General features: G+C 44.7%; 4 protein-coding genes across 6 annotated transcripts; 3 read left to right on the forward strand and 1 right to left on the reverse strand.

The window, feature by feature from the left end:
* Positions 1 to 1,749: 1,749 nt before the first annotated feature.
* LOC118771971 (F-box/LRR-repeat protein 14-like) lies at positions 1,750 to 4,607 on the forward strand. The gene has a single exon (XM_036520177.1). The coding sequence runs from the start codon at positions 2,409 to 2,411 to the stop codon at positions 3,624 to 3,626; it is 1,218 nt and encodes a 405-aa protein (XP_036376070.1). The 5' UTR covers positions 1,750 to 2,408; the 3' UTR covers positions 3,627 to 4,607.
* A 14,280-nt stretch (positions 4,608 to 18,887) lies between these two features.
* LOC118771672 (serine/threonine-protein kinase WNK1-like) lies at positions 18,888 to 34,922 on the forward strand. Its single transcript, XM_036519680.1, has 23 exons — positions 18,888 to 19,098; positions 21,386 to 22,362; positions 25,768 to 25,940; positions 26,204 to 26,424; positions 26,588 to 26,745; positions 27,440 to 27,528; positions 27,731 to 27,950; positions 28,137 to 28,377; positions 28,468 to 28,682; positions 28,963 to 29,015; positions 29,513 to 29,669; positions 29,748 to 29,864; positions 30,243 to 30,365; positions 30,450 to 30,504; positions 30,689 to 30,802; positions 31,111 to 31,829; positions 32,149 to 32,185; positions 32,479 to 32,552; positions 32,636 to 32,994; positions 33,342 to 33,511; positions 33,837 to 33,956; positions 34,237 to 34,427; positions 34,608 to 34,922. The coding sequence occupies exons 2-23, from the start codon at positions 21,745 to 21,747 to the stop codon at positions 34,917 to 34,919; spliced, it is 4,536 nt and encodes a 1,511-aa protein (XP_036375573.1). The 5' UTR covers positions 18,888 to 19,098; positions 21,386 to 21,744; the 3' UTR covers positions 34,920 to 34,922.
* A 1,850-nt stretch (positions 34,923 to 36,772) lies between these two features.
* Positions 36,773 to 44,668, reverse strand: LOC118771767 (aldo-keto reductase family 1 member B1-like). Its single transcript, XM_036519791.1, has 12 exons — positions 43,979 to 44,668; positions 42,350 to 42,419; positions 41,575 to 41,953; positions 40,691 to 40,858; positions 39,924 to 40,040; positions 39,742 to 39,819; positions 39,524 to 39,646; positions 39,167 to 39,273; positions 38,509 to 38,590; positions 37,607 to 37,690; positions 37,128 to 37,210; positions 36,773 to 36,845 (listed from the first exon to the last, which is right to left on the reverse strand). The coding sequence occupies exons 3-12, from the start codon at positions 41,638 to 41,640 to the stop codon at positions 36,803 to 36,805; spliced, it is 951 nt and encodes a 316-aa protein (XP_036375684.1). The 5' UTR covers positions 41,641 to 41,953; positions 42,350 to 42,419; positions 43,979 to 44,668; the 3' UTR covers positions 36,773 to 36,802.
* Positions 40,847 to 47,465, forward strand: LOC118771764 (apoptosis facilitator Bcl-2-like protein 14). 3 transcript variants are annotated; one of them, XM_036519787.1, is made up of 6 exons: positions 40,847 to 40,907; positions 44,690 to 44,976; positions 45,062 to 45,154; positions 45,558 to 45,616; positions 46,171 to 46,440; positions 46,882 to 47,465. In XM_036519787.1, the coding sequence occupies exons 2-6, from the start codon at positions 44,721 to 44,723 to the stop codon at positions 46,921 to 46,923; spliced, it is 720 nt and encodes a 239-aa protein (XP_036375680.1). In that variant the 5' UTR covers positions 40,847 to 40,907; positions 44,690 to 44,720; the 3' UTR covers positions 46,924 to 47,465. The 3 variants fall into 3 exon arrangements, with proteins under 3 accessions (XP_036375680.1, XP_036375678.1, XP_036375679.1); XM_036519785.1 differs by lacking the exon at positions 40,847 to 40,907 and adding an exon at positions 43,494 to 43,704; XM_036519786.1 differs by lacking the exon at positions 40,847 to 40,907 and adding an exon at positions 43,738 to 43,805.
* The last annotated feature ends 16,648 nt before the right edge of the window (positions 47,466 to 64,113 follow it).

Below are 64,113 nucleotides of genomic sequence, written 5' to 3' on the forward strand. Positions count from 1 at the left end.
GAGAATGAAACCTTACTAGGCCTGTAAGTGAAAGGTGCCATTAAACAAGATTGTCCTGTTGTGTAGTTTCTGTAGATAAAGATGTTCAAATACTGATTTGGCCTTAAGAGGGTTTTAAATCATGTAATGTGAGGCATTATATTTCAAAATGCTTTAAAACCTTTTGAAAATGACAAATGCAGTGCCCAGGGAAGCCTGAGGGGGGCACTCAGGTTTGCAAACAGGGATGTGCAACTGTAGTAGTCATGCATCTTAAATGCCTTCCCCTCATAGCATATACCATTGAAGTATAGAATTGGTGCTTACACAAAAAAATCCTTAAATCTGTAAGGTAGCCAACAATATGCAGTAGTCCAATGCGCACTCTCTCCTCTATCAGCACATTGCTTTGTGCTGTTTTCTGTGCCATGTTTGCATGTAGTCTTGCCTTCCAGCTCTCCCCCTCTCTCTCTCCCTTTCTCTTCATTTCCTTCTCTCTCCATCTCTCTCTCCTCATTTCCTGCTGTAGGTTGTAGCAGCTGACAGGGGCAGTATGAGAACCACAGAAGTGGGTGGTGCTCCTGTCAGGTGCTCTGGGTGGAGGCGGCAGCCGTGCAGTGATGTCACGCGGCACTCCACCTCTCATACACACTGCGTGTCACATCCAGCAGTCCCCTCTGCTAGCATGGTGAGGGAGGAAAAAAAATCAATGAAGAATTTAAAGGTGTATACACACTCTCTAATACACAAGGAAATACAAAGAGCACATAAAGACAGTGATGGGATTGTGTTACCGTTTTTTTCCACTGTGACTGGTGTGTCTGTTAGTGTGTATGTGTGTAACTGTTTGTGTGTGTCTGTAGTGAGTGCCTCTATGTATGAGAGATTGTGTTTGTGTGTTTGCGAGTGTGTGCATGTGTGCGCGTCTGTGTCAGAGTGTGTATATGAGGCTGTGTGACAATGTTTACGTTAGTGAGAGAATGTGTGAGTGTGCATGTGTAAAAAAAAAAAAAAAATGGGAGAGCATGTATATATTTGTTTATGTGTGACACAGTGTGTACTTTGTGTGAGACTGTGAATATTCCTCTTGCTTCATACATGGTTCTAGGAAATTGCACTTTATGTATCATCTGTATTGCATCATCTGCTTTTGCAGTTCTATAGAGGTGCCTTAACAGTTATGTCATAAGTGCTTTTGTGCACCCAAACTGAGATTTACTTAGACTTGTAAGAATGTGTTAATATTTAGAAAATGTTGAGACATTAAAGGTATAACTACACTGTGAGAAATGCCTTAACAAAATGTAGGCCTACTATCAAATGTAACAATAGACTGATAAAAGCACATTTCCAACACTTGTTTGTTTTTTCTGAGGATATCTACGTTGTCTGTTCATTTCGCTACAGTATTCTAATTGGTTTATGTTCTCGCTAACGTTAGTCTCTAAAAAGTAACAGTATGCTGGTTAATCAAACGATTAAATGCATAGCGAGTTAGTACACGGTTTTGCTACCTATAGCCAACAAGTCGGCTATACTGTTTTGAAACGTGTAACAGTTGTCTAAACAACAACGTTAAAATGTTGGCGAAAACACTTTAGTGTTAAATGTTAAATAAACAGGAAAACAAAAATCAATGGTTTTAACGCCACAGTTAAGGGGTTAAGAGTAAAGTGAACTGAATTGTAAGAAGTTGGTTTCCAGGGGAACTACTTTTACTGTTCCAGCTGAGTTGGGCTAAACCAATAACCTTCCGGAAAGCGGGGGAGTTGGCACAGGCTATAAACAGCTCCTTAATATGTACCCCATTTTAAAATGTAGGGGTTGAATTCGACCGGTGAGAATTCTTTCTGTGTCGCTTTATACAATAAACGCTTTCGTTTCCCGTGATTCTTGTTTATGTGCGCCTACTTCCCCCCGTAGCAGCGCGGTGCCAGCGTCCCTGCCAAGTCAGTTTGAAAAGATGAGACAAAGGCAGCAGTCCCCTCGGCTCGGCAATGCGTGCGAGCGGAGCGCAGAGAGTGGAAACGGTTATTTTCTTATCGTTTCAGTGGGGAGAAACATTCGAACCGGTCCGGAATTTTCCCTCTGAGTATTGCTGGAGTTATAAAGGCCTTTTTGAAAATGAACGACCGTTTGGATCCCCGGGGCGAACGAAAATGGTTACCTCAAAACAAAATGGGTAGTGCGGTCTAATTACTCGCTGGCGCTTTTCCGCCTTTGGGTCGCTGAGGATTGTACTGGAACAAGGATTTGGGGCTTTTTGCGTTTGAATTGTACTGCGCAATCCAGACAAATCACGTGGGTCGGGAGTTGATCGATTTACGAAAATATTCACTAAAAAGAAACATAAAGGGATTACTTGTTGTCTGGATAAAAGAGGATTTTATAGAAAAGCAACGACTGGCTTTGCTTGTCGTTTTTTATGTATGTCTACAATGGAGACGCACATTTCGTGCCTCTTCCCGGAAATTTTAGCCATGATTTTCAGTTACTTGGATGTAAGGGACAAAGGTAGGGTGGCCCAAGTCTGTGCGGCTTGGAGGGACGCGTCTTACCACAAGTCCGTCTGGAGAGGGGTCGAGGCCAAGCTGCATTTAAGGAGGGCCAACCCGTCCCTCTTCCCCAGCCTGCAGGCCCGGGGAATCAGGCGGGTGCAGATCCTCAGCCTTCGGCGCAGTCTGAGCTACGTGATTCAAGGGATGCCCAATATCGAGAGTTTAAACCTTAGCGGCTGCTATAATTTAACGGATAATGGCCTGGGGCACGCTTTCGTACAGGAAATCCCATCCCTGCGGGTCCTCAACCTCAGCCTCTGCAAGCAGATCACGGACTCCAGTCTGGGCAGAATCGCCCAGTATCTGAAAAAACTGGAGGTGCTAGAACTTGGCGGCTGCAGCAACATCACGAACACCGGTCTGCTGCTCATCGCGTGGGGCTTGCACGGACTCAAGAGCCTCAACCTTCGTAGCTGTCGGCACGTGTCGGACGTTGGCATCGGGCATTTGTCTGGTATGACCCGGAGCGCAGCCGAGGGATGCCTTAACCTGGAGTACCTGACTTTGCAGGACTGTCAGAAGTTGACGGACCTATCCCTGAAACACATCTCGAAAGGCCTGACGAAGCTCAAAGTTGTCAATCTGAGTTTCTGCGGGGGGATCTCTGACGCCGGCATGAATCACCTGTCTCACATGAGTAGTCTTTGGAGCCTAAACCTCCGGTCCTGTGACAACATCAGCGACACGGCCATCATGCACCTCGCCATGGGGACCCTGAGGTTGTCAGGACTGGACGTTTCATTTTGCGACAAGATCGGCGACCAAAGTCTGGCCTACATTGCCCAGGGTCTTTACCAGCTCAAATCTTTGTCCCTGTGCTCGTGCCACATCAGTGACGATGGCATCAACAGGATGGTGCGCCAAATGCACGAGCTGAGGACCTTGAACATCGGCCAGTGCGTGCGGATTACAGACAAAGGGTTGGAGCTCATCGCGGACCACCTGACTCAGTTGACTGGGATCGATCTGTATGGATGTACAAAAATCACTAAACGGGGACTGGAGAGGATCACGCAGCTCCCGTGCCTTAAAGTTTTAAACCTGGGACTCTGGCAGATGACAGAGAGTCACACTGAAAAAGTGAGGTGAAATGCGCGAGATCTGGGGGGAGGGGGAGGGGTGACTGGCGGGGGAGGTAATTTAAGAAAAAAAGTAGTTTGCTGAGACGTATATTTTTGGAATTCAGCTATAAGACCAAATTCAGTTCCGTCAGATATAAGATTAGGTATTTTTCATTATCTTATTTTGAAAGCATTGTTCCGCCCCTTGTTGTTGGGGCATTGACATCTAAAAATTCGCATTATGTTCACTTCCTCCTCCCTTAATGTAACGTGTGCAACGTTTTGGCTACCTCGTTCATTTCTTACAAATCCTGAAGAATAAGAAATTGTGCCTAGGACATAGACCCCTCCCCCACCGCGTAGCACAGCTGAGAATTGCACAAAAGAATAGATTTCACATATTCTTTTTGAATCAGATTATCTTCGAATCCCTACCAGTAGTAGTAACACAAGTGTTTCGAAGCCATGCCTGCTTAATTCAGATTTAACCAACTTTATGCAAAGACAAATGAAATACTCATTTCTGAATACAAAAGCCTTTCAATTTTTTGTTTAAGCACAATTTACAGGCCTCAAAGCCTTGTATCCAAGCTTTGAATAAGGAGTAAGGAGTCCCTGCCGCTGATGTATTTTATGCTTATGTAAGCAAATTCTTAAAAAATTACGACTGTAATTCAGAGCATTGTACTTCAAATTGAAGTGATTGTTTTTTAAAATACAATTTTACAAATCAGTTGTTTCTCGTTTATGACTAATTCCATTGTGTCGACTATTCAGATTCGCTTCCTCCTTTAAGGTAAGGAAAATCATTTGTAATGGAAAATGTAAAAAATCGGAATTGATGCTAAAGGGGGCTGCGAAAAATAAAAAAAACCAGAAACGATTGATTTGGCTTGTTTTGTTTTCGTGGGCCTGTGGAACATGACGTATCGATCTGCAGTATCTACTGAGTCCTGCTGAGAATCTACTGTGTCGAAATGTACTGTAAGTGTATTTGTAAAAAAAAAAAAAAAAAGAATATCAAATTAAGTTGTTTTTATATTCTTACAGTAAACATTAAAGTTGATATTTATATAATAAAGTCGGAGAATATGAAGTATGTTTTTGAAAAAAAAAAAAAACAGAAAATACAACGTGTGTGTCTTATTTTGGGTGAATTCCATTGTTTAGCACTATTCTTTCTGTGCGGATGGAATGAACCACCCGTTTTGTCAACGTTTTTTTTTTTTTTTTGAAAAAAAAAAACGTCGAAAAGGATTATGGTATTTTTATCATGACAGTCATTTAGCTATCGTAAGACGGGAGTGAAGTATCAGACAGCCAACGATATTCTGTTCATATTCAAATCATTTAGAAACAGTCTTTTGGAAGTTGACGTTGTATCCGAAACATGACTGATTGAAATATGTATCAGCAGCCCGAGTACTGAGTGATACAAAATGGAAGCTTTCTGGTATGCCGTTCCTAATCACAAAATTGTCAATCTAACGTTTGTGTGATATTAATGAAATGCAAACGCGGGTTTCTCTCTTATTAAAAGTGCACAGTTTAGTCCACTTTGAACGTTACCAGTCATCTCAAAACGACCTCTTCAATTAGTGAGATGGGCATCTGCTACCTGAACGGTTCTGCCATCGAAACAGGCTGCGCATATATTTTTTCCTGGCTCATTCAAGCTTAAGCGAACCTCTGTGACATGGAGGGTCTTTTCCCACTTACTCCCTGCTGTCCACACATAGTTAAACAGTCCTTCCCACCATTCTACAATGACATGCCTGTGAGGGTGGGAGAACATGTCTCTTCTCCACAGTGAAGGAAAAGGGAATTTAACCCCTTAAGGCTGATAGTCTCTGGGGTTAGAGTTCAAAGGTTAGGTTTGTGCTTCAGGGGTCAGATGCTGTGGGGTCCCCACGGCCCACATGTCATTCTGTAGGTTAGCACAGGGTGAGCTTTGAAGGGTTGTGCAAGGGAATTGTTTGATTGAATAAAACCATTGTTCTGTTTTTATGCTTAAACATTAAATGGTAAGGTCAATAGTGTGTATTTAATATAACAAATATTCTTTGTTATACTTCATTACACACAGGCACAGCCTCAGCATGTGATACCACACCCCATGCTGACATCTGCCCATGGCAGAAGTACAGTACCAGTGAAAAGTTTGGACACACCTACTCATAGAAGGGTTTTTTCTGTAATTTTTATTATTTTCCACATTTTAGAATAATAGTAAAGACATCAAAACTATGAAAAAACACAAATGGAATTCTGCAGTGACCAAAAAAAGTGTTGAACAAATCAAAACTATCTTATGTATTAGATTCTTCAAAGTAGCCAAAAATATTTTTTAAAGAAATTCATACATAGGCATCAACTTCACTATTTATATTTGTCTAAGAAAGTCTTTAGATCAAAATGTCTTTGAATACACATTTCCCATTATCTTAACCAGTTGTGTCCAAACCTTTGAGTGGCACTGTAAGTGATTAACAACATTTTACTGTACTATAGAAGAATGAGTCAGTGCAATGCCTGCTTTAAGTCCATGCTCCCGGTCAAGCTGAATGTTTTGAACCAATGTGACACACTTATTTTAGAAAAGACGAACTGAATTTGGATACACACAGGTGGAAAGCACCATTTTTAAAGAGGCACTTGCGCTGGCGAGCTTATCTGTGAGAGGGTCTGCTGAGCCTTGAAGTCCTGTAAAATGCTTGTAGAATGGACATTCTGATGCTAGGAGCTTTAGCCTGCATCCAGACTCTCCCAGAATGCCAAGAAAATTGTCTCTCTCTGACCTGCAGAAATGAAGCCAGCAGTGAGTCACTTTTACCTGCTCCTATTCCTCAGACTCTAAACTTTCCTTTTTACCTGGACACTGCGACTCTTTCAGAAATGTCAGTCTGCAATGTCTGCAACAATAACCAGTATATTTCTAAATGTTCTTATGGCCGATCCTAAATCGTTATTGCCACATCATTGTTTTTAATCTCTTCACTAATGCCCTGTGCCCAAATGTGCTTGGTACCAGGCAGGGGGCACCGTGTTTCTCTCTGACAGGGGTGGAGGGAGTTCATTAGGGTCCATTCAGAACGCATGGACTGAGAATGTTCTTAGTTTCAGGCTTAGGAGGGAATTGCTCTGTCAGGTGGAGTCCACGGTGCTTGCGGAAGCATTGTGCATTCAGACCTCTCTCTGAAAGCAACTAGGTAATCCTTTTTCTGCATTAACATAGTCAGCTGTATTTGTGTTTTGCAAATGATGACAGCTAAGGGACTTAGTGGTGAAAATGTGACCTATTTTGTGAAATATACAATACGTTTATTTGAGGTATGAGGCTGACTGATCTTGTGAAACATGATTTTCATATGTAAGGGTTAAGTTTATTTTAAGGAGGACAGGGGGTGGTGTTGAGTATGTGATAATGTGTAAAGAGAGAGTTTCATGACACAAAAGGAAGTGACTCTCTTTCTCTCTGTCATTGAGGTGTGGTACACACTTTGACATCATGGTTACTGTGCCAGATCACATCACCAAAGCCATACACAATGGAGAACTCACCAGCTGACTGATTTTGTGTATGTATGTGTGTGCGTGCCTGTGCAAGTGTTCCTGAGGTGACGATGGATGACACACTGATCAGTGACTTTAGTGATGAGTGTTTATGCAATGATTTATGAGAGGGGTGGATTTAGTTTTTCAGATGTGGAAATTTTTAGCACATAAAAAAAAATGTCACTGAAAGAAAACAAAATTCTCTCTGGCTTTAGTTCAAAATGTATGCCCCTGACCATTTTCTTCTATTTGGCTTTTTTTATTCAGACTCAGACTCAGGGATCAAAAATCAGAGGCAATAACATGTACAGCTTCTGATTTACTTCAGGCCAAGATTTCCTCAAAAGCTGCTTCTCACAAAATAATTTAAAAATATTCCTCATAATCTATATATGATTTTTCTGCAGACATTCCAAAATGGCAGAATAAATGGAAAGCTAAAATAAAGGGCCTTTAATCATTCCCTGAGTCTCATCCAGTGCTATGACTCCAACCCAGCACTATGACTCCTGCTGTGCCTTAGTTGTAAAGCTTTTTGTGAGGTGCTATTCCGTCACTAGACAGTTACTGTACATGGCTTTGCAAACTACACACTCATGTCAGGAAAATTAAAGTGGAACGATAAAGAATAAATCCAGTGGCTAAGTGCAGTAAACAGCATGACTAAAGGAGAAAATTACAGCACAGTTGCTATGATTTTTTTCAAACTTTAAACAACTCTTAACATGGTGAAAAATGTAATAGGAATTAGCTTAGCAATCACAAAACAGTAAACAGCAATTATTTAAAAAAAAAAGTGTTTACTTAAGTGAACTAAGACCTGTGAGCTAAGTTACATGGTCCTGAGCACAGGAAGAGAGGGGGATTGTGGGTAATTGAGGACTATAGACAGGTATACACTCATCAACCTTCCCAGTATGGCATGGAGCTGACACCCAGGCAGTGCATGTCTCTGTTTCCGTTGGCAACATAAAATGTTTCTACAGTGAAATACACTCCGCCCTGATTACATTACATTACGTCATTTTCAGACGCTCTTACCCAGTGCGAATTCCAAATAAGTGCATCACTATGCTAAGAGTAGTTATCGAGAAGTATTACAAGAGGTCAGTAAGATACTGAGTTACGTGCTGAACCAGCGTAGAGAGCTTTTTTGAATGGAAAACAGGGGTAGATAGGGTAGATAGGAAGGTAGACAAAGAGGCTCATGTTTTGTGCCACTGTAACATTTCTTCTCGAAGACAGCATGTGAAAAGCTGTTTCTTCTTTGAAGGTATTTGGGAAATATATATTCTTTAACGGCCTTTTGATAATTTAAATTGCATTGAGCTCCGAGACAGAGATTTGGCAGGTGCTGTTAAAGCAAAGATCCCATTGGTAAAGCACTTTAACCTGAATGAGCTGTCACTCATATGAAGTCAGGGAAAACCACGTGACCTTCCATTGCCAAGATTAGCCAAGACAGAAAATAGAAACTGCAGAATATCCTTGTCCAATTGAAGTAGGAGGAGGTCAAATGGAATGGTTCTTAATTATCTAGCAAGCTAAATCACTTGCTAAGTCATTTTTTTCATCAGCGAGCAAACAAGACAGAAATGTCAAAGAAACTTAATGTCTTGTTGGCTGCATTGCCAATTTAGAAATTCTGCACTGCTTAGTTAATTAGCCAGCTATTCACCTTAACATCAAAGTTAGTGTGTGCCTAGGTAGCTAAGTGTACTTAATTTGATCTTCATGATATTGTCTAGCTTGGTTGTGACATGTAGCTGTTCAGAGGAGAATATGAACTCGTTATCTTGCCAAATCACATACTGATCACTTTGGCTTCCTTTTTGGCAGTTTATGAAATGAAAACAGAAAACAGAACTTAGTAACATCCCCTGGCATGTAAGAATGGTAGCAAAGAGGAAGAACTGTTATGAGTTTATATGAGTTATAGGAATATGGAACTAGATCATAAAAAGCTCAGTGCAATTGCTTTTATAAATAAAAATACAATACACATTTTTAAAAAACCTTTTGAACAACAGCAACAACAAAAACTTTATTTTTTTCTTTACATTCTGCTCAAAAAATGTTACACTGCAGTACACTGTTGATCAAAATTTGAATGGACAGGTGTTTATTTTCTAGTCAGGGAGGTTGATTTTCCTTTGGTTTGAATGGAAAGATGTGACAATTTTTGTTTGGTTTGACTGGAAAGATTAGCTATAATGTTCCTTTGGTTTGAATGGAAAGATTTGGCATACTGTTCCTTCAATTTGAATGGAAAGTTTGGATGTTTTAAGCATATCACCAAGAGCCCTAGCACAAGCCACATCCTGTCTCCTGTCTCTACTTCCTGTGCATAAGCTTGTGTTGTCATAATATGAGGGGGCCTGTTGGGTTAATATGTATGACCGCACTCTCAGCTCTCAGAAAGACGTGAACTGTGGGTAATAAGCAGGGGTAACTCACTGAAGCTGCTCTCTAGCTCCCAGAGGGAGAAGTCTTGCCATTCTTTGCATGCCTCACACATTCCAGCTCCAGTTTGGCCCAGCAGTCCAGATTCACCCCTCCTTTATACTGACACACAGACACACACCGGCCTGTACCTGGTCCATGCCCCTGAGGAGGGAGTTACTTGCTTGCTGTCTCTCAGGACACAGAGGGAATGCACAGGTGCAGTTGTTAACATCATCTATTCAAACAAATCCTTCTTTAAAGGAGCCATTTAAAACTGGTATTGCCTTTTTACTTGTAAGTTCAGACATGTGCTACTGTGCTTGGATTGAATTATATAAGCTCAATACCTCCATTAAAAAGACTCAGGGTCAGAGTAGTAGCATCTGAAGTAGGAGGGAAATGCCACTCACTAACTTTCTTTCACAGTCAACAGAGAGAAATTCAGTGTGTATCTGTGTTAACTGAGAATTACTGTATGTATCCCTACTCTGTCTGTTTGCCCAGATATCAATGCCAGCTCTGGAGGTGATTCAGGCATGGGAGGAGGCAAGAGTGTGTGTGTGTGTGTGTGTGTGTGTGTGTGAGAGCACGTGCGCGTGCGTGTGTGTATGTGCGTGTGCATGCGTGTGTCTTTCAGATCAGTTTCTCCACCGTGACTGTAAACCAGTCCCTTGATGGATCAGGCATGAAGCCACGAAGCAGCATATGGCAGAACAGGAAGACACTGACAGCAGAAATTGGACTTCACTGCTGGCCTGTCTGGTACTGTACATGCTTGCACACAGCCAACACAGTCAATGCTACACAACACAGCTAAATAAGCCCACCCAATTCAGCAGACACATGTCTTGCATGTGGACAGAATAGTGCTGCTTTGTTGCAGAGCTCCCCAAATGCAAGGAGAGGTCGCCATCTGCTGGCTACTGTGCCACAACACAGATATACCCTGTTACAACTGACATAACCCGATGAAGAGTCCTTAAACTATTTTCATCCACCTCGAACACTATCTCTCTGACATGACATTGGTTTAGAACTCAGTCATTTTTTAATTGCCCCTTTGCAAAAATCTTTCAGAAATGAAACAACATTGACTACAAACATCAATTTTAGGATGCTTCCCACTTGCAAATGCACCCACTGTTTCACACTTGAACTAGCAACAAAGTTAATGTCCCTTTGAGCATAATGGTGCACACTCTAGGAAGCTAAAATACTATACTCTTTGTTGGCTACACCACGTAATTCTCTTAAACAAGGAAACATATTTATCTTATAAACTCGTTTATAATCTTAGATCACTCTTTCATAGTATATTTGCTACAGTATAGGATGATATTATGCCAGCAAAACCCTGGCGTACTATTTCAAACCTTCAGCAAGTCTCTATTTAGGTCATTCACGGGACAGGTATGTTGAATTTTTTTCTTTTCTCAGCAACCTGTTATCGTTGCAGTAATCCGTCAGCGTGTGTAGACTTCTGCCATGAAACTGACCTTTCAGAAAAGGTTCAGTGAAAAGTTACTGAGCATTGAAGCTGCTGACAACTGTTTTGGGCAGCATGTGCTTCAGCAATGTCAATAACAAGAGGCTGAGAGAGTGGCCCGAACAGTAACTGTGTGTGTTGATGTGTACGCGCGTGTCTGTGCGTGTGTGTGTGTGTGTGTGTGCGTGCGTGTTTGTGTGGGCATACATATATACGTATTGTGTGGCCGAGGTTCACTTGGACATTTCTTCTCAGGGGACCCAAGTGCAGCCAACAGGTTATTTAATATTTGCCTTCTCATCTGCTACCAGCAGATGGAAGCACATTATACAAATTAACCCTCCTGGGTTAATAGCATGGGCCCGTACTGGACAGGCAGGTTAGTGAACATTCAGACGCAGCTTTGGAGCAATTAGCCTTTGAACAAGTAGCCTGCGAAATCACTAATCCAACCTTCAGAAGGGCCAATCTGCCAAAAACGGCCAGGCTGAATAATAATAACTGAGGAAACACTGGGCAACTTTCATTTGGAACAGTGCCCCTGTAATGTGTCCTAAACTATTAGAGTCTGTAAGATATGTCGTGATTTTGCAGTGTACCTTACTTTAGAATGATAATTTATTAAGATTGAGTGAAATTCTGAAACATGAGCCAACCAAATGTATACAGAAGCACATGCGTTCCTATACTTGCGAGAATGTACACACATATTTACAAATACAAAAATAGCCACACAGTAATGCAAGCACACACACACACACACACACATATGAGGAGATCATTTTATAGGAAAAAGTATAATTTCAAATGAATAATTTCACGCCCCAAAACCTGTTTTAGGACATGAAATGCAATTGTGCAGCATTTGTGCCAACCAAAAATATCACGGTTTCAGCAGCGGTTTTCATCCGGCACATGTCATGTGCATTCCTGTAAATAAACTAAAGGTGCAACCAATCAGCAGCTGCTGCAGTTAGCCTTAGGCTTTTATTTACAATGCAATTGCACAAAACAAGACAAACTGGTCATATCCCTGAACTAAAAATAGAAGAAATGAAAGTTCAAGAAGTGATTCTGTGTTCTAGTGACTGATGTATCGTAGTGTACTTGGCTTCTGTTGCCTAGTCAGGTTGCACAAGTTAACTTGTGGTAGGGCTAGGATGGTGTTATGCTCACACTCACTGGTCTGTCAGTGTTGTTAGCCTGGTCTGACACTTGCTCATTTAACTTGAATGGATACACTTATGTTCTGCTGTGCTGGAAGTGGCTCTGGATAAGAACGTCTGCTAAATGCATGTAGTGTGTAATGTAATGTAATGTTATGATTGAGTGGAAAAGGGAAATGAGCAATATTGGGCCTCATGAACCACCTCCACACTTTCCTGTCACTTGTGAGGTTTACAGTCATTTGTTACGATGCTGCTCAGGAAAACTTTTTCAACAATTCAAAAATTCAACTTTGTATCAACCTTGTTTCTTTTTCACCAGTGTGATACACTGTTTGGCAAATCACATGCAACATTTAACACTCAACATTCCCACATTTAGAGCATTGCCTCTCTGTCCCGCTTTTCCTCAATACCCCTCTGTGTGTGCAATGATTGAGCAGGAAAATTTACCCCTGACAGAGTGGCTTTCCTACAGTTGCCCCTGTGTACAGTTTCCTCAAACAGAGCTAAATATACAAACTGGACTGTACATGTTTTCTCTTGGGGAGGGGGGGGTGGCTGGTGGGTTAAATGGTGTCTTATCTCTGTTGGAGAAGAACAAGAACAGAATGTACAACACCGGTTTACTGTGGAGTCCCAGGGGGCTAAGTCTATATGTTTTGCTTAACCAGGAAGGTCATCTGAGAACTCATTTCTCATTTACAGTGATGATCTTGGGTGGGTGGGGAATGCTAGGGATTTCACAGCCAATCAGCTGTGGAGGGAACCATGGAATGGCCACAGTGATTCAGAACCCGAGTAGAATATCTGTTTTGGGCAGTACCTACTACAATGTCCCTGCCACTGTGCTGGGTCCAGAGAAAGGAGTGGCTCCTACTGGCCCACCAGCACCACTTCCAGCAGCAACCTGATCTTCCTAAGTGCTAATGAAGCTCAGGCTTACTTAGCTTCAACTGTTTGGCACTAGAAGCTACCAGGGTGGTATGGCTGCTGGCAACACCATATATGAAGGGGCTGATGTATGTGTTAGTTTGTATTCATGTTTGCATAATGATGAGTCTTTGTATGTTGTTTGTGCATGCGCACTTCTGCTTGTGGGTGTATGTGTATGCATATGTGCAAGTGTGCGTGTGTGTGTGTGCAAGCACATGTGTATGCACGTATGTGTGTGTTTATACATGTAAGCATGAGCATTTGTATGTGTGCATATGAATGTGTATGTGCGTGCCCCTGCGCATGTTTGTATATGTATAAAGTCTGTTTTAGATGAAGTTAGGATTTTGAAATACTGATATGATGGCCTGGCACATGTCCATGGACTATGTTTTTTTCCCTCCAGACATGGATTATTTTTTTCTTTAGTAAACACTTTAGAAATGACCTGGAAATAGTTACTGAAAGCGGCTTATGTTAGCTAGATCAACTCCTTGCCACCTAGCCGCTGGCTCCTTCTGACTCTAATAGGGAACTGTAACATGGGAGGGAATATTTTGTTTTCGAGTTTCTCTCCTGATGTATAGAAAGACTAGACTAACAGTCCTGCTCCTTGTCAGCCACCACCCAAATATGTGGTCTTGGGCCCAATAAGCAGCCTCATCCATAAGCTTTCTTTGGACAGCCGCAAGCTTGTATGACTAAACTAACAGTCAAATGATTATGTTCTAGATTCTCCATCAATGATAATGTAAACAAGAGCATATTCCTTGGCACCTCATTTCTGCTTTGTAAGTGATACTTTAAACAATGGGCAGCAGCTTGAACTTTGACCCCTTAGGTGCTGCCTTAGAGATGGAATGTCTTGGGAATGTTAAACACATAGCTGTGGAGAGGGTTGTGTGTGCTGGTTCTACAGAATGAGATTCAAAATACAAAAGAGTCAAAAATTCAAAACATACCTCATTTACATGACAAATTGCTTAGTGTGGTAAAAGCTATGGACACTACATAGACAAAAAACCAGTGAGCCATGTACAAAGCAGTGTCAAAATTAAAAAGTATCCCTACTACCCATTCTAAAAAAATAATTTTCTTCTCTTGAGGATTGGCAGTGATGGGCACATTGAGCTACCACTACCTTTCTGTCGTGGGCTTAGGCAAAAAGTGGATGAGAGTTTGCAGAATCTGTGGGAAATATAAACCTTAAATGGAAAGTTATTACGGGCTGATCACTGATTCTGCACGTGGTTAAAATCATTTCCTCCCTTGGATCTTTGACCCTCACAAGGTACTCTGTCCAAGAGCTTTCCCTAGTGATATCCCAGTAACACTGAAGGTATTATTTGGGGCATTTCTGTGGATATGGAGTATGTCATTAGTGTTTACTAATTGACTGACAGCTCCATACCTCACCTAAAGAGGGATGGGTGATATGGTGGAATCAACTATTCTTGGCCAGATTTTTATCTATAAATTGTTTTGTAACTCTAAATTGTTTGTTAATTACATAGAAGATCTTGTGTGCTTTATCCCACAATGTATATGTTGCCATGTTAAAAGTTTATTTCTCTTTGCAGTTACTTTTTAACAGAGTACTATTCACTGGAGGGAGCTATTACCGGTGCATCAGGTGCTGTGTTTGGAGTTTACCAGACTGATAATGTAAAGTGTAAACACAGGTGTCTGGCAAAAGCATGCATTTATCTGTAAGGCTGTGTATCTAAGCAGTGGACCATAGTGTGTTCTCAACAACAACTAAATCCTGGGATTCAGACAAAGACCAGATGTGAGCATATCCCAAAATGCCTCATTATTTGCCATGGTTAAAACCAGCAACACCCCCCCCCCCCCCCATTTCTCTCTCTGCATCATAACCCAGTGGTCCCCCAGTCTCTCTGTACAGTATACCCCAGCACTGCCCCCCCTGTTTCTCCTGCAGTTGCAGTAGCTGCTGCCATTTTCCTTTGGTAGTGAATCCTGGATTCATGGAGGCTTTGACCTTCCTCGGGAGCAGTCACTACCTGGAGGTGCTGAGCGAAGCTTTTCCCCTGGGAGACACAGAAACATATAGAGCAGCCGCTGATCTCTGAGCTACTTCTCCCAGCAGGGTGGAAAATACCACAGAGGAGTGTCAGAGCAAACCGTGGAGGCATGGGTAAGCGAAGAACATGTGCTCTCCATGACAAGCACCCCATTCAACACCACAGACCTGCTCACCCTCAGGTCCAAGTCCAATAGCGTTGCCCTGTGGTTGCTATTGGGGATGACTCTGTATCTCTGTATGAGTTTCTTCCTCTCTACCACCTCTTCCAAAAGTTTGTGAGGTTCACACTGTGAAAAAAAATGGTATGCAGAGACTTTTGAAGAGGTTTAAGCCATCAATAGTGGACAGCCTGGAAATGCGCATCATGTGTTTATTATATCTGTGTGGTGACATGGGAAAAGATGAGAGAGCTCTACATGCCCACCTGTAAAGCAGTGAGACACACTCTTTTCCACCCACATACCAGAAATGCTGTGGAGAGCATGAGAATCCCTGGCGGGTATCAAGGTGAGGTCACAGAGCAGTCAAGTTGTGTGACTTGAGTGCTTTGGGTTGCTGAGAAAGGCCAATCAGAGCCTAGAAAGAGCTTGCCCAAAGACACGTGAATGTTTCCATGCTAAGAGAGAGAGAGAAAATGCAAAAGAAGATATGTTTTTATCTCACAATACGGGGTGTTCATTCCCTTTCGGGATTATGTAAATAAATGTACGTATGTGTGTGTGTGTTTGTTTGCATCCTCTCAATGATAACATCAGTTCTGCTCTGATCCAGCAGGAAAAAGCCATTACATGTGAAGTTGCAGATAACAGGTCAAGCTCAGACTGCTTTTCATTCCATGAGTCTAATCTGCTCTTGTGAATCTCAGTACAAATGTCTTAGATGCGTCACAAGGACAAGCAGAAATATAAATGCACCAGCATTCCACACACAGTGGACACACACTTCAGCCCATCCTGGCAGGAAACAGTTACAGCAAAGTGAATTACATATAAATGTTACAGGAACTGCATGCCTTCACATTAATTCTTATGTGGTGAAACAGTGTATAGCAAACGCTAACTGAGAATGCGTTGGGCCTCTCAACAGCCCCCTGTTGGTGAAAGGAGTCCCAACACTAAGGCTCTCTGCTGTAGAACTGCAAAGTGTCTGCATTATACCAACAGTGCTGTGTAGTTTAGGTGTGGTCTGTGCTGTTTGGTCTGTATTGTGTGGTCAGTGTTGTGTGGTTCGTGGTGTGGGCTGCACTGAGTCATGGCTCTCAGGGATAAGAAATTGCTTCTTGTCTCCCTACAGGAGGTGCATGGTGAACAGGGTGCATGTGTTCCCTCAGTGGGGGAGCCATTTGAAGTCCAAATGCAAACACGCATTTTGGCTCTGTACAGAGAGTGTGTAATCTGTTTAGCTCTCTATTTGCAGGTCAGTGTGCCCCCAGGTCAAGCTCCCTGTTGGAGATATACAGATGAACCTTAAATGTAACTTTCTTCCCTAAGGGGCTGTAGTCCCTGGTTTTGTCCAGTCATACCGACCCCAATACATGCTGTAAAAGGCCCTGCATTATTGAGAGGAGAGGATATAGTTAGCAGGAAGTGAACTGTGTACACAAACCCACAAGCATATGTGAAAGAGTACAATATGTCGACACAGTTAGTGGCATAACAAAATAGGTGTCCATTGATCTTTCCTGGTTTTCTGCTCTCCAGCCCGTTCAGGACGAGGGTGCATCACTGACAGCCCCTCCTCCTGGAGACCCCATTCATGATAGATCCTCCCCTTGGAAACCACATCAGTGACAACCCCACCCCCTGGAAACCAGACCGTGCCCCTGGTGACAGCACACAAGTACTGATACACGCACTGTTATATGTATTGCACACTTAGGTCAAATTAACTGGAATGTCCTGTATTGTCCAATAATGTGCTGACCAGCTACTGACATCTGAGAAGTGGCAATTTCAAATTAAGCTTGTATGAAAGCAATTTAGACCAGTATATAGTATTGCAAATAATACATTATGTACCAGAAGTGTTGACTTAAAGTGGGACCATTTAGTTTGTGTTATATTTTCTTAACCGTGTGCTTTTGAATGATTAGACCTTTTAAAACTTCCCCTCTTTTATTTTGGAATTGTAATGTTTCAGATAAAAAGTTTCTGCGGGGAATTTTCTTGTGCTATACATACATCTCACAGCAGTTTTTGGTTCACTCGCAGTGTTTCGCTTTCTGTTTCAATCATGCACGGGGCCTTTCTCGCAGTACCAACGCGGTGAGGGTCGCGATGGTCTAAACCAGCGAAAGCTATCGCACTCACGCTGGCAGACCGCGATCGCTTCCTGCTCGGCTGCTTGCACAAAGAGAAGGTGAGACTTTGGGGCTTCCTGTCGTGTTCGGTCTACCTTTACAGCCAGTAAGTTTCATTACGCAGATGTAACTGAAATTAAAGGCAACCGTGTGCCACTTACATCCATCGCCTATATTTTGTGCGAAGAGAAAAGCAATCAGCCCTCCTATCTATCCAACAATGCCTTCTCGAGCTATGCAATGAATTATTAGTGATGCAGCTGCTCATGCGCTGTCTGAATTTTAGCCTACGAGCTTTCGTCGGTCAAAGTCATCCAGCATGTAAACACGACTGAAGAGCTGTGGCGAGATGTTGTGACAGTTTAACCCCAAATAATAACACACCGTAGTAATGTAGTGTTTAGAGGTGAAAACCTAGCAATTTTTTTCAGGAATACTATATTGTAGCCTACGCTATCCGGTAAAATGAAAACTTCCATTGTGTCGCTAGTTAACGGAGCTCGATACATCACTAACTAGCTTTCACGAAAAAGGAACATAGTATGTAAGTGTTGCGATCATTAGTAGCTGGTATCGTTGGTTGCTTACATAGGTTGCTACATAGATAGAATCTGCAGTGTACGCGTGCACCAGGGGGGTTTCTGCTACCTTAATGTCTGGATAAAGGCGCACTGCATTTTTCAGCACCACTAGTTCTCCGGCGTCACCCTGCACAATGAGGAGGAGGGAGGGCACCTCTCTCGCCAAAGTCCTCTCTCCTTGTGTCAAAAGGCCTGGCCGAAAGTGACTGTCACTGTTCATGGGGAAGAGCCTCATACAAAACTGCACCGTAACGTGTGCGGCCGGAATATCGATGGATGACAGCTAGGTACGGAGAAAAGATAACTTCATCTATGAACCGCAAGTTGGCTACCTGTAAAACACTGAAGGGCACAAACAAAAAGGATAAGCACATGTGTTAACTCGCAACTGTCATTTTATATCTTGCTACCAAGACAAAGGATCAGCCGCGGTGTGGTCCAGTGGAGCGAAAGGGGGCGAAACGCAGTGGATTTTCCGCATTGTTCATTTTCGAGTTAGGAAACTTAACTAACCAACAGCAAGAGGGAGAATCCAGGTCAACGCGACTGCATTATTGCCACAGGAGGGGCGAACATTGTCCAGTCCTGTCGTCAGTAGCTAACTACCACAGTGGGTAAGGAGAGCGGAGAAGTGGCCAGCCGGCAGCATTGTGTTAGGTAGCTATAGTTAGCTACCGTGGAAAATTGTTACTTGTAACTTGAAAGTGGCCTTGTCTAGGCGTTGTTATTATTAACTAATTAAGTAGCAATGCACTTGAAGAGATGTACAGAGAATATTTAGAGATGTAAATAATGGATTGTATTAGAATCGTTGGATTCGCGATCTAACTTGTCAACGAGTCAGTTTTGCACAATTTGGAAGACGAAGCGTGGTCGAAGAGAGCACGATCTTTGTTTCAGACGCCTGTGCGGAATGATTCGAAGCGAAGAGTGAATAACCAGCGAATAAAGGTAACAGGGACCTTCGCCGACCCACGATACCAAGGTAGCTCATTAGCTGACTTCAACAAACTTTTTGTATGCAAACAGTATTATGCACAAATCAAGATGTTTAATTAGCATAGATGTATCCCATTGCTCGCGAATTTTGCTGAAGGAGAGGTGTGTAAAACATAAGCTATATAATATTTTAAATTGCTGATTTATTGCAAACACGTAGGCAACCTAGTTAGCAATACTTTCAACTGCGCTTTACTGTCTAACCCAGCGTTTCTCAAACCTCTCCTGGAGTACCCCCTGCCCTGCATGTTTTAGATCTCTCCCTGCTCCAACACAGCTGATTCAAATGATCCACTCGTTATGAACTCCTGAAGCTGCTTAATAACAAACTGATCATTTGAATCAGCTGTGTTGGAGCAGGGAGAGATCTAAAACCTGCAGGGCAGGGGGTACTCCAGGAGAGGTTTGAGAAACGCTGGTCTAACCGACCCTTTTTGGACCGGTTTTAGTGTAGCGCTAGCTCTGTAACATTGTGTTTTCAGCAGGTCACGGCAATACATGTTGCACAGATGTATACGTTACCAAGATTTGTAATTACTGCCAGTTTTACCCCAGTTGGAATATGTACTTTTATGTATATGGTGTGTGGAATATGGAATATGTTTATGGTCGCTTTGTGTGAACATGCTGCAAAAGCATCATTTTTAATTTTTTTTATGTTGATAAATCACAATCTGAATTCGCGATCTGCTAACGAGTCCCGTTTTAATTGGACAGTTCGCAAGCTTGCGACGGCGTCGCATCAGTTTGGTTCATCTTATCAGAACAGGCTTTCTCTCGGGTTGAAGTTAGTGTTATGGTTAGGGCTGGGTTCGGGCAACAGTCAGGGGAAGGTGACCTCTTTAGGAACCGTAAAAAGGACAATATAACTCGCGTGGTCGAGCGTGTAAACAAACATTCCAATGTGCTGAAAGATGAAGGGAACCAAATCTGTCACAGGGAATTAAATTCGCGTAAGATCAGTGGCCGCGGTGTCGGCCCTTAGCATGTTGTTACTTCCAGTGTGTGTGTGAAAAACGGGCCGTTGCCGTCGGTTTGCTGTGTAGCGTTTGTGGTGTGGCTGAAAGTCCTAAAAAAAAGTCCAGTAGCCTACTCTGTAGCATGCGATGGCTGCACGTGTCGTAAGTCATTGTTTGCAAGTTATTAGGGAAATTATTGTTAAATTTGTTCATTTTGTTTTGTGTAAGCCATTGATGTATTGAGCTGTGCTGGCTTCTTCAGATTTTAAATTCTATATATGCCGTGATCTGTGGTGCACTGTAATTTCGGAATTTATTGTTTAGAACTTCAGATCCAGGTTGACCTGAAAATTCTACATGAAATGTCAAACGTTGTTCAGGCAGGACCAAACTTTTCAGCGTTTTGTACCTGAAAAGTTACTGTGTCGCGGTCTTTGCTTCCTGTTAAGTGAGGTTGAGAAAGAAAGCATACCAGTACAAGGTATGATACTGCCTGCTTGCTAAGCATTAACTATTTCTCAGAAAGAAGCTTGCTTTTTCCACAGCAGAGCCAAACAACTAGCACCATAGACATGTAAAAGTTAAGGCTTGCATTGCACACTTTATATCCAGACACAGAGTTTTCTGGGGAGCTCAATGCTGCAGAAATGCAGGTCACATATTTTAGAAATGATGAAATCCTATTCAAAGACAAATCATTTGTTTTCACCTGACACCTGTTAGGCAAATTCGTTTCACGTTGTTTCCATGCAAGATACACAGCACCCCGAAGCACCACTCTTGACTAGGAGAGAAAACTAGGCCAGGTTATGACCAAAGTGATGACAGGATATCGATGTGTCATGGCAGTTACCAGGCCAGCTTTAAGCTGCACATTCATTGGCCTGATTGATTAGGCTGTTGTGAATGTTGCCATAATTCCCCCTGCCACGCTCTGCTTAACTGCTGGGAGTTGACAGTGGAGATATTTTCATCGGGATATTCATGTTGAAATGCAGGATAGTGTGACAGCATAGTGTTCCAGAAGTTGCAGTAAATTTTGGACCCTGAAACAAACCTGACTGAGGACATGTGAATTGGATTTGCTTCTTTGTGTCTGATGCTGTGGGGATGGCACTGTCACCAGACATTATCCTCAGTTCCTCAGGAAGCATTCTGATTGGCTGGGGGGTTTTTAATTTGGCTGCCATTGGCCTGGGTTCTTTTACAGGTCATTGAAGGTGATTCCCACTCTCTCCCCTTGTGAAAATGACAGACAGTAGGCATCTAGTTTTGCACAGCCAATGAAATGTGTTCTTTTCCCCCTATTTTCAGTTACTTTGGACCCATTCACAGCAACAGGAAGTAGAATCAACTTCCTCTCCACCTCCAGGTTTCTCCTGTGCCCCATGAGGACTGATCCAGGGTCAGCACAGGATGGATGCTATGGATATGATGGTACAGCAGAAGTGCTGTAAAAGCTTTCCGTTTATAAAAGAACTACCCTTCATCTAGGCCCTGTTTCTCTGTGTTTCTCTGTTTGGATAAACTGCCTTTGCTAAGCGACGCAAGCCAGGGTGCTCTGAAGGACTCCAGTGTGCTGGGAAGGTTTTAAAAGCACCGTTCATTCTGTTGCGTGGGTGGTGTTTGCATGGCAGAAGTGCGTCGCCACAGATCACTTTCACGCTGCAGAAATGTCTGAAAACCCTGAAAACACCAGGGCTGTGAAATCCCTGGCCCCTCCCACGCCGCAGGAGGGGAGGAAGAGGACCAATTCCAGCTCTGACTCAATGGTGTGCGAGAGGCTGGCTGTGGCCATGGACAGGGACCTGAGGACGGCCGAGCATCGCTTCATTCTGCGCAGCGTCATCTGCGACTCCAACGCCACGGCCCTCGACCTGCCCAGCAAGCCGCCCCGCCCCCCTGCCCCGCCCTCGGGAGCCGGCGTCTCTGATGTCATCACTCAGACGCAGAGCACAGCTGTGCTGGGGGTGTCTGTGGGGGGTAGGGAGCAGCCACGCTCCGCCTCCCCAGGAGTAGGGGCAGGGGTGGAGGAGCAGGGTGTGGCCGGGGGGGGCGAGGGTGGGGTCGGGGGGGCGGAGAAGCGTGACGGGGAGGCGGCTAAGGCGCGGGCGGAGGCAGAGAAGAAGGTCCAGGATGACATCGAGGAGGTGGAGACCAAGGCTGTGGGCACATCACTCGACGGCCGCTTCCTCAAATTCGATATCGAAATCGGGCGGGGCTCCTTCAAGACTGTCTACAAGGGCCTGGACACTGAGACGACTGTGGAAGTGGCCTGGTGCGAGCTGCAGGTAAACCTCCATTTGAATGTGTGTGTATGTGTGTGTTTTTCTTCTCCTTACACTGATGCTGAGATCACATGGTGTTGAACAGCACGTGTGTCTCAGCAGACCTACCTCAGCGGTTTGACATAAGTTGTGGATTAGGGTCAGCAGGTAAAGTATTTGATTAGAGAAATGTGTTTTTGTAGACAAAGGATTATTGTGAGTGAAAAGTCTCTTCAGGTTTTAGTTCAATTAAAAAAAAGATAATCTGAAATTGTTCCGCGAAATCCATTGTGTGTGGTCGTGGATCATAAGGATGCCAATGTCTCTGGAGGTATTGCATGTACAGGTGTGATGTGTTGTTGTGGTTGTGGGTCTTGTGATTTCTCATGTAGGTTATTAAATGTCCCTACAGCCCCTTGCCTGTAGCTGCAGAATCCAAAACAGTATTGGCCCCTGCTAACTGAATTTCAGTTTTTTGAATGGAACCGGCCAGTTAAAAATAGAATAAAATAGTTTCAATCCATAAAATAAGGGAGAGAGGTTATTCAGATTAATTGATATTGACAGGAAGCCCAAATGGCTGAACTGTAATTTGTGGAGTCTGTTTTTGTGCTTGGAGCGTAATCTTTCCAGCAGCCCTAATGCAATTACTGTGTTTTGCAAAAACATGCATTATTAATTCATTACATGAAATGTCCTTGACTTTATTTCCCGAATGGCTGAGACCTTAGTCAGAAGCAGCCGAGATATTCTGAGATATACGATGAGATATAACTCTGTCTGCACCTGGGAGGAGGTGTTTAAAAGTTCATTAATTACTGTTTAATTGTGCTTTTATTATTTAACAATTGTTGTGTTATCTTATATTAAATATAATGCTGGTAGATGGGGGGGGGTGGTTAAATAGCAACTGGAAAATATGACTGAAGGAAAAACACTTGCCCTTTTTAAGAGCGGGGAGAAGGTAGTGGCCCTGTAAGAAAATGCAAGAAGTGCTGTGTGTGTTAATGATGTGTTATTTAGCTCCACTATACAGGTGACCCCTCAGAACCTGTCAGTCAATGTGAAGGCCATCATTGATTTAATACAGGATTCCACACCTGTGAACCAAAGACAGCCATTATAATTATCACCTTTTAATCCCTCCGCAATGCAGTGTCCCCCTCCCACTCCTGTTTGGCCTGCCCTGAACCAAGGCCCAAACCACAGGCTCCAGAAATGCCCCAATATGTAACTCATTTATGGTGCAGTGGTCTGCATTTAAATACAGTTGTTCCATGACGCCAGAGAGCTGGAGTGGAGGCTAGAGTGTCAGATGTCTCCCTGAGAGTCAGTGTGGGTGGAAGTGTCAGGGAGGTGGAACGAGGGCCTCTCTGCCACGCACACCTCCCCCGGGAGGACTGTGAGAAATACCTCAGAACTGACGGAGCAGAGACAGGAGACAGAGACTGATCTGCATCTGCATGTGTGTGAGAATGTGGCCAGCCGAGACCTGTGCTCTTCCTTCAGCAAGGGGGGAAGGGGGGGGAGTAGGTGTTCTGGAGCATCTTATCTGTGTTCAGACTGGTGTTGAGAGGAGTGAGGGGGTGTGTGTGTAATCTGAGTGTTGAGTGATCCAGGGTCAGGACGACAGCTTCTGTGGAAAAGCTGGTTCTTTTTTTCTCGCTTGCTCATTACTGTTTATCCCATAGGTTCTTAGCTGTCTCGCTTGGTGGGTTCTGTTTGTTTTGCATGTTCTTTGTCTCAGACGCATGGGTCTGTAGTAGAGGGAAACCTCTTTCTTATAAATTGTTTGTAACAGTGGCAAGGTTGTTAGAGTGAAGTACCAGTGTACCTCTGCTCCACTCTGGAAGCACAGGGTGAGCTGGATTGCTGTTATCCAGTACAGTACTGCCAAATAATGTTATACATAACTCTTGTGGATCCATCTCACCAGTGGTTATCCCGGGACTCTTCTTCCGACTTTAAGTGTGCACATCTGTTCCCGGACCTGTTGGAGGCAGTGTGGAGTCTCTCTAATGTGACCCCTCCCCAGCCAACAACAGAGACTAAGCCCTGCCACTGCCCAGAACTGCTCTGCCAATACAGAGCTGATGAGCTCTTAGCTCAGACTTGTCCTGCTTGAGTTCAGAAGAGGCTTATAACGCACCACCAACTTCAGACTCATTTTGTTATTCAGCATGGACTAGAACAGACTTATTGTGCAGTAAATGACTCCATGTATTTGATTGATATGAAGGCAAGTATTCATTCCGTTTCCTCCTTCAGTTACAGTGGGAGGGTATTGTGTGTGTGGTCTGGCGGGCATTATTTAAACAGGATGTAGGGACGCGTTCGGCAGAACACAGCGGGACCAGTGAGGCAGCCAGAGCAAAGTCTGCTGACTCAGTCTGAAACTGGGACGCTTTCTTTCTTCTCCAGATTACAGGTCAAGATAGCATGTTTTTATCTTACGCAAACACTCCTGCGTTTTAGCCGATCACCTCTGCAGTTAGCGACAGCTTGAAAAATTCCACCGCCTCTAATCTTGTGCTTGAATGATTTTTTTATATGACTCAGCAGCTGATACTGCGCTGCTAATCTGTGAACTTTCAGTCTCCCTGCTTCTGAAGCTGGCGAGAGTGATGAACTTACTCACACTGCGGTCACATGCCTGCTGTTGAGCGTTTTAGCTCACGCATTCGGACACGTGTCCTTCCCCTGAAATAATTGTGTCTTTGTTAATGTTTGGAGGTGTGAATTTGGAAAGCTGGTGAGGTGAGAGATTTGAGGGGGGGGACTCACTGCACAGTGGTCTTTACTGTAAACCAAACACACATGTCAGTCTGAGCCACAGTGTGCCTCAAACATGACTGCTCACCTGCTCGGCTGGTGACAGGAAATAACAGCCTTCTTGTGTGACTCAAATGACTACATATCCCAGGGTGCACCTGTGATGAGGGCACCTTCACGATGAGATGAGTTTGTCCTGTGCCTCCTGGTGTAGAAAGTGTGTGCTACATCAAAACATGCATTCAGAGAGTGATAGAAAGTGCATTATTGAAGAATATATTTGTCATGAAAGAATATCACAAGGAACACGATGTTTTGCAAATAACTACATAACCAATTTCAGTAAAATATGAAAATTTAATCATGCAGGTATTATGCCGACATGTGGTTTTGTCCAATTGAAAATGTTTTTTTTTTTTTTATTTTGAAGCTGATTTGTACATTTATATTCTACTATGTATGAGATGTCTATGTCCATGCTGGCTACCCAATAAATTAGAGTTCCATATACATTCATTCCTGTTGGGATAATGGTTTGTGGGGATCTGGGTGTAGCTCTTACCGTTAGAGAGTGGCAGGTATGTGACCTGTACTGTCACTCCCCACTGACAGTGGCTCTCCATTTCCTTATACCTTTTTGTTTGTCCCTCTCCACAGGACCGCAAGTTGACCAAGTCAGAGCGCCAGAGGTTCAAAGAGGAGGCAGGAATGCTGAAGGGGCTCCAGCACCCCAACATTGTACGCTTCTACGACTCCTGGGAGTCCCTCTCCAGGGGCAAGAAGTGCATCGTCCTGGTGACGGAGCTGATGACATCTGGGACCCTCAAAACGTGAGTGATACCAGGCCCAGGAGTGTGTCTCCATGGATGAGGCCTTAAAGCATCTTCCTGTTCAGTCCTTCTGTGGTAGCTTTACACATCTGTTTTATTTTCGATTCGTCTTCTTACACTGTGACCATCCCCATATTAAACACCAGCTGCTTCTACTGGTCAAGCCATTTCAGTTTCTTTCTCCCTGTCCCTTTTGAAGCTGTATTAGCAGCGAGTGTATTAGCAGTTGTTAGCATAAGCACAGTCTCTCTCCTTGGCTGCAGGTATCTGAAGCGGTTCAAGGTGATGAAGATTAAGGTTCTGCGTAGTTGGTGCAGGCAGATTCTGAAGGGCCTGCACTTCCTGCACACCAGAGCTCCACCCATCATCCACCGGGACCTCAAGTGTGACAACATCTTCATCACCGGCCCCACGGGCTCCGTCAAGATCGGGGACCTGGGGCTGGCCACACTCAAGAGGGCCTCCTTCGCCAAGAGCGTTATCGGTACGCTCCAAGCGTTCCCCTTTCTCTTCCTGCTGCTCTTTTCTCTTTTTCTCTGCGCTGAGCATCATGTGGATGCTTTTCTGTCCTGTCGTAAACCAGTCAGCTTTGTCCATCCTGTTGCTTTTACTGTTCTGGGAGCTCTGAGTGGTTCTCTTGATTTAAGGCACCCCTGAGTTCATGGCTCCAGAGATGTACGAAGAGAAGTATGATGAGCTGGTGGACGTGTACGCCTTCGGCATGTGCATGCTGGAGATGGCGACCTCAGAGTACCCGTACTCCGAGTGTCAGAACGCCGCGCAGATCTACCGCAGAGTCACCAGCGTGAGTCATCCTCTCACCTCTTCTCATTTTCTCTCAACTCCCTTTTCTCCCCTCATCTTTTTCGTATTTTTACTCTCTTCTACCCTCCCTTTCTCTCCTCTTCCCCGTCTCTCTATTTCCCTGTCTTTCTCTCTCCATCTCCCTCTCTCTGTCCCTCCCTCTTTCTCTGTCTGTCGTGTGAAGTGCATCTTGGGATGTTTAAAGGCAGGGAGACTAGGATTTACAGTCACTCTCACTGAAGAATGCCACGGGCATTTTTTAAAAAGCAGCGTTGAAATCTGTTTGAAGAGAAACAATAACACACTCTGCCATTGTGACCTTCAGCAAGGTAATGTGCCTTAACTGCTTGTGCAAATATAGAGGGGCGGGCAGTGCATGCTGTCCTGCAAAGGAATGTGGATATGACCCCCTAGTCCCCCCTGCTCACCTGGGAGTTCATGGCCAAGGTGCTTCCTGTCCATCATTTGCAGGCTTTACACTTCTTTCAGCCTATGACCTTTATGTCTTCCCCTGCTTCCTCCTTTCAACCAATGACCTTTTTGCCCGTCCTCCACCCTCCTCGTTTCAGCCGTATTGGCCTTTATCTCCAAGCCCCCACTTCCTCCTGGTAAAAACAACAATGCTCAAAATAAAATGTAGAGTGATGAATGAAATGTAGATCAGTTATAATGATAAATATGGTCTCCTCCTGTAGGGAGTGAAGCCTGCAAGCTTTGACAAGGTGGCCATTCCAGAGGTGAAGGAGATCATAGAGGGATGCATTCGACAGAACAAAGAGGAAAGGTACTGTACACACATACACACACACACACACACACACACACACACAAACACACACACACACAGGGTTTTCATAAGCTGTTATTTTGCCCTGTGAGTCCAGACTTTCTTATTCAACATAGACCACTTCTTTGAACTTACCCAACTCCCTCTGAGTGAGCCTGTCACCTCTCTCTCATTAAGGCCTGCCTCTGCTCTCTCTCAGATACTCCATAAAGGACCTGCTGAGCCACGCCTTCTTCCAGGAGGAGACGGGCGTGCGGGTGGAGCTGGCGGAGGAGGACGATGGAGAGGTGATCGGCATTAAGCTCTGGCTGCGCATCGAGGATGTGAAGAAGCTGAAGGGCAAATACAAGGACAGTGAGGCCATTGAGTTCTCCTTCGACCTGGAGAAGGACGTCCCTGAAGATGTGGCGCAGGAGATGGTGGGTGGAGGGACAACGGCTGACTTTCTACACTAACAGTATCATGGGAACAAACACGGCAATGAACACCCACTGCTGCCATTTGTAATACCCCTGGGTGGAGCATCTGTAGAGTCCTGTCAGTACTGTTCTGTATTTCTGATGGTGTGTCTGAGTGTGTCTTATCTCTCTCTTTCGCTTGTACAGGTAGATTCTGGTTATGTGTATGAGGGGGACCATAAGACCATTGCCAAGGCTATTAAGGACCGTGTTTCCCTCATCCACCACAAGAGGGAGCAGCGACAGCAGGTCCGCCAGGAGCAGGAGAAGAGGAGGCAGGAGGAAGAGCAGCAGCAGGGGGCAGTGCAGGTCATCTCATTGCCCCCTGCCCCTCAGACAGAACCAGAGGACCTTGAGGCGGAGCAACGCGGAGGCGTGTCTCAGAGCTGTGCGTGGTGGGGAGGTTCTCTCCAGCGCTGATGACTTTCCCTCTGCTGTGCCTCTGAGCTTACATGTTGTCTCTTTGTCCCCCCCCTAGTGGAGGGAGCAGTCAACAGTGGACAAGGATCCTCAGTCCTCCCTGAGTCACATACCTCCTCCCTCAGTCAGCAGCAGGCCCCACCTTCTGGCCAGGCCTCCTGCTCTCCCCCTGCCTCCCAGCACAGCCAAGCCCCGCCCCCCCAGCAAAACCAGGCTCCACCCACCCAGCAAAGCCCGGCTGCGCTTCTCCAACAAAGCCAACAGCAGGCCGCAGTGAGTGACATCATCAGGGGCCTTACACACACCCTCTCTAACACACACACATATCTTGAACACTCACACTCCACACTTAGACACACACACACTTTTACACACACATGCAGGCACATCTGTATACATACACACACAGATACACATCTCAGGTCAGCTGAACATCTGTACCTCTTGGTCGATTTGATATGATGAGATGATAGTGATCAGAACGTTGTGGTGACATGTTAACAGTAAACAGGAGAGGTTTTCCTTCCCTCAGTCTTCCTGTTTCCTGTTCCAGGCCTCTCAGGGCGTTTCTCAGCCTTTGGAGCAGACAGCAGTGTCTGTGGAAAGGTAAGAATGCTCACTGTTTCCGCTGCTGTTAGTCAGGGACATATTGAGAGCTGTCAGCAGCAGTGTGGCATATGAAATGCAGAGCTGGCAAGGAGCAGGGCTCATAATCTAAAGGTTGCCAGTTGGTTGCCGGTTCAGTTCCCTCCTGGGGCACTGTCGTCGTACTCTTGAGGAAAAGTGCTGAGCCCAGAATTGCCTCACTAAATATCCAGCTACATAAATGGAAAGCATGTAAGAGCCGTTACCTGTGTAAGTCATTCTGGATAAGAGTGTCCAATAAGCAACTAAATGTAGAGGTGTGTGCTGGTGTGAGTAACAGGGAATGTGAGTTCCACACAGTTTCTGTGGGTGTAGTTTTGACTGCCCAGTGACCCCAGTATCTGTCATTTCAGCATGCACTTGGGCATTCAAAGTGCCAATGACCTGTGGGTCATGTTCAGAGCAAAGATCTTGTGTGTGTGTGTGTGTGTGTGTGCTCGTGTGTGTTCACGTGTAAGTGCCTCTCCTAGCGGTCACTCTGAGGGAGTGTCTGGTCTGAGTGATGGGACAGAGGGAACTTCAGCCACAGTTCAGCCATTCAAGAGGCCCCGGGGCCGGTCAGTGCGTAGCCGCTCTCTACCGGACAAGGCCAAGGCCAAGCTCAACGTCCTCAATGTAAGTGTCCACCAGGGGGCGGTGTGTGAGATACGGGCTTTAACAGGGCCTCACCCAGCTCACTTTGACTCCTTTTAGATCTCAACCATGGGCGACAGAGTGGCGGAATGTCAGCTGGAGACGCACAACTGGAAAATGGTGACTTTCAAGTTTGACCTGGATGGTGACAACCCAGAGGAAATTGCACAGATCATGGTAATTTCATAATCAGTTTTTGTTTTTTTTTTCCCATCCATTTTTTTGTTTGTCTGTTTGTGTTTTCCATATTACCCCAGCCAGAATTTCTATGCCACTGCCCTTAACTGCTTGTAATTCAGTCATTGCTGTTTGGGTTTTTCATCCTTAAATGGACATTTTCCAGAAAACATTCACTGTGTTGGGTGTGGCTGGTTACAGAGGGCTCGTGAGTCACTGAGATCCCATTGCAGCCTGACCCAGATCACTCTCATTCCTACTAAGGATGTGCTCATGTCGCAGAGAGAGCTGCAATGCTTTGTGGGTCCGTGTTAGGGATAGACGAGGGGAGCAGTGCATTGTGGGTAAATGAGTGATGGGTGTCTGTTGTGATGCCAGGTCGAGAGTGCCTTCATCCTGGAGAGTGAGCGCGAGTGCTTCATCGAGCAGGTGCGCGAGGTCATCGAGATGGCGGACGAGAGAGGGCTGAGGAAGCAGTCCGTAGCAGACAGCGGCAGTCAGGTGGGTGCTATGGAAACATTGACATCACTGCTCAGGGCTGGGAGCCACACCCATGTCTGACTCGCTCTCTGCCCATCTCAACAGGTGGGGAGTGGCCAGGAGCAAGATGCATCTCACACCTCTGACCCTCTTCAGACAGGTAAATTGACTCATTTCACAATCCTCTGACAGGTGGAATTCCCAGACAGGTAAAAACCCCAATCTGGAATCCTCCAACAGGTGACGTAATCTAGCTCTGTGTTAAGTCTTGATTATGTTACAGGTATGGAAAGGGACAGGATCAGGTGTGAGATGTGACTGGGTGTGTTGTACTGTGTTCCCAGGTGTTGTGACAGGTGTGGCCACTCAGGTGGTGCACTCTGCGGGTCGGAGGTTCATTGTCAGCCCAGTGCCCGAGTCTCGGCTCAGGGACCCCTTGTATGCCCTGATGGCTGGTGGTGAGTTCGGCTCCTGACTGGTTTCCTGTTAGCATTTCTTAAGAGCCATGTACTTAATCCTTCCAAATACTTCGCTATCCTAAATACATTAATGCCTTAATTAATGTCACTTACATTCAGCAGGTAATTAATATTTAAAAATTTATATAATTCAATTAATGTTAGGGATTAGTGTGTAGTTTCTTTGTTTATGACAGACACGTTGGAACTCTCACAGGGAGTTGAATGGCAGGTGCTGACCTCTTGCTCACTGTGGGAGAGAGTTTAGAGCTGGTGTGGCTGACCTTTGACCTCTGTGTCCCCCGCAGCCCCCATCGCGTCCCCTGTTCTGTCGCACTCGGCCCCCTCCGCGAGTCTGCAGCAGGCCTTCGCCGAGTTTCGACAGCAGCACGGAGAAATGGGGCCTGGTGCCCTAGAGGAGCGTTCGCCCCCTGCCCTAACCCCCGTCTCCCCCACCCTCTCGGATTCCTCCGCCTCACCTCCTGCTGTGACTGACATAGCTCCCGCTGCTGACTCACAGCCCCTCCCACCTCACAGCCCTCCCCCGCTGGCAGACACCCAGCCCGGTGCTGCCATGCCCCCCAGTGTCTCAGCTCCTCCCTCCTCTGTGTCCCCACCCCCCAGCCACCCGCCGATGGAGGGTGAGCAGCCGCCAGACTCTGCAGCTATTCCGTCCTCCCAGCCCCCTCCCGCTGCAGCTGCCCCCTCCGTCCCACCGGGCCCGCCCTCACAGGGCCCCACCCCGCCCAGCCACGCCCAGTGTGGGGAGGGTGAGGGTGAGCAGGGCAAGGGCCTGGGTGCAGACGACATCCAGGCCCTGGATAAGAAGCTGCGCTCTCTGTTCAGTGATCTGGGCTCCACCCCTGCTGATGCTGGTAGTGCCTCCAGCATCTCAGGCTCGTCCTCCTCCGCCCGCACCCCCCCACACCCCACCACTTCGCCCCTGGGCTCTGGCGGGTCGCTCAGCACCACACCCACGCCGGGGCGGGCCACGCCCACTAGCCCGACCAGCGAAGCCCACGTCCCGGTGAGTGCTAACATGGGTAGGACCTCAGCAGACTCCAGCAAAGAATGAGATGCTTCTGTCTGAGGGGCAGCCATTCGACTTTCGACTTTCCTCAGTCATTTCACTGGAGTGTTGCTGTTTAAAAAATAAAACAGTTTTACATTGTTTTACGATTTTTAAATTGCAAGTTCTACATTGACCAACACTATTGCCCGTATACTGAAAAATTGATAAAAAGGTAATTTTACCAGGATATTTGAATTACACTGCTGCCTGCATTTAACAGTGCAGTACCGTTTGATCCTTTGTATTTATAGTCGTCATTTATGTCCCCTTTCAGGTCCCAGTGGCTGCAGCTCCCTCTGGTGGACAGACTGGTGTGTACAGTCAAAATGTCTTTACTCCTGTGATCTGAAATAGATCCCCCCTTTAGAGAAAATATGGTTCATTTTACGCTCTGTATTATTTAAACATAGTGCAGCATGTGCTTTGTGCTTCGTAGCCTAATAGTTAGCTTTAAAAGAGTTAAAGTAGTTAATCATTAAAGTCGTTATGTAATTCAGATATGAGCAGTAGTAGTAATGTACTCACGAGTAGGAGGTTATTTGGTTTAAAAGTCAGCGTTGTGGGGCCCAACCCTACATTTATTTGCACCATGAAACCCTTTCAGTACCACCTGTTGCTGCAGAGGGAGAAACGGAGGTCACACCCCCTGCTGGAGGGGTCAGACTGGGACGGTTCCAGGTGAGCTCTGCACTGATCTGAGCACAGCAAGGTGGGGCGGGCGTTCGGGGCTCCTCACTCTTCCCGTCCTCTTTCTCCTACAGGTGTCAGTGGCTGCAGAAGAGCCCCCCGGTCACGCCCAGCCCACAGTCCCGGACTCCACCTCTTCCTCCACGGACTCCTCCTCCTCCACCAGCGACTCGTCCTCCTCCCGCACGACCTGCTCCTCTTCCTCCACGCCCTCCAGCCCCGAGAACACATTACACACAGCGGCGTCGCTGCTCGCCGGCCCCGCCGGCCCCGCCGCTGATGTCCAGGTGGGCCGCTTCTCTGTGCACTGGCCCCAGGACCCCACCCCCGGCCCCCGCACCGGCGCCTCGGTCACCTGCTACATCAGCAGTGACTGTGACTCCGGGTGCGAGGATGAGGACCTGAGGAGGGAGGTGGACCGTCTGCTGGAGAAGTAGGTGTCTCTGCTGCCCCCCAGGCACACAGACTGTATAGCGTCAGCGCACTGGGAATGATCCTTTTTGGAGTGATGCTAATCTCGGCATACATAAACTAAAAGCACAATTCTGCTTCACTTTTTTTTATTTTTTTTATTTTAACATTATATTAATTACATCTGAGTTATCTACATTGTCATAGAAGCCCTAGCTTGTCCATCTTTGCCAACATGGCCTGATTCTGAATTGAACACATTTGATTTTGTGGGCAGATACATATTCTGATTGGCCCATCTCTACAGATGCATGTTCTGATTGGCCCATTCTCAGCAGAGACATGTTTCTGTTTTGTTCGTCTCTGCAGACACATTATAGAGTTCCAGGAGCTGCATGCGCGGCAGAAGGAGGAGATCGATGCCCTTTACACACGCCTGGGCAAAGTGCCCCCTGTGGTCAGCACCCCCGCCATAGGGTACAGGAGGAGGCCCAGCAGGAACAAGGGCAGCCGAAAGAGCTCTCTGCAGATGGACCCTGGTACTGCAATCACCCAGTTACCCTTTTGCCCTCTTTGGGAAATGTAGTCCTAAGTGCTTAAATTTATTATTAAGCATATTTTCACATTTTTTAATCAGTGGAGGTATTTCCATTGGTCTGGTGGACATCTGCTAAAGTGACATATAGGAGTTGAGTTCTAGCAAGCCAACTACAAAGCAGTTAGTGTATCATTATTTTTGCTTTACTAGGATCTTAATTTACTGCTCAGTAATTTTACACTGGCTTACAGCTGTGCTTCTGTGTTTATATCTGCCCTGTGCTGCCCCTGCTTTCATATGACCTGTGCCCTGTGGTATGTGTGCAGGCTCAGTATTAGGACAGAGCCCCCCCTCAGTTCTTGGCCCCCTTGGGGAGGGCGTGGAGCACCCACCCTGCACAGATGGCCTGAGTGAGGCCACGCCCAGTGTGTGTCCACCTGAGCCAGGTAGGGTGAGCTAGATTAGGAACACCTCTTTTCGGTTCGACATGGTTCCCATGACCTTAATCTGGTGTGTCCAAACTTGTACTGTAAGTAGATTTGATTCTTGGTGGTAAATGTTGGGAATCCATGTGGGAAAAACAGAACTGTAGTCAAACAGAACTTTACCAGGTGCTGTATGTAATGTAATGTAACACTGGATATATTTGTGACCCTCTCTCTGTGTGAGGATTGGATTTCAGTGTAAGGTTCATGAGGAATCTTTTGTGTATTTCTCTGCTCACAGAGACGAACAGTTCCGGTGCGACAAATGAGCCGGGCCAGAACCAGAACCAGCCCCGGAAGGGAACCTTTACCGAAGACCTTCATCAGCTGGTGGACAACTGGGCCCGAGATGCCATTAGTTTGTCTCAGAGCAGGAGAGGCTCCAAGCAGCTCTCGAACCCGCAGTCTGCTGCACACGGACATGGCAATGAGGTGAGAGCGTTGATCTGTGGGATCTCACCGTGACCACTAATGTTATGTTGTATACATATCAGTCAGGAAGTGAACAGCCTGATGGGTACACTAAAGGGATTATGGGAGGGGGGCTACTTATTTGGTTTGACAGGGGGTTCAGAGTGCAGGGGTAGGGCTGACTCTCCCCTCTGTCTGCAGGTCATTCCTCTGGCCAGTATGGGACGCAAGTTCTCAGCTCCTGGGCAGCTCTGCTCTGGCCTGCCTTCCTCCCAGAGTGGCCTCTCCGCTTCTTTAGGGGTTCGTAAGGGGTCCCTGTGCCCCCCACTGCAGTACGGGTACCCCCCTGCCCCTTGCCCTGCCCAGTGGTCTGGACATGCTCAGATGGGCCTGCTGGGCTCCACCTTGCCTTTGGGCATCCCGCCCTCAAACCCGGGCTCTCTGCAGAGCCTCTACATTGGTACTCTGCACAAATCCGCCAGCAACCCCGGACCCAACCTGAGGCCGACGTAGCTACAGGGGGGGTGGGGCTCCTGGAGAGGTAGTGCAGACTGGTCCATCAGACTCCTTAGCCCCTCCCCTTCCTGCTGCTTACAGGGGGTTTTTTAGGGGTCCATGGTGACATGCTGCACAGGGGACACAGGCGGCATTCAGTGGACACAGGCAGCATTTAGCGGACACAGGCGGCATTCAGTGGACACAGGCAGCATTTAGCGGACACAGGCGGTGTTCAGCGGACACAGGCGGTGTTCAGCAGACACAGGTGGTGTTTGGCAGACACAGGGTGCACTTGGGAGACAAAGGGGGTGTTCAGAGGACGCAGGCGATGTTGGACACAGGTGGCATTCAGTGAGACGTTTTAAAATTGACTGTTCAAAGCCTTACTGACCCAGGGGTGCAATGTGTATAAAGCGCATATAACGTTTCAAGTGATTTAACAGTTAAATCTCTTACATAAATGTTAAAATATGTTATCTGTTATCATGACAGTGTCAGAGTTCTCTTTCAATTGTTTGATTGAACTGTAAATTTTAAAAGGAAATGTTCCATGTGAACTTGTATTTACCCATCAATTTTTGATGTTGAAACACTTGTCCATATACATTTATAGCAAAAACAACATTATTTCAAATGGATTTTGGGGGTTACTAGGATCAGACTAAGTTAAGGTGAGTCATTTCCTAGGCACTGTTCTGATTTCTCCAATTTCCACTCTCTATTTTCCATTCAAATTTAGAGAAAGTAAGAAGTTCCAGTTAATGCACTTAATCCGACCATCCGTTCCTTCCTACAATAAAGCGTTTGAAGATTAATATGGGGAAAATTTAAATTACCCTGACAAATTGGATTTCTTGGAGTCACTGCCACATACTTAACATCTCCCACCAAGATTAATTTCAAGTTCCGGTTAGTTACACATGTCAAGTGGAATTGGTAGCTCGGCACAGACTAAGGAGCAGACCTTTGGTTGGAGCTTTATTCTGAAATGGGGTGAAGAACAAAACAAAGATGGCTGACACAGGAGCTGAACAGGGACTTAACACCAGCAGTTACACACAGCAATGGCTGAAGCAGCAGGCTGTCATGTGTTTTGGTCTGTGTTTCAATTTCTTTGTGACATAAGCAGTTTGGGTTCTAAGTTCCAGTTCCTTAAGGTTAGCGGTTTGATCTCGGGTCACTGCACTGCTGTTGCTGCTGGTCACTGCACTGCACTGCCCTACATTTTCAGACCAGAAAGCTCCAGTATATAACCTGCTGGATACATGCATAACATGGACAGTGTTAGCCATGACAGTCACCAGGGGTCTGGACATCACACAGATGTAATTGGAAGGACTGAATTAACTGTTGATCACCTTCCCCTTCCATCTCTGTCTGGGCATACCAAGAGGTTACACTTGTTAAAGGAACATCATAATTCAAAATCAGATATGGGAAAACAAAGCTTTTTTTCTTTCATTTGCAGTGCTTAATCTGTTTTTCACAATGTTCGGCCATTTTCTGCGTTCAGCACAGTCAATGCAAAATGTTGATTAAAGTTAAATAAAGTGAAATTTTTACTTGAGCATTTTCAAAATTACATTTTGTTAATAACTGCATTTTGCTGATAACTACAAACTAGATAGATACTACATACTGTTTATAATAGAGCTTTCCTGACATGCATGTTGTATTATTATTTAAACAGTGACCATCAGCTGCCTGTATAACAAGGCACTAATAGGCATGCTTATCTACGCAGCAGTCCATGCCAGCTCAGAGGACACGCAGTGGTCTTGGTGTGACCCCCAGGGGGCGCTAGCACATCTGTCACAGTAAGAGCAGCATGATGTCTCAGAGGAAGAACAGTCATCTCATCTGATCATTTGGTCATAGCCCGCTTCCTGTGTTGTGACTCAGAACTCGGCATGGAAGGGATAATCCTTATGCTTCACTGCCCTGGGGAAGAAGGACAAGAGTGCGGTTCATGCAGCTATTTGGAGCCTGCAAATGCATGCCCCAGACCACAGATTTCAGCACTGAATTTCTCACTTACTAACGGCACTTCCCCAAAGCTGCTTCCACTTTGAGGGGCCTTTTAGCGAGGTCTTTAAATTCCCCTTTATGAACTCAAGTGTTTCTTGTGCTGGTGTATAAGCTTGTAAACACGTTCCTCAGATAAAAAGATGTCATATCCTCTGGAGCAACTGACACGTTCCCCAGTATAAAGGACAGACTTGCCAGCTCATTGGGCAGACTCTAAAGTTTCTGTTGAATCCCATGATGGTCTCCATGTCCTCCTTGCTCAGCTCGAAGTCGAAGACCTGAAGCAGAGAGACCCCAAACCCCATTACCTGGCATAGAAACCACACCCCATTCTACCCCACACGGCTCACTGCCCTTTCTCGTACATAGACCACACCCTTGCACAAAGACCCCCCCCCCCCCAACACATATAGGCCACACCATGCCACCTCCTCACTTCTATTTCAGTGACCATGGAGCTGCTCTGTGCTGCTTGTTTTCTTTCCCAGTATTGGAAGAGATCATGGTGCAAGTGTGGTGGACTGAGGTAGGTGGCCCACAGTAAGAGTTTTCCTATTGCTGCTCTGATAGAATTGATCCATATGTCTACAATCATAATGATTTTCAATTAAAAAAAAAAATCTTTCCTTCCCTCATCGCTGTCACCAGGGTTTCTCTGGTGGTGCCAAGGTTACCTGGAAGTTCTCCCGGATGCGCTCAGGTGTGATGGATTTGGGAATGACGATCGTGTTCCGCTGCATGTGGAAGCGGATCAGCACCTGATGGACCAGCGAAAAGATAGGGGGTCACACGACTCATCTGTAGAACAAGGTGACACTGACGCACAGCGGGTGAGTTCCAGGTACGAAACACACAGGGCTTGTTTACACAGGGCCTGAATACAACTGTACGTTCCTCTTTCTGCTCTTAAAACAGTCAAGTTCACACACAGCATGGTTACAAATAGGAATGACAACATCAGCTGCAAATCCCAATAGCAGGTAGCAACAACTGTTGTTAATACTGCTTAGTATGCTAAAGACCAGTAGACAATATGAGGGGGGACACTATCCCCCTTGTTAGCAAAATGACCAAAATGCATCGCCCTCGTTAACCTGCCATCCCCCCTCTCCATCCCCTAGTTAGTAGCAGAGAGAGTGCTGCGTGTGTATCTGCCATCACCCCTGTTAAAAATGAACAAATCACCTACTGCTAAAGACCATGAACTTATGACAACTAGCCAGCAAGCTGTTAATTTATTCTGGGGCTAAAGGAAAATTCAGGCGTGTTCTATAAAGAGTTTCAGGAAAGAAAAGAAAAATCAGCAATGTTCTGGTTAGAACTGAGTTACAATTTGATCCCTTTCTGGTGAGTGTAACACACAAGGATAAAGGAAATGTCGGATTAGACTCATATAAGTACAGTTGTAGCTTCCTGTTAAAGGAACTGTCATGGCTGCCTAAAATGGGAGTTCTTTCCCTCATACAAGTGTAGTGTCAAACATATCACTCCATTGAGCGCCGTTCCTTACCACTGCCGTGCCACCCAAAGAGGCAAGCCTGAATATGAATAAGCCCATAGGGTTTCTGGTGTATACCTGTGCTGTAGTTTTTCCATACTTCTCAGCAATGACCTTGATGTTGGGATCATCTAGGAGAGATGGCTCACCCTCTTTGGCCCTGAAGAGAAAAAGGCCTGAATACACCACCCAACATGACCCCAAAGCACCCAACACGGCACCAAAACCCCCAATCAAACTCATCCTGCAGACAGAGAAATCCACCCCACACAGAAAACAACCAATCAAGCTCAACCAACAGAAAAATAAGCAGGTACAAATTTTCAGATTTAGTTCCATTGCATTATTGGCATTTAGCAGACACTCTTATCCAGAGCAACTTACAAAGTTTACAATTTTTACATGTTATCCATTTAAACAGCTGGATATTTACTGAGACAATTACTGAGTATCTGACCCAAGGGTACGGTAGCAGTGCCCTGGCAGGGAACCCAACCAGCAATCTTTTGATTACAAGCCCTGCTCCTTACCCCTATGCTAGACTGCCATGCAAACAGGAATAATACGCAGGTACAAATGAACAGTTTCAGAACTGGTTCCAGAAAAAAAGCAAAGGGTCATGTTTTCAACTATTTAAACCTGAATATGTGTCTCAGTCCTCACCATACACCATGTGAGTCTCAGTCCTGACCATGCAGAATGAGTCTCTATCATTGATGCTGAATATGAGTCTCACCACGGTCTGTCTGGAGACCCTAGGGGGCTGTATGCAGTCACAGAGATTCCCTTGGACTGACAGTAGCTGATTAGCTTCTCCTGGGTCAGGTAAGGGTGGCACTCAATCTGAGGACACATATCCAGCACAATTTTTCATCACTGTAGGGCACTGTGAATATTGCTGTGACGTAAGTTATAAACTTATTATATTTAATGCATCTTGCCATAATGACTTTGTAATACACTCTAAATGTTTTGTGAGGTTTAAGCAGAAGAATGTGATGGCCATTTCTGTACCCGGTTATAATGTGTCATCCCTAAACAATAGATGAATGTGTCATCCCTAAATAGTTGACGGTGACAGCTGTCCCTGTACCTGGTTGTTGGCAGGTTTGTATTTGAGGCCTGGCTTGTTCAGTAAGGACTCGATCTGCTCGTGGTTGAAGTTGGAGATTCCGATGGCTTTGACCATCCCTGCATCCACCAGCTCCTCCATCCCCTGGAAAACACACCACCACCATCAGTGGGGAAACCTCATGCTGTTGGAGGTGCGAATCGTTCACCTGCGCTCAGAACGCCTTCCTCACCACCCACCTCCCAGGTGTCCAGGTAGCTGGTGTCATCTGACACCGTTAACCCTTCACTGTCCAGAGGCAAGAGCTCTGTTCCAGCCTGCATAATTAGAGAAAAATGTGAAATTTTCATCACTTATCAATACACAAGTTTATATAACATCTGTAGAGCGCTGTCATCTGGAGGTGATGACCTCACCTCACCTTGAGGCCCATCGGCCAGTGAACCAGGTACAGATCCAGGTAGTCCAGTTTAAGGTCACTCAGAGTCTTCTGACAGGCAGCTTTCACCATGGATTTGTCATGGAATGTGCACCATAGCTGCAGAGGGAGAGTCATGATGGCTGTCACATCTGCAACACACGTACAGGGAGGTAGAAACAAGCACGCGCACACATGCAGGCAGAAACGCAGACAGGCAGACAAAGGCACGTGGACAAGAAAGTCAGCAGCACCTTGGACCATAGAAATCATTATATTGGCTTATATAGTTGCCCTTTAGGCTGTAATTGTAAAAATCTGATAGTACTGCGTCCTCAAACAGACCTTGCTCTCAGCTGAGAACTGTCTCATTGTGGAACTGTACACATCCTGTCCCCGTACTGTCGCTGTACCTACTGTATGCACTTTTGTAAGTCGCTTTGGATAAAAGCGTCTGCTAAATAAATAAATGTAAATGTAAAATATAGTGTTTATGGTATTCAGGGAAGTAACTACCAGTGAGTCATGACCTAGGTTATTTCCACACTGAAAATAACTTCATATTATATATATATATATATATATATATAGATTCTGGAATGATGTTTGTAAATTAATTCTTAGAGCTAACTTTAAAAGTTAAATGTTGTAAAAGTTAAATAATGTCAATGGCTTTGCTAAAACCAGGCATGGTCTTGCCAATAATGGATATTTTAAATTAGTATTTAACTGCAGGGATGTCAATCTCAGTCCCCTTCTGGACTCTGAACCTTGCTGACGATAAACAGGTCCCCTCTGGTCACCACGCCTTCTTTGATCATGGCTTGGACACCATCCCCCACTTCGGGCTCGTTCTGGTAGACGAGGGCCCCATCGATGTGCCGGTACCCTGCTGCGATGGCTGTCTTCACCGCCTCGGTCACTTTCCCTGGTGGAGACTGACAGGCAGGAGGTCAGAGGAAAGACAACAGCAAGTAAACGCACCAGGTACAAACGATAAAATACACGGAGAGCACTGCGGGTAGTCCAACCCAAAACCGCACAGCAGCTGAGCGACTTAACCAAGCAGTAAGAGTGGATGTGATCATCTGTAAGCATGAAAATAATTGCATATTAGTAGACTCTTTTGTGATTCATTTTTGTGTGCTGTCAAAAATTTTTCAGATTTAAGAAGTCTGCTAGAGCATGCCCAACTTGACTAAAATATGCTGTGAGGCCCATCACTGATATGACACTATTCCCATTACAGTTTGTTTTTGTTTTTTGCTGTCCAGTACAGTATCCTTGTATTTAGACAGTTGTTCCAGTCACCTTATCCAGTATTATTAAGTGAATCAAATCAAATCAAATGCAATGTTTCTAGACCCTCAATAACTGCAGATTAAAACAGACCTGTGAAGTACATTAATATCAGTTGCTAAATATCAGAAACATCACCTCAACCATGTAATTTTCTTAACTCAAATAAATTAATTTAGCCATTCACACATGGCCGTTGTGATACTGACATAAATGTGCATGCAAAACTCACAAAATAAGCGCACGTAGACGCCTGTGGTAGTTATTTTAGAATGTAAAGTGAGCTACATTTCCATTACTGGTGTGCACATTCCTCAGCCGACTGAATGACTTTCAAACTGGGAAACATACCAACCTTCCACGTTCCAAGACCCACAATCGGCATGTTTGCCCCGGTATTCAACTTCACGGACGTTGCCATTATGAGACTCTGAGAAAGTGAACTAAAATATTTCTAGGATGTATGTTGTTCAGGCCTTAGTCTGCTGGAAAGACCAGCCGCACCTCACAGATCAAGTTACTGTCCAGTCGGAGGCGGACGACAGCTGTTGCGCTCAGTGGAGTTGAGTGGGTAACATTTATATCTTCTGTGACGTGTGAGCAGGAGTCAGGATTGGACATTCACACAGTTGCGGGTCCTCCATGCCACATATCCATATGCTAACTGCGCTGAGTACAGCAGATGCGTCAAGTAACATTGGAAAGCCTTTCTTCTGAAGGGATGCCAGCCCAAACTGAACAGAAACATTAAATTTGCTTTGCTAAGACACCAGGAATAAACAGATGCCGTGCATTACATTTTTATTCTGTTGTTAAAATAAATGGTTCTTTTCTCAATTTAAGCACCTTAACAAAACTCAGTGAAAAGTGAAAGTGAACATGTCACCTTTTATTTATATTCTTGCATATTTTTATAAGTACTTTTAGTTACATTATTTATAAGAGAAATTATATACATATATAAACAGAAAAAAAAAATCATTATTCATCTGGGCAACTTCCTCAACTTCCAGAACGTAGGTGTGGGATGAACACTGAACACTGAAAGGGTGTTATTGCGTGGTAAACTTGGCCGTAGTTGCCAGGAAACGGGCTCCTTATGAGAAACGTCCTGTAAATACAGTGCCTACCTTCAGTAATGCAGTCGTATGAATTCTGTTCGTACTCAACGGTTGCAGTCCAAGGGAGTAAATCCTCCTGCTGAATGAACAACTTTCTTTTTACGGGAAATGGGTATCGGTTTAGTGAAGGTTGCTGCGCAACTAAATTATAAATAGTTTAACTCCAGAAAACACACCCAGTTAATATTATTCATGCGTTTGTGTGTGTTTTCATAAATTGCACATGCTTCATTTCTGTGTCATGAAGTTGAGAGAAATCATGAGCGTATTAAATACAGCATATATTAAATATAACCTTAAATACAGCAACATGAATATCATACACAGCAATACGTAAGTGGTGGAATACAGTGTAGCATAGTGGTAAGGAGCGGGGCTTGTAAAATATATATATATATATAATTTTTTATGAAGAATTAACATTTATAAAATGAAAAATTTTGAAAAAGATGTTGTATAAATTTGTATACGGATAAATTATAGCCTATTAATGAATAATAGCCTGCATTATTTTAAGAAGTACAATTTCCCACTTTGTTAAATACATGGTAATTTTCTGAAGTTGTCCGCCCGTAGGCCCACAATAGGCAATATTACATACTGAAAGTACCTAATGATTACCAACTGACAACTATTTATAAATTACGTTGCCACGACGTGGCAACTACTGACTGACAACGTCACCAAATTACGTTGGCGTTACGAATCCAGGAATTTCACTTTTCCGATTGGCACAACATAAACTGATACATTGGGGTTACGAATGTTTGGTCGTCAAATTACCTTCCAGTTTCGTTATGGCCACGTAATTTGGTCAGCTGGGTAGAAATGAATGACCCTGTAGAGAATTAAAAGAACGTGCGCCTTTTATTTCAGTTTTTCGGCGTCTTTAATTAGTGCAGCGTTACTAGAAAGTCTGCTATATACACCCCATTATTTTGGGAATCATTTTAATTTTAAAAAATTTTATGTAGGCTACTAGGCTTCGCGAAAACTCTGAAACAGTGAACGTTTGACAAGAAAAAAAAACAAACAAACAAATTTTATTCTCTTTAAGAAACACTGTGGGAAATCAGTTGTTATTCGAGCGCTCGGTTTGCAAACGTGTGACAGGGAAAACACCGCAGTCACAGGAAACCCGGTTTGCCGTCAGTTTGTGTTAGCAACATGCACATGCTGTGTTTGACGTCATTTATACAGCTGACCTTACCGCAGTCTGGATGTGTTGTAAACGATAAGCAAGTCTGCGGACACGTCGCCGTTTAGTTTAAATCAGTAACTTCAGGTATCATATTCTATTGGACCTGTACACCTGTTTGGAAATACTGAAGAATTGAGCGCTCTGACGGTAGGGAGGGTATAAGGTAAGTGTTTTCAGCAGTTACGCATTATGTCGTGTTTGTTGCCATAGATAGCGACCTCATACGAAGTATTTGACACAAGCGACTGACGGGAAGTGGTACAGGTTTGTTTATCTTCTGTCTCGCTAGTCTAATTGTCTGCTGAAAATAAACAATTTAGATGGAAGTTAGTACGGTAGATGGAAGTTAGTACGGTAGTAAGTACAGTACTTATGCGTTTGAGCTCAAGTTTGTCGTTGTTCGGCCGATAAAATTGATAATAAAAGAAAATACTTACACACACTGCCTGAGCTTCTCAGTAGGTTTAGTAAGTACTTTTAGTAAGTTAACTGCATGGACAATGTGCGATGGGCAGCTGAGCAACTGAACTGTCCTGGTTGAGAATCGCAGTTTGGATATTGGGCGTTAGTAGCGTGGACTGTTAGCTGAGTCATCATGAGAGAACTAGCACCCGCGACCCTCGCTAGCGCCGCTGCTTTACTCTGATATAGCAGTGTTTAGTACTTTCAAGAGTTTGTTAAACGTGTACGTTAAAATTAGAACAGTTTCTGTTTGTCGGACGCCGATTCCCAGTGGACGCGTGAGACGCTGTTTGAAGTAGTCATACAGGTAAACATATTCAAACAAGTAGATGGTAGATTTGACGTCATTGAGCCAAACATGGGCAGCAAATATGAATTTTTATCAGCGAGTCAGCAGGTGTGTAAGTCGAAGTCTCACATTCAAACTGACCGGCGCTGAAGGAGGAAAAACCTTAGTGCGAGTTTCAGAACAAAACAGGGAGGGACTGTTTGGAACAGAAGAACTGTTCTGTCCCAGAAAGCCCCAAGTAGCTCAGACTGAAGGCATTTCTCCGAAAGTGAAACTGTGGAAGACGGGGCAAGTCTAGACAAAGTAGCCTGTAGCCCCGTGATGTTTCCTGATTCACAAACTCGTGACTTCGCTGTGACATTTCTCAGATATATACTTAGTCTATCCTGTCTTTCAGAGTCTGTCGGAGGTAGTTTAGTGAAGGAGAGATGGAGAACGGAGGGGTGAAGTCGTTGGCGCCGGGGGCCAGCGAGGACAGCGTGGAGTTTAGGCTGCTTATGGCATATGCGCAGAGGAGACGGCCGCAGCCCACCAACGGAGACGCCACGCCCCCGCCAGCCAAGCCCCCGGCAGAGAAGAAAAAGAAGAAGAAGACTATCAAGCTGAAGAAACTGTTCCTGGGGTGCATACACCCTCAGAAGGAGGACTCTGAGACCAGCACAGACCCTGATGCCCTGGGTGATGGTGAGTGTTTGAGATTCTGGGAGAGCAGTTAGGGAACCTGGGCCTTTCTCCAGTAGCCTGACTCCATCCCTCTGTGTCTGTGTAGGGGAGGCCCTGGGCATCCTGGCAGACAGGCTCAGTAAGATTGTGGAGTCAGTGGACCTGGGGCCTGGAGACATTGAGACGGATGCACCTGCTGGTAGGATCAGTGTTCAACACATTCCCTGTACCACAATTAAACATTGGTGTGAAAGTACCTGCTACTCACACGATCCACTCAGTTCATCCCTTTTTCTTATAAAGCAGATACTTGACAGAAGAGGATTGAAAATGAAATGACAGTTTGAATTGCAGAGCCAGCTTGTTATGAATGTGTTTACAACATGCCCTTATCCTGGGCAGCCTGCATAGCCTGCATTTTTATCAACTATTTATACACCTGGATGTACTGGAAAATGTCAGGTTAAGAGTGTTTGTCAAGGAAACATCAGTAGAGCTGTAGCAGGGATTTGAACACAAAAGCATCTTTTTCTGAGTCAAGGTCCTGAATCATTTCAGAACACTGGTGTCCTGTTACATTTCATGGTTGCATTTTTCTACAGATGATATTCAAGCAATTGTAGATTTACTGCGCGAGTCTGGCGACAAACTCAATGAAGAGGTGAGTGAATGGAGTTATTAATGTTTTTGTGGCTTTTTTGCTGGAACAAGTCTGGCAAAGCTGAATTTGCATATGTTCTGACTCCTTCATACCACAGGGAGTCCTCGCACAGACTAAGGTTATTGATGAGTCATTGGTGTACAGATAAATGGATTGTTTGTCCAGGTGAACAATTTTTTGTAAATAAATATCATGCTTAAGTTTAGTTGTCTTTGTTAAAATGCTAATTGTTTGGTATTTATAAATAAGTTGTCTTGAAGATTTTTGAAACACCAGACTGTAGAATTTTATCGCAGCGTTTTGAATAAACATCCTGATCACAGTAATCTTGGTCTTATTTATGTATTAGATTCAAGAAATAAGTTTGATCTGTTGACAAAACCTGAAATTTTTAAAACTGACCCCTGGAGGTTTATATGGGCACAAACCCAAACGTGCAGAAGTCTGTCCGTAATGTTAAATGATGTGCACATGTGTTCTGGATGATCCCATGGTGTCAGCTCTTAAGTATGATGCTTAATTCTCATATCCGCTGCTCTGTGTTTCATCTTCAGTTTGAGAGGAATCCGTCCCTGGCCCAGCGCTTCCGCAAAGACTTCACCTACGGCCTTTTTAAGGAGATCACCACCCTGTTCCTGCAGAGCGTGCCGCTGTCTGAGAATCACAGCACCAAGAGCCCACAGGAGGGCAATATTGCGCTCACCTGTGAGGTCGCCAGGAGGCTGACTGCTGTAGACGCCCACCCAATGAACATGGTGATGGGCTTTGGAGCCAAATACCTGCAGGAGCATTTCTCCACCTGGGTCCAGCAGCGCGGCGGATGGGTGAGCGCTCAGCAGCCCTGCATCACTCCCAGTGATGTCACAAACAGGGGTGACCTCACGAAACGCAGTGACCTCACAAATAGGGGTGACCTCACAAGCACTAGTAACCTCACAAACAGAGGTGACCTCACATACAGTACTGACCTGTCACATGGGGACGAGATTATTTCAATATTCAAACACTCACAGCTACACTCATACTTTAATACTATATTAGGCAGGCTGTCTAATTTAACAGGCGGACCAGGCTATTGAGGAATGGAGAGATCTTCACGTAATCACATCACTGCTAAGGTCACAGTTCCATTGTGAAAGGTTTTTCCTTCCTGAGACTTTGACTGTGTTTCCTTCCTACTCGGGCATGCCCCATTTACAGTGGTGAAGTGTGGGACAGTCAGGCATGTGTGCTCATGCTTTGCTCTGCGGTGTGTCTCTGTGCAGGAGAAAGCATTGGCCAGTGGAGAAGAAGATGAGGATCCATGAGACAGAGGGATTATGGTCTCCTGCATCTCCAACCTGGTGCCGTGAACCAAAATCCTGATTATTGGGACAGGAAATTATTCTCAGGTTGTAGTTTTTAGCAAAACAGGTGTTAGTGCTATGAACATTTCACCAAATGACTCTGATGAGAGCAAATCTTGAGCAGGCACCAGCGAGTTTGAGGGGGGTCACAACCTGAGCCACGGACGTCATTTACATATTAACTACTGTGTTCTGCAAAATGGCTAAAGTTTTAAATGGTCAAAGTTACATGTCAGCGAGCTAGTTTGATTCAACGAAGGATACAAACAGTACCCTGGAGCCCAATAAGTTGTGAATGCATAGTAGAAGCTGCCTCTGCCTTGACGCAAACATAGGAAAAGTGTCTTTCATCTGAGTTGTTGTTGCTTCATTTAATCCAAAATATCTTTGTCTTAAAATTGTGTGTGTTGATCACAACTCACAGGGTTTTCCATTTTATTTTTTGTGTTTCATAGGCCCATAGGCCAGTCAAATTTTCAAATAGGTGTAGCCCCCCCCCCCCCCCCCCAAAAAAAAACCCCCTTTTTTTTTTTTGGATGTGTCACACTGTCAGACTTTGAAAACACCTGATCTAGAGTGATAGGATGCTGAAGGGTGTTACGGTATTACTGTAAATCTCTTTCACTGTATTGATGTGAAGAGAAGACAACATGATATTGTTGCAAAATCTATTGGTTAGTGAAACTAATTTCTCTTTGAAGGTGTGTTAAATACAGGGAAGTGAGGGAGCTGTGCAGAATGGGCCTAAAATGGCTTAATGCCCTCAATGCCTTGAATTCTCTGCCCAGTATGGATGGAGTGGTTTTCACATTTGAATGATTTGAGTAAATTCTGTAATTACAATGGCTCTGTGGAATATCCTATCACAGAGAGAGTAAGAAAGTGATGTTTCCGGAATCTGAAGGTCTCTTCAGAGCTCCATCTGCATATGGAATGACAGGTATGTCATTCGTCATAAGGGACAGTGTGTCACAGGTCACATTGTTTCTTGGGAAACCCAGCCCCAGAGCTGCTTCTGTGATGAAAGCTGCCACCTCCTCATCATCTCTTCTCTCTTTACTCTGCCTTTATCTGTCAGTGATGTTTCAGGGCAGGCACACGGCAGACCCCTCATGCTCAGAGAGGTAGCTGCTCACTTTGTACATCCAGGCAGAAATGACCAAGCCAGGACGTATCAGGACCACTGTGTTAGAGACACACAGCCAAAGTCTGCTGGGAAGAGAATTCTTTCTCAGGTGGAAGTTGGTGCGGGGGGCCTGCTGTTGATCATCTCGCAAGTCTCATGTAGCCGTTGGACTGTAATGTCACACAGCAGGGAGAGAGAACAGTGTCATTTTACAAATACTATATTTTATTGTAATATCCAGGGTAATGTGATGCTCTGTTTTGCTCAGCATTTGAAATAATCCAATGGGTATCACAGGTGTTTGTCACTGTTGTGATCAAATTCTTGTAAATACCAGTATATATGTGCCTTGTAATTCAAAAAGGTTATATTTTGAACATATTTATACCTGAAAAATTGAAGTTTGACAAAATTTTTTGATTCACGGTTTTGATTAACAGTTCTATGTTAAAAATGATCTTTGACTGCTTAGCAAACAGTTACCAGTGATTGTTTAAAAAGGGTGAAAGTGGTATTTATAAAGTATTTAACCTTTGCAGTGGTTATAATGACCTTAGGTATTTAAATTAAGTGAAAGATATTTAATGTTGCAATGATATGAATAATATCATCATTTAAAATGAAAATAAACATTTTTTTTTACTTTCTGAGTTATTTCTTCATATCTTTTATTTGTTTTAAGTTTATATTTAGGTTTTAAAAAACTTTGCCAAAGTGTGAATGGAAATACAAGTGTAGATCAGTACAGATGCTTTCAGTGTACAAAAACCTATCCTCATGTACAAATTCAATACCCTTTGTAAGTCAGTACATGTACGTCTGTAAATAGAGATCTGCCACTCAGAGCATTGGCATTGCGACTTTATCACATCTGTTTGGAGTGACTTACAAAGCAAGAGCGACTTTTAGCAATAGCATTTTCTGTAAAATATGTATATGTATATATATATATATATATATATATATATATATATATATATATATACGTATTTATACATAGAAAATACACTTCTTGTGCCTGTAACAGAATTACGCGCACAGACTGAGAAAATACTCTACACGACTCATCATCGCCCTCTGGTGGTGGCATGGTAACGAAGTTTTGTTTTTGTGATCACTGTCCATGGGGTCGTAAAATTGGTAGGCAACCTACCAATTAAAGCAATTTCTCATTTTGTTCTGTTTATGTGAGCTGCATCATAGTTTCATTTCGTTTCATTCTACTTTTCGGTGTCCTTTAATTACTGTTGCAAATGGCTTAGGAAAAACTACCAGTATCAGTCCTCATGTGGCTGATAAATGTGAAATAGTTTTCTTGTATTTTTTTATTATTGGTTGTAATTATTACAAGTGGTAGCTTGAAATTTCGTTGAAGAGGTTTCACATGGTCCTTGTACTGCAGCGTTTCCTATGTATTAATAATTTCGTAGCCTTTTTGGTGAGATCTGTTTTTGATTAAACTGAATGTTCCTGATTTGATTTGTACAGTTTTATGTTTTCCCACAAAATCTTGTGCTGGAAGTCTCTCTGGATAAGAGCGTCTACTAAATGAAAGTAAAGTAATGGAATATTTGTTTAATTTGAACAAAAATTCAATTCCAGTAGATGACCACCAGAGGGCAGAATTAACCAAAAATCCACTTTCTTTCTCTTCTAGCGCAACTCAATACCGGTATGTAACCAGCAGATGGCAGTGTTTTCCCAAATTGTCTTTTTTGCTTTCCTGACTCACTTATTTAAATATGAAACTGTTTTTGCAGGATAACATTTAGGCCACAAAACACAGATCACTTCCTGTACCTATGGTGATGTTTAGGAGTTTTTCAGTGCATACTGTAGATCTTTGTGTGTCCATGAGATGATAAGCAACCTTAATTAAGACCAGTTTTTGACAGAAGAAAGAACGAATTCCAGTTCCATTTGTGACGGTGGATGGATTTAAAAATAACTGATGGATTTTAAAAAACTGATAAAACACTGCTTTATCCTATAGAGGAGGAATGTGTGATTAGTCTTTTGAGGCCTAAGTTTTAACATTTGGATAAGTAATCAACAAAACCCAATAGTGATTTTGTCAAACACTGCCCTCTCGTGGTTATGTTCCGGAATTTAATTTCTGTTCGAATCATACAGACGAATATTACTCTAATTTTCCTCTCGTGGGTTTAAATAAATTGTACAGCTTGAAAATAATTTATAACATAATCAAGTTACAAGTTTGTACAAGAGTTAACATCAGGTTACAAAGTGATTCTTTTAATTCTCATAATTTTCTTGTCTGAAAACTGACTGACCGTCACTTTCTTATACTGTCCACTAGAGGGCGATGATGTGTTAGGTAAAGTATTTTTTTCTGTCTGCTCACGTAATGTGGTCATCAAATTTCGGGTTACACACATTACGTGTTACATGTACAAAGGGGGGCTCTGGCCTAGGTCCAGTATCTGAATCTTCAGTCACCAGTCTGGTTTTGACTCCATCCATGCTCACCCTTTTCTCTTCTTCTGCCCCAAGATACCACATGAGAGATGTGAAGCTTACAATCTGAGAGGCCAGTTGCAAAAAGCAGCAAGGTGGGGATAGACCCCTGAATTTCCTGAGTGGTAATCACTGGTTATAGTAATCAGTATTTTGTCTATTGGAGATGACATCTTCAGGTTTGATGAACAACGTGCAGTGAGTGCGTCCTGACAGTTGGGGCAGAGAGCTAAGCCGCATGTCTTCAGTGCACAAGGTTTGCAGTTCAAGCCCCCATCTCTGTGTATATAGCTTTACCTGTTCATTTTAGCCACACCTGTTTGTTGTAGGCTATTGCAAAGCATTGTGGGTGATGTAGTTAAGGACAGGGACACGCAGTCAAGTCCACAGGACCCCTTCACAGAGTTTTATAATCAAGAAGGCTAAGTGCTTTACAACCCAGATTAAAACAAGATAAAATACAATATAAAAGACAACTGAAAAAAAAATTAAAAGGCAATTTGTTAACATGAGTTTTCAAAAGGGATTTAAGACAGACTTGGCAACTTTTATATTGTCAGCGAGGCCCTTTGTTTCTCCCTTTGTTTTAGAGTTTAGTTTCCTGAATAATCAAGATCTTGAACTGATCTGAGTTATATCTTAGAGCACACGGTTAAAATTTCTGATATAATTAAGGGTCAGCCCATATTTTGCCAAAGTACTTAGTAATCATATCAATCCTTAAAATCATATCTCCTCCCTCCTCCTCCACTCTCACTCTGCCTACCTCACCGGACAGACCGGGTCAGAAAAAGTAGTGACAGGACATACAGCTTTCTACTTTCTACCTTCTTACATGTCATCATCTAGCATGTTTAAAACAAAAAAATGTGAGGATTGAACCCAGGACCCACCTGAGAGACGCGAGCGTTGGAGTTCCGATAGCCGCCTTCCGTATCATTTACCACATGTAAAACAAAAGAAAGTGACAAGATCAGTGGAAACAAGGACAGATGAGCGGCAAGTCAGAACTCCAGCGGCTGACAGGTGGCGCTGAGGGCTAAGCCGCGTGGGTTTGGCGCATGAGCTTTGCGGATCAAGCCCCTGTTGTTCTTTGCTCTTTGCCAGTCGTCGTTTGTTTTCCAGTCGTTCTCGCCGAGTCACTTGTCAAGTGCGCCAAAAAAAAGTTGAAGAGTGTCGGTGGTGTCGGAGGAAGGTCTGCGACCTCGCTCCTGTGAGGTCGCAGGTTCGAATCTGACCGGCAGCGGCACGGGGCTCGGGGGGGGGGAACTGGCTCCCCCCCCGAAGTTTCGGAGAGGCGGAAGCAGGGGGTTATGAAGCGGGCCCCGGCGTCTGGCTGGGGGTTTTGCTGGCTGCCACGGTGGCACCACCCATAACAACAATTTCTTATATAAAAGGGAAATGTTGTCATGCTAATACAACACTCCACCTCACTTCATGCCAATAAATGAATATCTCCTAATTATTTGCTCAGGATCATATATTCAGGCATTAAGTATTAAACTTATGGTCTGTGTCCAGGTCCTGTTTATAAGAGGAAACTAACTGCCCTGAGCTGTTAGTCCATGAGAAATCTTGTATTACTATTAAGCAGAAAAGGAGGTTTATTCTTCCTTTGTATACTAAAGGTTATGTAATCAGCTGATGGTTACAAGCTCTGAAATGGTTCTGAACACAATAAAGTCCTTCATATAAACTGTCAATGTCTGTGCAATTACATGAGGAAACATAATTTAGAAGTATGGAAAATATAACCTGCAGGGTGCTTGATTGTAGAGGTCCCATCAAGATGTGGCCAGCAGAGGGCTCCAGAGACTCTTCAGAGCACAGTAATTTATATTATACACCACCATGCAATTTCTGTGCTTAGACACAATTATTGCCATTCTGACAAAAATGATTATGTTAAAGGGTAATGTCACTGAACAAGTTTATCCTATGGTTTAGAGTTTACTAATGTACAAAATAGGGAGTTGTTTCATAGCAGGGAAATCTCCATTTACTTCCTCAAGTATTGCATGCTCTTACATCAGCATGTGACAACCCCCTTACCAGTCCAGGAAAGATGAAAGGGCATTTGATTTATGACTCCCTTAAACAAGTTGTTTTTTTTATTTTCTTCATGTCATCCTTCAAAACATGCAGATGTAGGTAACCTGAATTATTTAATCCATTTTTAACTGTTGATGATTCTTGGTGCAGAGGGCTAAAGTACTTGTGCTGAATGTAGGTGCTTTTGGATTCCAGCCCCTGCTGTTTTCTCCTTTTTTGTTAGAGTGAAGTCTCTCCTTAAGTTGGCAGAAAGCTAAGTATGAAGGTGTCTGTGGCATTAGAGGATGATCCATGATTTTCAGGGATAGAAGGGAAGGGTTATGGAACCATTTTGCTACATGTATCAGTAGCGTACAAGGAAACATCAGGAACTAACTAGTGAAAAAAAAAAACTTCCTCATCATCCTCCTCCTCCCACCCACCTCCTGTTACATCCTCAGCACTCTACTGCCCTCTACTGCATGTTTTGAAACCTGCCTTGCTCTACAAAAGTCACTAAAGGATCCTGGGTGGACTTGAACATAGTACTTGTTGCTTTACAGTCCAGCATTCTACCTCTGTGTCATCTGAGAGTCACAGCTGCTGTTCCTCTCGTCTCCTCCTTCTACCTCAGCATCTACATTGTCAAGATGAAGTGTGGCACTTGAACTGGGAACATCCTAATTACAGCACATTGCATGTACCTCTGTGCCACTTGAACATGGGAAGGCTAGAGGGCCCATTTTTGGTGTTTAATGGTCTTGTTTTTTGTGAGACTTGCAGTCTTAGGGAAGACAAAAGCACAGATGTTTTATGTAATAACCACTCACAAAGCTAGAGCCAACCATAATGAATCTGCCACCATTTCCCGGACTTGTGAACATTGCTTCATGGTGGTCGGATAACTCTTCAGTGAACGTCAATCACATTATTAGCATGAGATAAAGTTCAGTGAAGTTCATTCACGTCACTTGCTTGAGATTAGGATTTCAGGAACTTTAGCCACTTCTACAGTATGGATTGAACCTTCATTTAATGGAAACATGCCTCTTGAGTGGGTGAAAATGCTTTGGGGTTCATCAGAAGGTTTCTCTCTGGATTGATGGAGCTTGTACATGAAGACAGCAGTAAGTTCAGTCTGCATGTTGCTGTGTGCTTGAGAGCTGCTCACAGCTGTCATTGATGTAAGTGAGCCTCATAAGCTGTCGGTCTCTGCTATTAGTAGACCAGGGAGAGCATTATGCACCAGGAGACGGACAGACAGTCACAGACAGACAAAGCACTAGATCCAGTTCCTTATCCTGCTACCAGGACAGCTCTCTGTAGGTGGAGAGTCTGGATCTGACCGTAAATTCAAACAACCATCTTCATTGTCACTTTAGCTGTGATGTAACACTTAAATCTTTCCTTTTAATCAGTTACTTCAGCTCATTTGTCACAGGTTTCCCTTAACATATTCCACATTTCAATGGATGCCTGTATGCAAATAAATACCCAAGAGCATTATGGGTATTTTATCACTAAAACATCACCCATGATAATGATCCAGGTAACAGTTTCAGAGCGAGTTTTTTTTAATTATTATTTTAAAACAGAATTTTAACTCATAAAACAATTAGCATCATGACTATGATGCAAAGAAATTTTCTAACCATGACTAAAATGAAATTTAATTAAAAGATTATGTTAATTCATATAGAGTACATGTTTTAGAAGACATTATTTAGATAAATGTCAAAAATGGAAAGGGAATTAATTTCTTGAAATAAAAATAACTTCATTGATTTTTTACAGAAGATGCCATTGTTCTGGCTAATGATGTAGTACAGGAACAGCACACCTCAATGGTTCTTGGTTCAAATCTTCCTTTTACTTTTTCATATTCTGCTATGTTGTGAGGTCTCTGACCATTAAGTAGCAGAAGAATCAAGGTCCTGGTCTGCTCATGTTTGAGTGGCACAGTGATAAGGAGGTCATGGACAGTAGAGAGCTGAGGAAACAGCAGGAGATAGAGGGCAGTAGATGGTTACTTTACCTGAAACATACTAGATGTAGACATGTATAAGAAGGCTAGCAGAAAGATGCACTCTATGTGTCTCTCAGGTGGTGCAGAGACAGAATGCCAGACTACAAAGCAACAGGTCCTGGGTTCAAACCCCGTAAGAGCTCGTGCAGTATTTTTGATAGCCAAAGGAGGCTCCCAAACAGGCAGCAGAGGGCAGCAGAGGGCTCAGGTTGTAACAGGAGCTAGAGGCCAATAGAGAGCAGTAGAGCGCTCAGGTTGTAACAGGAGATAGAGCGCAATAGAGCGCTGAGGACATAGCAGGAGCTAGAGAGCAGTAAAGCGCTGAGGCTGTAACAGGGGGCAGAGGGCAGCAGAGAGCTGAGGCCAGCGCAGGACTTAGAAGGTGGCAGAGAGTTGAGGGTGTAGCAAGACCACGTAAAAGGAAGCGGATGGATGGGATGAAGACAGGGAAGGGTCTGACCCGGCCCAGTGAGGTGTCCAGAACGGGAGGCAGCGCAGAAGCGGTGTGGCATGGAGCAGGGTGAGGGTGAGGAAGGAGGAGATGGGGAGAGGGGAAGAGGCGAGGGTGAGGATGAGGAAGGAGAGAAATGACGAAGATGCAAAAAGCCACGCCCACTTTTTCGCTAGTTAGTTCCTCGTATTCAACTGTCTTAATAAGTTCCTCGTGCGTCGCAACGCGACGCTGCTGCAGCGTGCAGCAAAATTTCAGCCGGCTCTCGCGCCCGGCTGCATAACCCCCAGTTTCCATCGTCCGAAACCTCGGGGGGGTATGAGTTCCCCCCCTTTCCTCTTGCCCCGGGCCGCTGGTCGGATTCGAACCCACAACCTCACTAGTGTGAGGAGCAGATCTTCCTCCGACGCCACAGACACCTTGGCACTTTTCTCCTTTTTTTTTTGCGCGCTTGACAAGCGACTTGGTGAGCGCACAGGGAAAACGGAGAACAACGGGGGCTTGAACCGCAAACCTTCTGCACTGCCCCCTGCTGTCCTTCTGGACACCTCCTTTGGCCTTTAAAAGGTCAAAGACGGTCGGTTTTGAACCTGGGACCTCTCGCTTCATAGTCCAGAGTTATACCTCTGCGCCGCCAGAGAGTAACACTGCCTGCTCCCCAGGCCGATTCTTTCTACCGCAGCACCTACCATGACCGACAGAAAAGAAGCGCATAGCCTGGTGTCAGGATTAAACTGGGAATCTCCAGGTTACAAGGGAGTTGATTTACCACCACACCACCCAAACATGAATGGGTTGTGAGTGAGATTCTTCTGCTACTTTATTTAATTGCTTTGGGTTTTCCATGGTTAGAAAATGCATTTGCAGCGATCATCATACAAATTGTTTCATAAGTTAATTGTTTCATTTATTTAAAAAAAAAAAAAAAAAAATTAAAAATTTGCCGTGAAACTGTTACCTGGATCGCTATGACGGTTTGATGTGCTGTGATAAATTACCCACAGTCCTCTCTGGGCCTGCGCATAATAATAAGTTCACCAGCTCGTACTCTCCAGGTACTCTCTATGCACTTGGTCACTGGATGCTGTTTAATACACCTCCTCCCACACCCCCCCCCCCCCCGCACCCCCTGCACCCCCCCCACCCCCTGCACCCCCTGCACTCTGTCTCTGATTCACTATCTGAGAATCACCTCCTCCCACACCCCCCCCCCCCCCCGCACCCCCTGCCACCCCCCCCCCCCACCCCCTGCACTCTGATTCACTATCTGAGAATCATACAGAGTGTGGGGGTGTGGGAGTGTGGGGGGTGGGGGGGGGGGGGGGGATGGGGGTGGGGGTTTGTATTAAACATCATTCAGTGACCTAGTGAATAATATCCATCTTTGTTGCTGAGGATATTGATATTATTTAATACCCCCCCCCCCCCCCCCGCACCCCCTGCACCCCCCCGCACCCCCTGCACCCCCTGCACCCCCTGCACTCTGTCTCTGATTCACTATCTGAGAATCAGACAGGGAGTGCAGGGGGGGGGGGGGGGGTGTATTAAACAGCATCCAGTGACCAAGTGCATAGAGAGTACCTGGAGAGTACGAGGTGGTGAACTTATTATTATGCGCAGGCCCAGAGAGGATTGTGGGTAATTTATCACAGCACATCAAACCGTCATAGTGATCCAGGTAACAGTTCCACGGCAAATTTTTAATTTTTTTTTTTTTTTTTATTAAATGAAACAATTAACTTATGAAACAATTTGTATGATGATCGCTGCAAATGCATTTTCTAACCATGGAAAACCCTAAGCAATTAAATGAAGTAGCAGAAGAATCTCACTCACAACCCATTCATGTTTGGGTGGTGTGGTGGTAAATCAACTCCCTTGTAACCTGGAGATTCCCAGTTTAATCCCGACACCAGGCTATGCGCTTCTTTTCTGTCGGTCATGGTAGGTGCTGCGGTAGAAAGAATCGGCCTGGGGAGCAGGCAGCGTTACTCTCTGGCGGCGCAGAGGTATAACTCGGGACTATGAAGCGAGAGGGCCCAGGTTCAAAACCGACCGTCTTTGACCTTTTAAAGGCCAAAGGAGGTCTCCAGAAGGGCAGCAGGGGGCAGTGCAGAAGGTTTGCGGTTCAAGCCCCCGTTGTTGTCCGTTTTCCCTGTGCGCTCACCAAGTCGCTTGTCAAGCGCGCAAAAAAAAAAGGAGAAAAGTGCCAAGGTGTCTGTGGCGTCGGAGGAAGATCTGCTCCTCGCACTAGTGAGGTTGCGGGTTCGAATCCGACCAGCGGCCCGGGGCAAGAGGAAAGGGGGGGAACTCATACCCCCCCGAGGTTTCGGACGATGGAAACTGGGGGTTATGCAGCCGGGCGCGAGAGCCGGCTGAAATTTTGCTGCGCGCTGCAGCAGCGTCGCGTTGCAACGCACGAGGAACTTATTAAGACAGTTGAATACGAGGAACTAACTAGCGAAAAAGTGGGCGTGGCTTTTTGCATCTTCGTCATTTCTCTCCTTCCTCATCCTCACCCTGGCCTCTTCCCCCCTCCCCATCTCCTCCTTCCTCACCCTCACCCTGCTCCATGCCACACCGCTTCTGCTCTGCCTCCCGTTCTGGACACCTCACTGGGCCGGGTCAGACCCTTCCCTGTCTTCATCCCATCTGTCATCCCATCCATCTGCTTCCTCTTACGTGGTCTTGCTACACCCTCAACTCTCTGCCACCTTCTAAGTCCTGTGCTGGCCTCAGCTCTCTGCTGCCCTCTGCCCCCTGTTACAGCCTCAGCGCTTTACTGCGCTCTACCTCCTGCTGTGGCTTCAGCTCTCTACTGCCCTCTACCCCCTCTTACAACCTCAGCACTCTACTGCTCTCTATTGGCCTCTAGCTCCTGTTACAACCTGAGCCCTCTGCTGCCCTCTGCTGCCTGTTTGGGAGCCTCCTTTGGCTATCAAAAGTAACGAGAAGGCTCTTACGGGGCTTGAACCCAGGACCTGTTGTTTTGCAGTCTGGCATTCTGTCTTTGCACCACCTGAGAGCCATGGGTGCCCTTTATCTTTTCTCCTCCTTCTAACTCAGCATCTACCACAACCAAGACAAAAGCAACATGGTGCCTGGGGTCAGGTTTTAACTGGGAATCTCCTGATTATAAGGCAGTGAACTTGCTACTGTACCATGTGACTGTGATCAGGCTGTGGTATTTTTTTTTAGTAGTTAAAGCTCATATATCTAGAAATAAAGCAGAACAACAAGACAAGAGACAGCCTTTTGCATTAAATTAGCTCAGTTTCGACCTCAGTTATAAAACTGCGAGAACGACTGGAAAACAAACGACGACCGGCAAAGAGCAAAGAACAACAGGGGCTTGAACCACAAAGCTCACGCTCCAAACCCACACGGCTAAGCCCTCAGTGCCACCTGTCAGCCGCTGGAGTTTTGACTTGCCGCTCATCTGTCCTTGTTTCCACTGATCTTGTCACTTTCTTTTGTTTTACACGTGGTAAATGATACGGAAGGCGGCTATCGGAACTCCAACGCTCGCGTCTCTCATGTGGGTCCTGGGTTCAATCCTCACATTTTTTGTTTTAAACATGCTAGATGATGACATGTAAGAAGGTAGAAAGTAGAAAGCTGTATGTCCTGTCACTACTTTTTCTGACCTGGACACATCTCGCAGGTGGGGCAGAGACAGAATGCCAGACTGCCAAACAACAGGTCCTGGGTTTGAGCCCTGTCACTACTTTTGATAGCCAAAGGAGGCTCCCAAACAGGCAGCAGAGGGCAGCAGAGTGCTCAGGTTGTAACAGGAGTAATAGAGGCCAGTAGAGAGCTGAAGACATAGTAGGAGCTAGAGGGCTAGAGGCTGTAACAGGGGGTGGAGGGCAGTAGAGAGCTGAGGCCAGCGCAGGACTTAGAGGGTGGCAGAGAGTTGAGGGTGTAGCAAGACCAAGAGGTGGCTGATGAATAGGATGACAGACCCATAGGATGAAGACAGGGAAGGGTCTGACACAGTCCAGTGAGGTGTCCAAAACGGGAGGCAGAGCGAGAGCGGTGTGGCGTGGGGGATGGTGAGGATGGCAAACATACTGTGTTTCAAAAATACATGAATACTAGTATAACACCAACTTCTTAATAATGCCGGTTTTTCCCTAGATGTTGGAACACTACTCAGAGTCCATACAATGAAGGCAAAATAGCCCTAAGAGTAGGCTAAATACTCATTTTATTTTTAAAAACCATACACATTACTTGACCAGTTTCAAATGTAAATCGAATCACAATAACCATTTACATTGCCCAAGATAAACAGACATGAAGTACTTTATTTCCAAATATTAAGATAAAAAAAAAAATCCATAAAACAGATGCATGCAGCTGGTAAGGTGACGGAAAAACAGCAAGCAGACCTGAGCTTTGCAGCACGGTGAGGTCACACGCTGAATGGAGTCGTGCCCATGCAGAAACAGCACCATCTCCAGCTCCAGAGTGGGACAGCTTTGAGTATAGCCCATGACACGTGTCTAAGGAGTGTGTGTGTGACCGACACTGTCACCTCTATAACCACACTGAACAATCACTGCACTGAGCATCTACAGTACCAGTCAAAAGTTTGGACACACCTACTCATAGAAGGATTTTTCTTTATTTATTTGTCTAAGAAACAAATTTGACAAGCATTTAAGCATAAGGCTTTTGCTCAAAATGTCTTTAAGATAATGAGAATCAGGTGTGTCCATATTTTTGTCTGGTACTGTACAGAGAAACCGGTGTCCAACCAGAGAGCACGGGATCCCTAGAGAAATGGGGCTACATGGGAAAGCTTGGAGATCCTAAGAGAGAAGGGTGGTCATGGGTTAAAAACAGGGTGGAACACAACATAATTGGGACATTCAGAACGGCGGTCTGTAGAGGAGCACGGATATCACTGTGAGGGCAGAACGCAGATATCACAAATACAGCTGAACAACACGGATATCACAAAAGACAGCAGAGCAACCTGGAGGAAACAAACTGTGGAAGAACATGGATAACATGCCAACAGTAGCACAGCCCAGATATCACGTTGACAGTGTATGAATGTAGAAATGTATGCTCTTGGAGACTAGGGAGAGCAGTAACAGCAGTACTGTATATCTCTCTGTGTACAACCAGATCCGCAGTGCCTCAGTTACCAGCACAAGGAGGGACGGGAGGCAGCTACTAGATCAATCGCCTCGTACATCATTCCCTGTAGAGCTCCTCTGCCACACACTGAACGGTCATTTGAAAGATGAAAGGAAAAAAATCTTTACAAAGCACAAAGTATTTTTTGCCTCCAGAAAATTCTGGAATCCTGTGAAAATTCCCACTGATGCGGTTAGCTGCCCGTGGAAGCTGGGTGCTGGGGTACAGCACAGCGGCTGTGGACAGCGCAGACAGGGGCGCCTGTCTTACCCCAAACACCGGCACACACACACACACACACACATACACACAGCCGACAAAAACCTGCAGGATGCGTGGAAGCAGAATGACCATGTGTCTCTCCATCCCCCCCCCCCCCCCCCCCCCTTTGAAGACAGGAAGGTTAGGAGGGGATGAGAGAGGTTAGGCGGGTGCACATGGGACGGGGAACGCTGGTATCATGCGCGAAGGAAGACGCACTCACACCCCACAGTGGCAGCGGCAGTGCTGGCGGGGGCGGGTGCAGCGGCGGGAGGATGGGCTACATGTGTAGGGCTAGAAATTTACACATTCAGCCTTGTGCATCATACCCTAACAGTACATCTAAAGCTGCAAAACAATTTGAACCACAGTGATAAAAACACAGATATTAACACAATAGTCTAATTATTGCTGAGGTAAAATCTGAATTTTGGACATAAGCCAATTGATATGACAATTATTGCTCATGCAGCTTAATGTGGAAAAAAACCCCCAAAATGACACGTCGTTCTTTTATTTCACATAATTTACGAAGGTGTCGAATACAAACACATAAATTCCTGCTCTGAGAGTTAGACAGACATTGTTCCTGTGCTAACCCCTTGCTGACTCTGTAACTTGTTTTAGATGCAGATTTATTAAGCAAGCTGATAAGGGCCATTATTCTGCATGCACAATTAAAGCTTATTGCACACGCAATGCTTTTTCTTTTTGAAGGTTTTTATCATTATTAATTATAAATGATACTGATTGCAAGTGTTCACAAATGTGGAAAGTATCTTTGCTGGATGCAACTTCCAGCTCATTAAATCCAGTATTTTAGGCATGTGTCTTTGTTTCTGTCTGAATTGAAGTGGGCTGGACACAGGCTCCGTGTGCAGCTGAATCCTTCTGTCTGCATTCACTCTGCAATCACAGGCTAAAGCTTAGCCAGGATGGGCTGAAAGGTCCATTACAAACCGTGGGTTTATCTCTCACAGCATAGATCTCTCCATCACTATATCTCCCTCCCTGCTAATTGCCCGCTGTCCCAGACAAGTACAGAGGCTTAGTGAAGAATAACTCTACTCAGCTCTGTAGAGGGTGTCCCTTAGTGAAGACTAACTCTACTGGGCTCATTAGACAGAGAGCCCTTAGTGAAAAGTTGCTCACTTAGCTCTACAGACGGTGAGCCCTTAGTATGTTCCACTCAGAGGAAAAGAGGCCTGGTAGTAGTCCCATATCTGATGTTCCTCCAGTAACACAGCAATAATGCAGACAGGGTCAGCTGTTTGATCATCATTTACAATGTAAAGAACAGATTTGCCTATAAGGAAATAACTTATCACTTAAGATTCTTTAAGATCCTTTTTATCCAGATGAATATGACTGTTATTTGACTATGAATATGACTATAATATGACTATATTTTGTTCTTTGAGATTCATAGAGTCTTTTTTCAGGACAAAGGGGTCTCTGTGTGTCTGATCTCGTACATCAGCGAGTTATGTAATGAGGCAGTCTCCTTGCAAGTATATGGCATTTTTGAGCGGAATTAGTTTACTTTTCCTGATTCGTAGGTAATATTGCAAATGTTGAGTACACACACTTCTTACAAAAATATCCTGTGCACCTTTTATCTCAGGGTGGGGTGACGGGTGTGTGTAGGTGGGTGTTAGCAGCATACAGTGGCTTCTTTTCACACTTCATTGTGTTTATAGACTTAATCTAAATTGGACAATGTATACTTTTGGCTGTAAAACTACGCACAATAACCCATAATGACCAGGAAAAAACTTTTTTTATTTTAGAAATTTTTGCAAATTTATTAAAAATCAGAGGCGGGGAGGTGTACCTGTATATACCCTCACCTCTTAGCCTTCACCAACTCTCTCACTTCCTCCCCTGTGCTGCAAATTCAGCCTTTTTTGGCCAGTGAAATATTGTCTTGATTTTAAATGCCTTCTGCCCTCATACATGTGCCCAGATAACATGGAGCTTGCAGAATGTTGACACTACGTTTTGTTGTTCGAGTCCTTTTTTTTCCGCACAAATATAATTTAATTAAGGTTGACTAATGCTGAAGTTCCAGTCCAGGTCAGCTCTGACTGCATCCTACAGGTAGTCGTTCATAATTCTATACCTGTCAGAACTGTAATTAGTGTTCCCACTCTGTGGAAATGAGCAGTGCTCTGCCTCAGCCACCCTCCTCTGGAATCTGTGCAAGCAACGATCAAGAACTCAAAGTACTCAATGATGAATCACAGGCAAGACATTTGGATCTGAGGAATCTGAGTGGGTGTCTAAAGGCTGCCATGATGAAGCTCCCTGAAGTCGTCGCTGGTAGGTGTCTCCCATGCTTGTTCCCAGCAGTCTGAACTGGGGCCCTGGGACATGTGCACAGAAATAGGCCAGTGCTGTGTGGCCTGTCGCCAGTCTGCCCAGACACTCACGGGATGTTTGGGCATCTTGTGTCCCAGGGGAGCTTAATGTCGTTTCTCACAAGCACACAGCAGCGCATAAATCATGCACGGCGGACACTCTGTATTTATTGCTGAAAGAGAAACTGAGGGGGATCTTCACTGTTAAAGACTCTGAAAACAATGCTGCTGTGTGTTTTGTGTCAGCAAAAATAATTCTTCGAAGGTCAGCTCTGTGGCTTGGGAATGATTGCATCTGTGTCACATCAAAGCAGTTTTAGCACTGTGCGGCCTCCACCGTAGCTCTGTTTTACCGCACACTCCATTTCGGCTCTTCTGTGGTCAGTGTGAAGCCATTTGGAGCGAACAAATGAAAACAGAAATGACATAGGTCGTTGGCACAGCATGTCTTTGAATGTATGGTTCTGCACTATGCTTCCTTTCCTTTGAAGGTCTGTTCCTGCAGCTCTGGGTGTGGTTCCTCCTGGCTCTGGGCATTTTCTTTCTTTTTTGGAATGACTAACAGCATAAACACTGACAGGCAGAATGGCATTTAAAAGCGCATTCCTTCTTTTGGTCAGAATCAGAACACATACATCGGGAAAAAAAGGGAGATAATTATAGCATAAAAAATGTGCTTCCGGCTGTTCTCTGAACCAGACGTCATAGAAACCTCGTAAAACCCACGTGGATCCACTTAGTGCAACCTTACGGCTCCTTTTAACATAAATGCTGGGCATTGTTCCACACAAAACAGGTCAAATGAATAAAGACAAGTCCTCTTACCATGACTCAGAAACTATACACTTGGATACACTCTTGGAACTTACTTCAGATCCGTGATCACTTTCATAAAATGGTGAGGAGGTGGTAGGGGGGACAAAGTTACATACTGGGTTAAGAATAAATTTTTAAATACTTTATCAGTTCAATTCAGTGTCATTTTTACTTTACTCACATCTCTGTGTAACAGTCCTCAGTCATGTCTAAAAGACCTCTGGGGGAAGACAACAATTGCAGCTTAACATTACAGAATTACCCATTTACCTAATTATTGCCCCTGTTTGGTGAACTGCTAAGAGCAATCGGTAAAAGGTCTTGGGTCACATCACATGTCAACGTCTGTTTCCATATATGATTTTATCTGGGCTGACCCAGGGGTGTACCAAAAAATTGTGGGGTCTACCACAAAGTTCAGGAGAAGGGCCTTTGTGGTTTGAACTTTTAG

This window comes from Megalops cyprinoides, chromosome 25 (assembly GCF_013368585.1).
Source record: "Megalops cyprinoides isolate fMegCyp1 chromosome 25, fMegCyp1.pri, whole genome shotgun sequence".
In the NCBI taxonomy this organism is placed as follows: Eukaryota; Metazoa; Chordata; class Actinopteri; order Elopiformes; family Megalopidae; genus Megalops; species Megalops cyprinoides.

Bases quoted from the DNA above. Each gene is read 5' to 3' on its own strand.
- LOC118771672 (XM_036519680.1), top strand. From the start codon at position 21,745: ATGTCTGAAAACCCTGAAAACACCAGGGCTGTGAAATCCCTGGCCCCT. The intron at 30,366-30,449 runs GTGGGTGCTATG...CCATCTCAACAG, and splicing joins TAGCAGACAGCGGCAGTCAG to GTGGGGAGTGGCCAGGAGCA. The intron at 33,512-33,836 runs GTACTGCAATCA...GTATGTGTGCAG, and splicing joins CTCTCTGCAGATGGACCCTG to GCTCAGTATTAGGACAGAGC.
- LOC118771971 (XM_036520177.1), top strand. From the start codon at position 2,409: ATGTCTACAATGGAGACGCACATTTCGTGCCTCTTCCCGGAAATTTTA.
- LOC118771767 (XM_036519791.1), bottom strand. From the start codon at position 41,640: ATGGCAACGTCCGTGAAGTTGAATACCGGGGCAAACATGCCGATTGTG. The intron at 39,647-39,741 runs GTGGGTGGTGAG...TGTGTTTTCCAG, and splicing joins GCTACCTGGACACCTGGGAG to GGGATGGAGGAGCTGGTGGA. The intron at 39,274-39,523 runs GTACAGGGACAG...ATGTGTCCTCAG, and splicing joins ACAAACCTGCCAACAACCAG to ATTGAGTGCCACCCTTACCT.
- LOC118771764 (XM_036519787.1), top strand. From the start codon at position 44,721: ATGGAGAACGGAGGGGTGAAGTCGTTGGCGCCGGGGGCCAGCGAGGAC. The intron at 45,617-46,170 runs GTGAGTGAATGG...TTTCATCTTCAG, and splicing joins GCGACAAACTCAATGAAGAG to TTTGAGAGGAATCCGTCCCT. The intron at 46,441-46,881 runs GTGAGCGCTCAG...GTCTCTGTGCAG, and splicing joins TCCAGCAGCGCGGCGGATGG to GAGAAAGCATTGGCCAGTGG.